This window comes from Dasypus novemcinctus, chromosome 4 (assembly GCF_030445035.2).
Source record: "Dasypus novemcinctus isolate mDasNov1 chromosome 4, mDasNov1.1.hap2, whole genome shotgun sequence".
Lineage (NCBI taxonomy): Eukaryota > Metazoa > Chordata > Mammalia > Cingulata > Dasypodidae > Dasypus > Dasypus novemcinctus.
In genome coordinates this window covers 116,074,523-116,135,470 of record NC_080676.1, presented here as the reverse complement: position 1 = coordinate 116,135,470, position 60,948 = coordinate 116,074,523, and the positions used below count along the sequence as shown (strand labels likewise).

Genomic DNA, 60,948 nt, shown 5'->3' with positions numbered 1-60,948 from the left:
AAATGACTGATTATTTCCTTTTCCCCAGGGAACAGTTACTCTGGTAAAAGGCCATAGATCTCCTTGGGAAAGGTGGGAGGAAGATTAACAGTATAAATTTTGGGCAGTTTAACAGGATCCTACACCAAGGAGACCTCACTTTCTCCTCATTCAAGGGGCTCTGGTTCTGTAAACTGTCCCAAGCCTGGTAACTGATTAAGGGGCCATGATTCTCTGTGCTTGTAATTTGAGTTACAATTTCATTCTCTCGACCTAGAACTCCTCTGTTTATACAGATCCAGAAGAAATTTAGCACACTGCCCATCTATTTCACAACTAGGAACTCCATGATGTATTAGCCAATGCCGTAACTCTACACGACTCAGACTATTTTGAGTGCTTTTTTGAATCTGCCTTTCATTGTGGTAGCCATGCTCACCTTGACTTTAGCAATTAACTGCTGATACTTGACTTTTACTAGACCAACATCCAATCATCTCCATAATGTTTAAGGATTCTAATTACATCACAGCTCTCCCTACAGTAATATCTGGACTACAGAGAAGAGCAACCACAGAGCTCTTCAGGGAAGTTGGAGTTAGTCTTACAAATTTCCTCACAGTCCTGGTTAAAGGTGTGTCCTCTGCACATTCCTGGGGTAGGTGGGCAGCTCTCAAATGGTAAATCCATTCTAGCATTCCAATCTCCCTACACCTTTGAATTCCCTTTTTTGCTGTGTACCAGGGCAAATTGGGCATTTCCATCTCAGATATACTAGGCCATCCTTTTGACCCATGCTTCAATCAGTCACAAAAACAAATGGTTAGAACCCTTTTAACCCTTTGAGAAGCAGCATTGAATCCAGAATTTTTGCTTACTGGGCCCATAGCAATAAATTCAGTCTGATCCAACTTTTTATTGCTTCCACCATTATCCCATACCTTAGTATCCATTCCCACACATATTCCCCTGATTTCTGTCTATATAAGTTAGAAAACTCATGCAGTTCTTTCTGAGTATACCTTACTTCCTCATGGGTCACACTTTGCATTTCACCTTTGAAGGCTTGCTGTGATTTTAGTCCAGTCATAGGTCTGGAAGACAAGAAAGGTAGTGGGGGTAGGTAAGGAGAAGGATTAGAAAAGATTTACAAACTACTGACCTCAGGGTATTTCCGTGCATTTACTTCTGGTCAGACAGGATTAATCTCTTCAGGCAGGGTTTGGAAGGCAGTTTCCTCAGGGCAGACTGGAGGCTCAGCAGTGCATGCTAGAGTTTGGCTGGTATGTGCCTTAGGGCTGGGAGGAGGACAATCCTCTCTGGGGCAAGCCTGAGGCTGGGCAGGGGCAGGCTTCAGTTTGGCTGTACTCACCTCAGGGCTGAAAGTTGTTTCAGACTCCCTGGGGCAGGCTAATGGCTGGATGTTACAAGGTTGCCCAGGCCTGGTCTGGACAGGGCAGGCCGTGGCAGGTTTATCTGGTAAAGTCTCAGCAGAATTCAGGGTTCCAATGTCTCCATCAATATCATCATCATCCCAATTGTCTCCAACCCAATTCTCTGGATTCCACTCTTTTCCAATCAGTGCCTTCACTTTAACTGCAGGAACCCTGCAGGGTTGAGATTTTAGTTTCCTTTGTAATTCTGCTACTTGTACAATGAGGGTCTGAGTTTGGTTCTCAGATATTTTGAGCCTGTGGCTAGAGGCGACAAGACATTCTTTCAGAGCACACAGAAATTTTGCAACATCCATTTGGTGTTTAAGTTTCTAATTTGAAGCCTTTAACTCATCTTTCTTCTATAACAGTATCCAGAGTATCTAGGAGGAGCCAGCCAGCATCATTATACCATTTGACTCCACAAAACTCTGTTAAGGTGTTAAAACACTCTCACCCAGATCTTGCTCCTTATAAGCATGGAAGTAGGGGAATCCAGTGATGCTATTTTGCGTATCTCAAATGCCAACTCACACCATTGACTATTAGCAGCCTCTTCATTATTGAAAAGGGAATTATCAGTACCCTTGAGTCCAATTAGAGTAAAGACAATTGCAAAACTCCCAGAACCACCTCAGACACCCCATGTTTAAGACTGTTTGTCCTCAAGAACCACTCCCAGTATGAAGCTGTATTAGTCAGGATTCCCTAGGGAAATAGAATCAACAAGAGATATCTGTCAATGGTATGCAATTCTAGAAGAGTCTCTCGCAAAGCCATAGGGATGTACAAGTTCCACAGGCGGGCTGCAACCAGGGGCTCCAATGAAAGTTCAGTGAAGGTTTTTGATGAGTTCTCAGACATGTTGGCTGTCTAAAGACGAGCTGGGAATTTTTTCTCAATGCTGGAATCACGTCCCCTCTTAAGGCATTCAGCTGATCGGGCTAAGCATGACTCATTGCTGATGGCAATCTCCCTGACTGATGTAATTATAACTAGCTATCTATGATTTACCACTGCAGTAAAGTAAATGGTGACTAAAGTCCATAAATGCCCTTGTATTACAGTTAGCTCATTGCTTACGTGACCGAGCATCTGGGCACAATTACCTGGCAGAGTTGACACAATAGCCTAACCATCACACACAGGGAGGATAATTACCAGACAAGCCAAGTTTATGTGCTCAGAAGTCCATCACTCCTTTGTGCTGAGACCACACTTCCCATGAACTGCTCAGAGTCGATAACTGAATGTGATAGAATGCTAAGGCAACTCCATTCTTTGAACATGTGGGATTGCACTGATTGGCAATTTGCATCAAGAGCTTCCTATTGGCCTAACTGAGCTTTCTTAGAACTTCACTGTAGCTTAAGATGATTCCACACAACCTTCTTTCTTTGCCTCTCTCTTTTTCAGGGTCATTCTGTTATTTCAATATCAGAACTCACCCATACTCCTTGGGCTTCCTTCCCATTTCTTCTCTTGCATCTAATCTGATTTTGGTGTCAGTTTCTCAAAGGACCTCAACTAACACTGAAATCACTTTGGATAGCCCTTCCTTGTCACACCTGGAATAAGGGTGCGCAACTTCTTGATGTGCCAATCTGTGAATGGAAAAAAAATCACTGGAATAAACTAGGAATATGGTTACCATTATTTCAAGTTATCAGATTCAACATCATGCATAATTTCAGAAAAGTTCCGTGGTGTTCCTGATAATTTGCAAAAGGTGACAATGACGGTGAGGACAGAGAGAAGAGAGGAAGAAAAAGAAAAGGAAAATGAGTGAATGAGATCAATAGATCCAACACAAATTTTAAAAAGAGATAAGTGAAAGCCAAATTAATTCATTGTGTATAATATCTATATGAGATTTTTTTTTAAAATGTGGAGTAACTTTTTAAAGTCAAGTGTCACTCTCAATACATATCTATAGGCATGCATTCCTAGCATGGGGAATATATGTTCCTGATAATTTGCAAAAGGTGACTGTGAAGGTTAAGTTTTTGACTGGCAGTTGCAAATTGGTTTGTCTAGAAAAATACCATCTCTGAATAAATGACATCTAGCAGCTGTACTTACTCACTCGTCTGTTCCATTAGTGTCATCGGTCTCCTAGGGTTTCATCTCCTCTTACTTTAAGTGTTTCTGGATAAAGTTTTAATTCTACTATTATATTTTTATAACCATATAGTCACCTTTATTTCTTTAGTTGCTCTTTCCTACTCTCTTTTCCTCTGAATCCTCTCTGAAAGCTCTGATAATAAAATCAGTAGTAAGAAATACAGTTTTATGTTACTGGATTTGATTAACTAAATATCAAAAGCATACTGAGTAGTATCCTAAAACTGAAAACATCAATTCAACTCCCATGGTCTACTTTTCATTAAGTTTAAAACCAATTTAGGTATGTATAAATCACTTTATTAATAATCCGAAGTAATATCTTCATTTCCAAGTCATTTGTTTATCCTTTTATAATTAACAGCAATTAATTCTGTTATGATTTTAAAAAGAAATAATGACATAATTATTGGAAAAAGAAGTATGTAATGTGGACTAATATAAATAAAAATATCTGTATATTTAAATTATGTAAGACACAGAATGTTAAATCATATATCACAAAGAAATTTGTAGAGACAGCTATATTCCTGAGGCAATTTTCTTCTTCTCTGGGAAACCTCAGTTTTGCTCTTAAGACCTTTCACTGATTGGGTGAGTCCCACCCACATTACTGAAGGTAATCTCTTTTACTCAAGGTCATCTGATTATAGATGTTACTCCATCTACAAAATACCTTCACAGTAACACCTAGATTAGTGTTTGATTGAATAACTGGGTACTATATCCTAGCCAAGTTGACACATAAATTTAACCATCACAGTCTACCCTGTCAAACTATCACCCATATCCATATCTTTGGACCATCCTTAGACCTAATCTCTAAATAAAGACAACAACAAAGTTACACTTCTGCCTGACAGGATACCACTATCCTGCACACAACCAAAAATGCATTATCCCTTATCCCATAAAATACTTGAGTGATGTTCACTCTGCTCCTTGATATAATGTAATTTAAATACTGTAATATAAAGTTAACAATAATTAACATATCTTGTTAAAATGTAAAAAGAAAAGGAAAAGAAGAAAATCGTATATTGTATAGTTATTTATATATATACACATACAAACATATTCATAGAAATTAATCAAGAAATACTCATAACATAAAATACTCCTCATAGCAAGAAATACTCATAACAAATACTCATTTCTGCAACTGATCACATGGTTATATCGTAGCTCACATTTATAACTACCTTCTTTTATTACCCATTCCATAGTCCCTTTGCCCTCAGCAAACACCTCAGTTTGTCATAGTTCTTTGCCAGATAAAATGACTCAAATCTTCCTTCCTGAAGGGTCTAAACATTGCAGCTCTACCTGAATTGGGTTCTTATAGCTTTTCTTTGAATTTGATCACACGGCATGATAGTACCAAGAGTCACCTTGAGGAATTACTTGTATTCCATACACACTTTTCCAACCCAACCAGTACAGTAACTCCCTTCATTGCCTGTCAATTCAGAGACATGAGGAACCCAAAATGGATGGGTGTCATGATAAATTTCAAGTTTCATGAAATCATTGTGTCTCCTGGTGGAAGCATTTCCTCTCTTTGATTCTAAGATAGCTGACTAAGCAGAGCATACGTTCATGGAGACAGGAAGCAAACATTTTGCTAGTAGGTCCCTAGGGATAGTAGTTGTGAGTGGTACCACTCCCATTTCCACCCTTTTATTCCTGGATTCATGAATCCTGGCTAGAAAAAAAGAGCTTCATGTCTTGGTTAGAGCTTTAGAGCACATACAACTTCCTGGAGAACACTGCTCCTGCCATGCATAGTATTGCCATCTGGCTGGTGTTGTAACTGAGTCTTCAAAAGGTCATTCCACCAGTCTATGAAGCCAGTGGTTTCAGGATGATGGGCAACATGAAAAACCAGTGACTTCTATGAATACAGGTCTGTAGCTAAACTTTATTTGCTATGAAGTGATTTCCTTGATTAGAAGCAATGCTGTATGGAATACCATAATGGTGGGTAAGACATTCTGTAAGTACATGGATTGTAGTTTGGACAGAAGCCTTGTGCACAGCAAAGGCAATTCATATCCAGCATGTATTTCATGAGAACAAAGTGCTGCCCCTTCCATGATGGAAGTGGTCCAATGTAATCAACCTGTCACCAGGTAACTGCTGGTCACCCTGGGTGCCATATTAGGGACTCAGGGGGTACTGTAGACTAGCCAAGATGACACATAAGAATGAACACAATAGTATACAGAAAAAAAAAAGAAGAAGAAACTGGCTTGAATTCTGTAAACATTAACACTGTTGCTGTCAATAATTTATGCTTGCAGTCTGGTTACTTTACTTATTTTGGTGTTTGCGGTTGAAAAAGGTTGATATCTCTCAGTGTTACTAAGAAAATTTAGGAAAGAACCTAGCACAGTGTTAGGTACATATTAGGTGCTAAATAATAGTCAGATATGGACTATTTTTGGGCCAATTTAGCCCATGATGTGAGAAAAGCCTTAGCATAATGAAATTTGCATTCATACAAAGAAAACATAGAGATATATTAGCCACTGGGATGCTAGAGTGTGACATTAAATCAGTTAATTAACCACTTTTTGTCTCAGTTTCCTTACTAGTAAAGTGAGGATAAAAATTGTACCCAGGCCAATGGGATGTTTTAAGGTAGAAAAGAGTTCATATACATAAAATAAAAATGTGGAGCAGGGCCTAGCATATAGTAATCATTGTAAAAAGTCTTGTTACATTAATTAATTAAATAGGGTAGAGGTTTCCTTACTCTGGCAAAATGCAACCCTTCAGCATTGTAAGCCTTTATTTTATGTATTTCTAGATTATGTGCTACTCTGCAAACCATCTCAATTACATATATTTATGATCTGGGAGATATTGTTTATTTGGAGTAGATGAAATTTTTAAAGTGCTTTCCTAGAGCTTTGCTACTTAAAGTATAATACCTAGACCAACAGCATGGATGATTGAATCAGAATCTGCATTTCAACAAGTTACCAAGTGTTTTGAATTCACTACTCTAAAATATACCAGTTACCAATATTCTACTTTTGTAAAATAAAACAAAACAAAGGCAAGATCAGAACAAACTTGCAATAGAGTGCTGTTATCTATTTTATGTGTACAAAACCTCTATTTAAACAAAAGATAAAGAGTATGCAAAACAATCTTATAATAAGTAATTTCTTCTAGCTATTGATGATTCTTTTTCAATTTTTCTTTTTCTGTTTTTCTCTGAGAAGTATAGCAAAAACCAATACCTGTTATTATTACTGGGAATGTTTTTGTAGTTTTTTTTTGGGGGGGGGGCTTAAATTGTCTTTTTCTTTTTTTGAGGTACCAGGGCCAAGATTGAACCTGGGACCTTGGTGTGGGAGGTGGACACTCAACTGCTTGAGCCACATCTGCTCCCTGTGTCATTTTGACTTTAATGAAGAAGCATAGGGAAAATACCTGTGGGACAGATAAACTTACTTTTATTTTCCTGAAGTAATTTATAATTGTAGGAAATGTAAGATTCAAGGCCAGTGGGAGAAATAGAGCTGTCCAAATGGTGAATGAGTATTCTTTACGATATAGCTGCTTGAAAGGAAAAAAACAATGGCAATATGTTAATAGATTCGACAGTACACTTGCCAACTTTGACCCACAGGTCACTGGTTCTCTGAGTGATGGAGTCTGCTGGCTTAAAATTTTCAAGGAAGAAGGGTTTTCATGTTATTTTTCCATGGGAATCACATATCCACTGGAATGCTTGGATTCTGAGCCTGTCAAAGTCTAGATATGTAGAATCAATCTAAGACTTGAATATTTCAAACCATGTGGCATAATGTTATGACAAATGCCTCAAAAATGTATGCATGCAATATGTACCTTTATTAGCATTACTATAATGTGGTTTACCTGCATCATGACATTACCTAAGTCCTATGAAATTTTGTGTTGCACCGCTGAGGATTCAGTGAAGATATTTGTAAAAGTTTTGCTGATAACCTTGTATCTGAATATACCTAAGCCAAATTATGTTCTTTATTTCCTCTTTTAACAATTTCATTTCAGGGAATGTTCATATTTCAGAAGAAATCTGCTAGAGTACACTTGATGTATTTAAAAACAGGACAAACATTTAAAAAATCAATTTTTGCTGTTAGAAGCTTATAGCATATGATTTCTAGGGAAGAGGGCTTCAGGTACTAACTTGAACTCCTGCATAATATAATTAGTTTGTGGGCAGAAGGTCAGAGGAACAGAGGGAAAGATCAGCAATAAGCTGATCTCATACTAAATGCTCTATCTTCTTCCCCAAGGATTTAGTCCTTATTTCCTGGCACCCTCTCCTTCTCTGTGACCTTGCTGCAAAGGAGCACACATAGGCAAAGACAAACATACACACACTATCTCTCTTACTTTGAATGAAACACTCAGAAAAATCAGGGGAATAGAACAGAATAACTCAATACTCCCTCTAATTTTCTAGTAATATTACAATAATGCTATATGTCTAATGTTATAGGTATGTCTGCATATTACATTTATGCCTGTTATATATTACATTATAATTTTCTAAAGTAGAAAAAATAAGTAAAGTCACTAGACTCACATAAGCCTGCTTTAGAATCCCAGCTCTCACACGATGTGACTGTGAACATACCACTTACAGTTTTCTGAACGTCAATGTCAATACCTGTAAAAAAGTAGTTATCCTGAATCAACTTAATAATTCTGTTGTAAAGACAGAATTGGATAATGCATGCTTTATGAGACTTGAGAGGGACGCACTTGGTTTGTATGCTTGGCTGATGGTCTTCCCTAAAGCATCTCCTACCCCTACTAGCACAGACCAAGCATTCATTTGTTTCTCATAATTTACATGGTAGCTCAGAATATCTTCATGCTTGTCAGGGAATTAAAATGGCATCTAATCTTAGGATTGACTATCATAGACATACACATGTTTGATGGACTGTAGTGGGACTAAGAAGTTGTAAAGAAAGAAGTTTTAAGCTGCTATGGAAATACCCAAACCTTCACAGTCAAAGGAAATAATTCTGTTTTAATGAGCTAGGCTCAACTAGAAGGTCAGTAGGTCAGAAGGACGTAGAAGTTCCAGTTTCAGATACAAAGTTCTAATCCATCTTGGTATTCCTGTATGCCATTTGGGTGGACAGGGACTATGTGCCATGCAGAAGTTACCCTGCAAAACTCTTTAGCACTCAGGCCCAAGAAATCTTGCATAAAAGATCTCTTTCTTATCTTGTGCTGTGAGGTTTGAGCACATTACTGATCTGGGCTGATGATGGGAATTTCCACTTCATTAGCATTGGCAAATCTGTTGCTTAAATCACAGTCATGATATCCAGGTATGCAGAACCTCTGCATAGCAGAACCTCTGCTCAGTAGAGATGGTAATGGTGTTCACAAGTTAGGACCAGGGCTAAGTTATAAGAATAACAAAGACACCCTTTGGGAAGCACCAAAATAATTTTTGGGAAAACTTAAAGAAGCATTATTCCTGGGACTGGAGTTCTTGCGTGAGAAGAGTGGTTTTCAACTTGTGGCATTAGATTTAATGGTTGCTGTAGCATTAATAATATCGTCACAAGCTTGCAGGAATTGAGGACATTCATATTTCTTGTGTAATGCAACAAATGTAATGCCTGACATATTATTTAGCAAAGTTTTATATCTTCATTTCTTAGTGATACTTTTCCTTTCTAATATAATGAGTAGTAAAAACCTTCTTTGATTAAAATCAATAATATTTAGTATTAGAATTTTACAGTTGCTGTGTTATAAATATTTGACATAATGATGGCCATAATAAGACTGTCATAAAAATGTCCAAATAACAGTTTTATCTCTTTGCTTAGTGGGTGATAAGTGCTTTCTTATATATCATCTCTTTTAATAATTTCAACAGTCTTAAGTTTTACTTTCTATATCTTATAGATGAGGACTCAGAATAATGGATACAGAGATAGAAAAAGAAATTTCTAAAATTAGGTTTAAAAAATAATCTATTTAGTATATTAACCATTACTTACACATCAGAAAAAAAATATATAATTACTCATATTTCAAAATAGGAGAAGGTAAACATCATTAACTTACAATGAAAATATGTAAGCTTATATAATTATTATTTTCATGTGGTCATATTTTGTTTTAAAAGAATTGTCAATGATTTACACAGCTTTATGGGTATTATTTCAAATTAATTGCATAAACATGCAAAATGGATGAAAAATTAACTGAATATTAATGATAGGTGAATATATACTTAACAGCTATTTAGCAGATTTTCATTTGAATCAGAATTAAGGCTTATCATTCTTAAACATCATATAAGTAAGGAAACATAATTGGTAGATATTTCTCAGCTGGGAGATGATATTAAATCTAGTCAAGTCCTAAAGAAATCTTTGTAAGTAGGAATTTACTGTAGAGAGGAATAAAGTAAAATTCTACTTATAACCAGATTTTCATTAATGTATTTGAAAAATGAAACGAAGACCAATAAAAATTTTAGTGGAGCAATTTATATAGGTTGTCAATGTAAAACAACACAAATATACATTTGTAAGGCATGGTGGAAACAAGTGAGAGCTGGTATAACATTTTTCCTGAAAACAAGGCCTTTTGTGGCATATATGCACATGCTTCATGTGAACAAATAGGCACCTATTAATTTTGATGTGTTCATTATATTTTAATTATTTTGAAGTCAAACCTGACAACATTATCTTATTGTAACCTGGGGAAAAAAGATACATGGTTCATAGAGAAATAACTGAAATAATTCATTTAAGTAGAGATTGACTTAGAACATTTGATTTCCTCTTAAATAAATCAATATGCATTAAGCTAACCACATACTTATTTAGTTAAAGTAGAAAATGGTATACATGCTTTTGAAAACATCTGTATTATCAGAGAAGGATAATCCTCATGATGTTAAATAATAAACCAAGTGACAGATTTTAATTCTCCTGTGCCTTGATTTTGATTGTTATCTCACTACTAAATTTTACTTTCTTTTATATACAATTTAAATATTTTGAAAATGCTATTATAGTAAAATCTATTAATAGTCAATAATCCAATTGTGTCTTAAACTAAAGTACAATTTACTATCTAGCTACTTAATGCCTTTTCCTAATGAAAACTCTCCACTCATTATTCACTTACCTCACTCTACTTGTCTAAATTGATGAAAGTCCACAGGGAAGGGACTTCTACAACAATTATGTCTATTTTGCATCTAAACCAGGGATCAGCAAACTTTTTCTCAAAAGGTGGTAAATATTTTAGGTTTTGCAGGTTATGATGCCTCTATCACAGCTATTCAACTAAAGCATCACAGTGAAAAAAATAGCCTTTGACAATACATAAATAAATGAGCAGGGCTATGTTCCAAAAAACTTTATTTACTGCTAGATTTGGCATGTAGATGCTAACTATTACTACTTCTTAAGGAATGACAACAAAAAAATCTTAAAAAAAAATCAACCCTTAAATCCCAAATAGTATTAGGCAAAGTTATAAAATACGGCTTACATCCATAATGTAACAATAAAGTAATTGTCAAAAGTAAGTTTAAAAATTCAAACTAAAGCTCTTTTGTGCTGGTTTATGAGGCTCAAGTAGAGAAGGTAAATTGAACATCAAAGCAATGTCAGTTGAGCACATATTTATTTAATTTTTACATTCATTATGCTTTTGCGTAATTAGGGATTGAAAGGAAATGTGAGTCCAAGGAACTCGAGAGTAGGTGCTGCAACGCCGCTGAGGCTAAGGGCCCAGCTGGCACATGGACAGCCCAGAGACTTACCCAGGTCATCTGAGAGGGAGGAGAGGATGGACAACCATCATACCAATGAACAGAGAGAGTCTACAGCTGCAGGTACATGAGTTCCATTCACCAGTCGTGTGCGATCGAAGTCCTCTTCAGTTCAGAGGTGGAGTGGATATCACCACCCTAGGATCCTCAGTATAGAGGAATAAAATATGGATTAGAGTGGACTTAGAGTAGAATTCTATATAATTCTACTATAGAATTATTATAACTCTAGCACTGGAAGAAATTATATCATTGATGTGGAGACAGTGGCCACTGGAGTTGCTGAAGGCAGGGAGAGGGAAAATGAGGTATGATACAGGGCATTTTCTGGAGTTGGAATTGTCCTGAATTATATTGCAGTGACAGATGCAGGACATTATACATCCTGCCATAAATAACCTACTGAATGGACTGGGAGAGAGTGTAAACTACAACGTAAACTACAATTCATGCTGTATAGCAGTGCTCCAAGATGTATTCATCAATTGCAATGAATGTACCATCCTAATTTAAAAAGTTGTTGATGTTGGAAAAGTGGGAGGTGTGGGGAGTGGGGCATATGGGAACCTCCTATATTTTTTAATGTAATATTTTGTGTGATCTATGTATCTTTTAAAAATAAATTAAAAATAAATTTTGAAAAAAGGAAATGTGAAACATTTCACTTTGTCACAAGCAGATTTCAGTTCAGTTTGAAGGCAGAACTTCAAAACTGACAAAATGTAGTATAATTGCTAAAACTCCATAATCCTTAGTCTCAGGAATCTTTTCTCTTTTTGAGACATATTTTAAGTTCTGTGCTAAAATATTCTATATTATATCTCTCACTAATTGGCATACTTTTAGTCTTCAAACAACCAAAACATTGTAAATGTTTTGATATTTCATTTTACTAGAGCAAAAGAGATAAATTTGAACACTTTCAAACACTGCTGAATAAATAAATTGTAAGATATGCATTTATCACCAATAAATATATTTAATTCACAAGTTTTGAATAGGTTTAGGTATGCAGCAAAGGATTATGATGGCAGATGAAGTAAAAGAAAATCATGAGTGCATTTCATTTATCTAAAGCCTGTCTATCTTATAAACTTGGGTCAAATTTTATCTTTTCAAGCAAGTATCTATTAATCATCCCAATTTCATGGATTGAACAAGAACCAAATTATATTAGGAAATAATCTAACATCTTTCTGTGAAAATAAAATCATTAAAATAAGTTATTGATCAATTATTTATGTATATGATAATTCGATTAAACTGCATAGAAATGTAGAGACATGGGTTCTATTTGTTATTTTCTCTTTAATAAGTGGCTACACTACTTCCTTATTGTGATAGGTTGAATTATGTGCCTTAACAAACACATATCCTTAATCTTAATTCGTGTTCCCGTGGTGTGACCTCATTGTAATTAGTACCTCTTGCTGATGTTATTTTGTATGTTTGACCAACAGAAACAGAGTGAACCTTAACCCAGATTACTGAGGGCTTTAAAATAAGACCCAGTAGTCACAGAAACCAGAGAAAAGACATGGCCAAATGATGGGAAAGCCAAAGAACCCCAAAGATTGCCCATGAGCCAGAACTGGAAGGTTATTAACCCTGGGAGGAAGTCTCCTAAACCTTGCGATAATAAATTCCCATTGTTTAAGCCAACCCATTGTGTGGTATTTGTCACAACAGCTTGACAAATGAAGATATTCTATCCTTCACTTTAAAATCAAATAGAGTTTTATAATCATTTAGGAAAAACAGTCATAAAATATACAAATTGTATTGAAAGTATAAAAAGAAACAGTCTTCTGCTTGTTCTTAGTCTTAGATCTCCTTTAATGTCAGTTGTATTGTCTAGGTCTTAAAGTAGGGTCAAGGTGGGAACCAGAGAAAAGAGAAGAGAAAAACAACTAGTATGACATCTCCATTGCCAGTGTAAGATGTTACCTAAAAGAGAGAAAGAGGTATTTAACATTCAGTATATTTAAGCTTATGAGGAAGGCAGATCAGATCAATATCAACAGCAAATCCTTAGTTAAAAAGGAAATATTCTTATGGGAAGTAAGTACTCTAGGATATCTTCTAAAACAATCTCTGAAAGTAGCAGCCTGGACTGTGCCTTCTGGGTTCTAATCCTAAATGCCATGAACAAAGAGAATGATAGTTACCATTTTAATATGTATGTACGTAAATAAATATAACTTTACAGAAACTGAACTGAGAATAGAGCTGAACTCAATTTTTTACTTCACATGTATTACAAACATTCTTTTTGTTTTAAAAATATATGATAATATAACCATTTCCTAATTGTATGTCTTCAATTGCTGCTGTAACAAATTATCACAGCTTTAGTGACTTAACAATACAAATAAACTAATTTACAGTTCTGTAGATTAGAAGTCCCTCACTGGTTTCTCTTGTCTAAAATTAAGGCATCAGGAGGGCTGTGTTCCATTCTGGACATTCTAGGGGAGAATCTTTTTATTTGCCTTTTACAGTTTCTGGAGGCTTCCCACATTCCTTGGCTCAGGACATACTTCCTCTATCTTCAAAGCCAGCAATACTGCCTCTTTCTGACCATTCTCTGTAGTCATGTATTCCTCTCTCTGTCCAGAGCTAGTAAAACTTCCAACTTTAGGGAGCTACATGATTAGATTGGGCCCCCAGATAATGCAGGATAATCTTCCCATCTCAAGGTCCATAACCTTCATTGTATCTACAAAATCCCTTTGCCACGCAAGCTAACATCTTCACGGGTTCTGGGGATTAGGGTTTAGACATCTTTGGGGAGCCATTATTCTGTCTACTACTACTCTTATATATGAGATATTACATGTTCCTTATTTAAGTCAACCAAACTAGTCACTTAAAATTCTTTGGTGGCCACGGTAAGTGCTTAAAAAACAAAAAACAAAAACAAACCCCAGAATCAAGCATGACCAAAGTGGCTTAGATTAATTTGCAACACCATATATGAATTTTGATGCCTGACCAATAATATCCTTATAACAAATATCTGGAAGTATGATTTCTAATCACTAGTATAAATTTTAAAGTTCTTTTTATATTACTACATAGACCTGAAAATTAACTCTAACAGTTTTTTATGAGCCTTTTTTCTATCTTCTGTCAGACTAAGTGCTAAAATTAAATTAATATCTCTTTTAAAAATAGATAAGGAATTTATATGATCCTCTATATTTGTAAGTATTAAAAAGTGTTAAAAGATATTTGATCATTTGTCACTGTCTACAATTTAAACCAGTGGTTCTCAACTGGGGATAATTTTGCACCCAGGAGAAATTTGGTAATGTCTGAGTACATATTTTATTTTCACAGCTGGGGGAATGTTACTGCTATCTAATGAGTAGAGGCTTAAGATGCCACTAAACATCCTAAAATCCACTGGACTGTTGCCACAACAAAGAATTAGTCTGCCCAAAATTTTAAATAGCACTGCTGTTTAGAAACCCTGACTTAAACACTATCTCTGCATAATGTTGCATTTATAACCATGTTTTCAAATTGATTTTATAAGAATTATCTTCTGTCTCAAAATTCTGTGTCTGAGTATTTGAAGAAGTTTCATCATTAACCCTGTACATAATAGACAGACAAAAAGTAATAATATTCTATATCTGTGGAAACTAATCATTAAAAATTATGGTACTTTTCAAAGCTCTTCAGCAAATTGAGAACAAAACTAAGACATTGGTGTTTGTCATGTTTATTCCTGTATTAGTAAAATGCTGGTGTTTTCAGAAGGATGGGTCCTCTTAAAAAGTCTCTGTTCTTGCTGCCAACTTGCAACTTTACAATATACAAAGGTCATCAAGGAGACAAGAATTAATGTTGGAAAGAAATACTAGAGAGTGCATAGTAGAAGAGAAAAATTTGGACTATTGTATTCAAAGTTTGAGTAAGATATAGATGATATTCTCAACATGGGGTATTTGAATAAAGTTTATCAAAGGACTAGGAATAAAGCTGAGAGCAACGTGCAGCCACAGCTTGTAGCTGAGCGTGAGGGTCTCGTCCTCGCTCAGGCCCAAGAGTCGGGGGGGCTTGCTCCTGCCAAACCACCGGCGGGGGGTGCCCCAAGAGGGAGCACCAGTTCTCCAGGCGTGGGGGACGCGCGGTTGGGGAAAAACCACGGAGACCGCTTGAGCGCAAGAACAGGTCTGCTTTATTGCGGAAGTACACTTGGTTATATAGGGTTGGGTAGAGGGAGGGGTTGGAGCTAGGGCGGGCTAGCTAAGGGCTGGTAGTGGATAGGTGGGAGTGGGCGGGACTGGTGGGAAGGACAGCAACGGCTGGAGGGGGAAGATAACAACGGCTGGGAGGAGGGGTGGAGGGAGGCAGTAACAACAGCTCTCCATTATACCAAGAAGGGTTAGTAAAGTATTCTAGGGCTAGAAACTGCTCAATACCTTTACCACACTGAGGTCTAAAGGGATAAGGCAAGAGAATACATACCAAAACCTGAAGAAAGACAGGCTCTTGCAATCCATAGCGAGAATGCAAGAAAACTTGTTCTGATCTCATTGCCATCTTTTCCTTCAGTTTTTTGCTCATACTCCTTATTGTCTGAACCCAACCAAAGCAAGAGTTCAATGAAGCCAAGTGATTCAGGCCACCTAATTAAGCTCTGATGCACAAGCATGGTAGGGGCAGGAGGAACATAAGTCTAAAGGGTAAAACAGAACATGTCCTGAGTAACAACTATGGAACAATGCAGAAAGTGAGACTGAGGAAGACAGATAAACAATCAGAATATCTAATATTTAATAATGAAGGGAGAGCATTATGTAAAACAAACATCCCACTTCTCCCTATATTCTTAATAAAGTTTACCATTCCTCCCCACACACACATTTGTGTGTGCATGCATATACATTTGAGACATCCTTATGTTCCAGAATAGGGAAAATGAGAATCCACAAACTGAATGAAATCAGTGGAAGTAAAAGTGGCAGTAAGATATAAAAATTTTTCTATATGCCAAAAATTAACAAAAACAAAATTTTAAGAATACTACTTATAATTTTGCCAAAAACCATTAAATACCTAGAAATGGAATCAAGTAAAAGATGTGAAAATCCTCTACACTATTGCTGACAGAAATTAAAGAAGACCTAAATAAAAGGAGTAATATACCATGTTCATGGATTTAAAGAATCAATATTTTTAATAAATATATTTCGAAATTTGATCTATAGGATTTAATGCAATACTAATAAAATTTTCAGAAGGTTGTTTGAAGAAATATTCAATCTATTTCTAAAATCATATGGAAATTCATAGGGTCAAAGAGCAAAAGCAATTTTGAAAAAGAGTAAGCCTGGAATAATTAAAGTACCTGATTCCAATACTTACTATGAAACTATATAAATCAATTGGGGGTGTTTGCATAAGAAGAGATAAATGGATAAATGGAACAAAATAGAAATTTCAGGAATAGACCTTCACATATATTAGTAATTAATTTTTGACCACAGTAAATTCAATGGGGACAGAAGTTTCTAATGATTGGAGCTGGAACACCTGGTTATTTGCAAAGGAAAATATAGGCATTTTAATTCTCTAACTAATTTAATAAGTGATAAAGTAAATTTTATGGATTATAAACCTAAAGATACAAGCTATAACCATAAAATTGTTAGAATTTAGAAATTTTAGTAGGCAATAATGTCTTAGGTCATAAAAGCAATTATCATTAAAGAAAAAATTGAAACATTGGATCTTATCAAAATGACAATGTCTACTCATCAAAAGAAACCACTTAGGCAGTGGACTTGGCCCAGTGGTTAGGGCATCCGTCTACCACATGGGAGGTCTGTGGTTCAAACCCCGGGCCTCCTTGACCCGTGTGGAGCTGGCCCATGTGCAGTGCTGATGCACGCAAGGAGTGCTGTGCCATGCAGGGGTGTACCCCCACAAGGAGTGCAGCCCGTAAGGAGAGCTGCCCAGCACAAAACAAAGTGCAGCCTGCCCAGGAATGGTGCCGTACACACGGAGAACTGACACAACAAGAAGATGCAACAAAAAGAAACACAGATTCCCGTGCTGCTGACAACAACAGAAGCAGACAAAGAAGATGCAGCAAATAGACACAGAGAACAGGCAACTGGGGTGGGTGAGGGGAAGGAGATAAATAAATAAATAAATAAATCTTAAAAAAAAAGATACCACTTAAAATTAGTAGACCAGTAACAGATTGGGAGAAAGTATTTTTACATATATTTAATATATATTATCTAAAACATATAATAATACATATATTATATGTATTATATATATTTATATCACATATAAAGGACAGAGGACTTGTTTCCTATACACCAAAAGAGGAAAAAAAGAGACAATATAAATGGGCAAAAGACTTAACATGTACTTTTAAAGAAATATATATATATATATACACAATGGTTAATAGGCACAACACAGTTGTCAGTGAAATGCACATTGAAATTACAATGTACTACCATTTAATACCTACAATAATGGCTCAAACCAAAAAAGATTGAAAATACCAAATGTTTCTTGAGAATGTGGATCAAATGGAAACTTAAACATTGCTGGTAAGAGGATAAAATTGTAAGATTACTTTGGAGAACTCTTTGGCCTTTTTAAAAAACAAAATTAAACATTAATTCATACTATTACCCAGAAATTCCAGTCCTAGGGAAATGAAAATATATGCCCTCAAAAAGATTTGTTCAAGAATATTTTTAGCAATCTTATTCTCCTGCCCATGACAGGAGAATGGACACACAAATTGTGCTTGTGATGGTTAGGCTAATGTGTCAACTCGGCCAGGTAATTGTGCTCAGTTTTTTGGTCAAGCAAGCACTGTGCTAACTGTAATACAGGAGCATTTATGGACTTTAGTCAACATTGACTTTACTGCAGTGGTAAATCATAGATAGCTGGTTATAATTACATCAATCAGGGAGATTGGCATCAGCATTGAGTGATGCTTTAGCCAATCAGTTGAATGCCTTAAAAGGGGAAGTGATTCTAGCATTGAGTGAGAATTTCCCAGCTCATTTTTGGACAGTTGACATCTTCCAGAACTCATCAAGAACCTTCACTGGACTTACATTGGAGCCCCTGATTGTAGCCTGCCTGCAGAACCTGGACTTGTGCAACCCCATGGTCACAAGAGAGACTCTAATAAAATCACATACTATTGACAGATATCTCTTGTTGATTATGTTTCCCTAGAGAACCCTGACTAATACAGTGGTATATAGATAAAGTAGAATATTAGTAGTAAAAATGAAAGAACTGCTGATGTTCACAATGACATGGATTAACTTCAAAAGTAAAACACAATGTCAGTGAAAGAAGCCCCAAACAAATGAATATATTCTGTATGATTCCATGGATATAAAATCAAAGAGCACACACATTTAATCTATGGTAATAGAAATAATAAAATTTTGTACCTTGGTTAGGTAAGGGGTCTTAGTAGAAAAAGATAGAAATTCCTGGACTAATGGGTAATATTGATGTAGGTGCATCTATTGTCAAAGTTCACCAAACATTACACTTATAAATAATACATTATACAATGTGTAACTTATACCTCAAATGCATAGTTAATTGTGCAAAAAATGGGCAAAGGATCTGAACAAACATTTATTTATCCAAGGAAAATATACAAATGGCCAAGAATATGAAGAGATGCTCAATGACATTAGTTATTAGCGAAATATAAATTGATACCACAAGAGACTACTTTACCACCACAGGGATGGCTAAAATAAAGACAGAAAATATCAAGTGTTAGTGAGAATGTGAATAAATTGGAATCCTTATATAGTGTTGGTGAGAATATAAAATGATACAGTTGCATTGGAAAACAGTCTGGCATTGTGTCAAAATGCTAAATATAGTGTTTTTTTTTAGGATATTAACAATTCTACTCCTCAATACATACCGAATAGAAATGAAAGCCTATGTCCACAAAAAAAACTTTTACAGGGTGGTGGACTTGGACCAGTGGTCAGGGCGTCCGTCTACCACATGGGAGGTCCATGGTTCAAACCCCGGGCCTCCTTGACCCGTGTGGAGCTGGCCCATGTGCAGTGCTGATGCGCGCAAGGAGTGCCCTGCCACACAGGGGTGTCCCCCACATAGGGGAGCCCCATGCGCAAGGAGTGCGCCCCGTAAGGAGAGCTGCCCAGTGTGAAAGAAAGTGCAGCCTGCCCAGGAATGGTGCGGCACACGTGGAGAACTGACACAAAATGATTCAACAACAACAAAAAAGAAACACAGATTCCCGTGCCACTGACAACAACAGAAGCAGACAAAGAAGACGTAGCAAATAGACACAGAGAACAGACAACCGGGGTGAGGGGGACAGGGGAGAGAAATAAATAAATAAATAAACCTTTAAAAAAAAATCTTTTACAAAAATGTTCATTGTACCTTTATTCATAACAGCCAAAAATGGAAACAATCCAACTGTCCATCAATTGTGAGTGGGTGAATAAAATATGGTATATCTATACAATGGAATGTTATTCAGCAATAAAAAGAATGAAAGTACTGATACATACTGCAACAATGATGAACCTTGAAAACTTTCTGCTAAGCAAAGAAAGGCACATATTCTATGATTTCATTTACATGAATTGTCCAGAAAAGACAAGTCAATAGAGACCAAGAGTAAATGAGTGATTTCCAGGGGCTGGGGTGGGAAAGATGGGAGTGATTGTTAATGGGTACTGTATTTCTTTTTTGGGTAATGAAAATGTTCTAAAATAGGTTGTAGTGATATTCTAAAATTAGATTAATTTTAAACTAAACTTAAAATTTGATTTAGTACAATTCTGAATGTACTAAAACCCAATAAATTATACACTTTAAATTGGTGAAAATTGTATATATATGAGGATTATATCTCAATAAAGTTGCTTTAAAAAAAAAAAGCAAATGAAAATATCTCCTGATTGGTCCATTGGCACCATAATAAAAATCCCAAACCCCTGAGCTTGGCCTTCTGGTCTCTTAGTCAGAGCCCCACTGAGACAGGCAGCCTTCAACACTCCTAGCACATACTCAGGGACAGAAGACTGGTCTGTTGAAAATTCTTTCAATCATTAGACAATTTGGTGAAGTGTTTGGGGCTCATAGATGACTGGTGAAAGGTAATTTCCTGTGAAGAATATTCTTGATGGTGAAGTATAAATAACTGAAAATGCACACTACATGTGTCTTCTTTTAGGATGGGAATGATGCATAAAGCCCTTACTAGGATCCCTGTGTTTGTCGGCCTCAGCCTTGCATCAGGATGACAAAGGCTGATGTTATCTGCGTGGCAAGCTCCATGTTTTATGCCTCTCACCAGACCAGATCATGTCTTGGCATGTCATTACCAATGAGCTGTGAAGCTGAAGAAATTTTTTTCCAAGCTATCGATTCTGCAGAACAAATTTTGATAAACTCTGCTAGAGGAAAGTCTGAACTATTTTTCTGTTCTCCCTGTAGAAAATATTTTTTACAAAAATCCTTTTCCTTTGATGAGGCAATCAAAAACAATGCAGTCCAAATCTGTAGAAAAAGTATTGTAGAGCTGTATCAGGAAGTTATTTATATTAAGACTATTATGCTATTTTTGGATTTCATGTAGTTTGGAGTATGTATTAGTGTTTTAAATTCAGTAATTTGTAGTGATTTTTTTTCATCCCAATTAACATATTCTCTTGTGAACCTAATTAACTGAATAAACATTTTATTTCAAATCTTATCTTTCTTGATTTTGTTGGTTACATATGGCTCCTTGCCTACTTTTTCCTGATACTTCAATTTTAACAAGGCATTTTAAAGTCTTCCTCTTTTTTTCCTCAGTTGTGATAGTGACAGCTTTGACTAAAAATTAATTCAAGCCAAATGCCCCCATCATCTGTTTGTTGTTGGTTTTTTTTACATATATAGTATTCACGTGAGTTTACCAAATGGATCCATGGTTTGTTACCGCTTCCTATAATTGTCACATTTAACATCTGCCAGTTTTAACATCCTTCGTGTACTTTCTGTGAACTTTATGCAGAAATGCACACCTTTTGGCCACTTAATCAGACAAAAAGCAGCCTTGTACTATCACCACAGAATTAGAATTTGAGTTGTAAAATTTTGCACATTGTTGCTTTTTTCTATTGGTAAATTATGAACAATACCATAACTCAGAATGACTTGCATTTAATCTACTGACCTTACTGTCAGTTCATCCACCTCAGGCAATACAGCTGAGTAGCGTCAGCAAAGTAAATCTTCCTAGAGATCATAGACATCAAAAGGGTCAGACTTAAGCAAAATAAAAACGAAACACATGCCTTGAATTTGATTTTGGAAAACTATTTGAGATGCACCCGTGGTTCTTCTGTATCCAGTTATAGTTTGTGTGTTAAAAAAAGAATCAAGATAGGGAAAGTCAAATTTCTATGTTTATATTTTCCCCTTCCCTAATCTGTCACAGGCCAGTGATCAGGTTAATAACCTGAAGAAAAAGCTATCTTGTCAAGGTAAACTGAACTTTCATCACAACTAGATCCCACCATCAATGAGTTGTCAAAAAAACAGAAAGAAAAGAAAAAAAATTTCTAATGATCTTTCATTTTATCTTTTGGAGCACCTGCTGCCCCAAACAACGCCAAACTGACTGACAGCAGGTAGTTCCTAAGAAAAACCAGCTACTTTTCTCCCCCAGGCTCCCTGCGCCGTTACTGAGCCCTTGGCGTGGAATTGCTCAGTGGAAAAAGTCAATAAGTGCCTGCTGTCAACACAATGTGCCTATGTGCATTTTTAAAGGCTCTGCCTTCTTGAAGTTTAGTTGTCAGGAACCTCACTTTTAAATAGATTTCAGTGTCAATATGTGCTGCTTCCCACTAACGTTAAGAAATGGCCACAAAGAGCAGGATCAGATGCTCTGTCAGGATGTTGGCAAATGCTGATACTTATTGGCTGCCCACCCATCAGGAAACAACTTTAGAAACTGAGAAGCCTCGAAGGAAAAGGATACCATTTCAGCTTCCTTCTTGAAGTTTTCTCATTATCACTGGGCAAAAAAAGATATAAATATCCTTTCAAGGAATGCTCAAAATGTATTCATTGTCCTAGAAGTGCGGGTCTATACTATTGCACAAATCTGATAGCAAACTAAGAATGCACATAAGAAAATCAACATTTTTTAACTCACATGAATTATTACAGAGACAGAAACAGCAGCCTGTCAATTTCCGTAGATATACGGTTTTGCCTCTTTTAAGTGGTCACCATTCAGTCTACAAATATCACCCCTAGAATTCATGTATGCAGAGGACGTTTTGGAGGGAAGAAACAATTTCACAGATTTATTTCTTATTTTACACAAATCAATCAATTTAAATTTATCTCATGTTTTTGAAAGGTTGATCAAATCAATTAAATAGCATTTAAGGTAATTTTAGCATCAACTATTCTGAGCCTCAATATTATGAACATTTCCTGAAGATGTTAAATTAGGCTCACTTATTCTTTTTTCCCCTATTACAAATATTTTAAGTACCTTAGACATGCAATGCATTGTTCATTGAGAAAGAAATGAAATTAATTTCCTTGTTGAACAAAGATATAAACTCTAGTTTAAATAAATTTAAACGTCTAGTTGGGGAGAGGAGTACACAAAAACTGTAACAGGAATATAAACAAACTGCTGTAGCAATGGAGAGGAAACGATTAATGATTATGGGAAGAATAAAAAGAGCTTTGTAAAGGAAATGTCTTTCAATCTAAATTTTGAAAAATGAGCGCTATGCCTATATCTGTAACAGGGTGGAGGGTTGTAGGAAAAGTATTCCATATGAGTCATTGGTATGAACACTAAGATTATACATGTGTAGTAAACTAGGGAATTTTGGAGTAATTCAAAGTCACATGTCTGTATGGGAAGGGGGCAAATTGGGCTATGCAGTAGAATTAGTAAATAAAATAGAACTAATAAGCTATCCTCTGAAAAACCTTTGTTAGGCATAGTATTAATATACAAATTTAGGACTTTTTAATCATATTAATTCATTATCCATGCATTCTTTTAATAAATATCTGTTGAGGCCAGGTTGTATTTTAAGCACAGGGGACACAGCAGTAAAAAACTAAAGTTTCTTTTTTTCATGACATTAAGATTTTAGTGGGGAGCAGATGCAGTTCAAGTGGTGAGAGCCTGCTTCTCATGTGCAAGGTTCCGGGTTCAATCTTTGGTACCTCCTAAAAAAAAAGTTAGTGAATGGAGACAGAAAATGAAATGAATGAGTAAACTAATAGGTACATAAATGTCCAGTAGAAATAACTGCAAAGAAGAAAATAAAGCAGGATAATAGGATAGAAAGAACTGAGGGAATGGATAGGGAGTGGTACTGTTTTATACTGTGCTCATAGAGAATCTCTCTGAGTGCTGACATTTGGCAAAGACTTAAAAATGACAAGGTCAAGATCCATGCAGCTATAAGGAGAAGAATGTTCCAGTGAGTGTAGATGCCCTGAGGCAGGAGAGACAAATCACCCTCACCATGGTTTCTTATCAAATGACCAGTTACCATTACATAATATTTGAAGTCTGTGGAGTAGTGTTTATTTCCTTTAAGTAAGTTTCCATGAGAATTGTCATGATGTTTTGGGCACAATTGAGATGTCATAGTTCTAGTAAAAAAGAGATTTATTTTTCCATAAAATAATAGTTTTTGCTCTGACAGCTCGGAAAATGGGGTGGGACTTTGTTTTAAAGCACAGGAACACATTTTTTAAATTCTTTGCTGCAGCTGATCATAAATTATTTAAGGCTATACTATCACAGTCATATAATTTCATACACTCAGCAGTTCGATTCTATTTTGGTTAATTCTACAGATGGTGTTGTTACTCTAATAGCTTGTATGAAAAGAAACAAAGTAGTAGAAATTATCTCAAGGAGGAAAAAATAATGAATAGATCCCAATACATAGCAAAAAGCTGTATCTTTGTTTAGTTTTTACTTCCTGTTAAAGACAGAAAAATTTTTACAATCATGCCATCATTTTAAATGTTTGGCTAGGTATGCCAAATCTAAAGTAGGAGTATTGTGGGATAATGGTGCCCTGGAAGTTTCCATGCTTGCCTGCATACAAAAAATCAGAAAACAAGTGATGACTGTTCAAGTAAGATTTCCAACAGAGCTAACTCAGAGCGTTTTAGCAAAGAGACATTTCAATTCACCCACAAATTAAGGCAAATCATTAGTCTTTTTTCTTTATCAAAATAAGCTGGAGGTATTTTTCCATATTCTTTATGGAATGTTACAGATTAGAAGCAGAAGTTTAAAATAATATCGTTTGCTATGCCTTTGAAGGTCTTGTTTTCCCAAAACTTACTGGCTTATATTTATGGGTATATTGAAGAAGGTATTTTCAAATTGGGTATATCCTAGTACCTTTTAAGAAACTCACTATCAGTTGACAAATTGTGAAAATTTCCTAGTAGGAAACTGATACAAGTAGAATATCATCAACTAGCAGAGCGGAATAGCATTAACAAATACAGGGTTTTTATAACATTTGAAATGCTCCAGTCAAGGAACGTATATGCAATTTAACTTTCCCTATGTTAGCCAAAATGAGTTCGAGCATATATCATTAAATAAAAATGCACTCCAATCCTCTGCATTATATTGTAAATGGTATATTGATAATAACCATGTTTCTGCCAGTGAATGGAAATTCATTTGTTGCTCTGATCTGAGTCAGAGAGTGACTTTTTCACCCAAAGAAGCAGAATAGCTCTGCAATGTGAAAGAAAATACAACATAGGAGGGAGAGAAAGCACAGGGATCCAACTTGGAGTACTTAGATTAGAGAGAGGGGAGCCACCTGGGGTTAATGACAGCCAGCATTTTGCAATTTACCAGCAGAAGCAAATCTCAAAAGGAAATATTATTAAAGATTTGATACATGAAATGAATTTTGAGCAATTAAATTAGTCAAATATGAGATGATTCTACAAGAACTAAGAAGGTCCCAAATTAAGAAAAATGATCTTTTTTTTTTCAGAAGTAAAGGGAAACAACAATGTGGAATGGAGAATCTGTCCAAACTGAAGAAAGAAGAAACCAGACTGGACTGTAAAAACCAAATGAGTCCCTAGAACCTTGAGAGAAACCAGAAATTGACACCAGACAGTTATTCCATACACATTATAGTTTTTTAAACCATTTCTTTTCCCATTTATGTTAGAGATACATATTTCTTATTCAGAAAAATTTGTCACATCCTGAGTAAAAATCCTACTTCAGATATTATCATTTATAAGTATTTGGGATATGTGGACCCAACAATTCTTTCTCTGGCTCCCAAAGGGGTAAATTTAAGTACAGATCATCAGTTAGATATTTATATCTTAAAAGGCTTAACCATGGTTTCTTTTCAAATCAGACTATCAACAACTTGTCCTACTAGTCATAAGTATTAGGAAACTACTTAAGCATTAGGGACAAAAATGTAAATTTTTATCCTTGCTTCTTTCCACATCACTAATTTAGAATATTCTCATTTATTCAATCTTCATTTATGAATTCCTTCCATAATTATATGAGTCACTTAATTAAATTCTTAATGATATATGAAAATATATAGCATAGCACCTACCTTATAATTTATGGGTGTAGTAGATATAGAAGAACATTTTTCTGTAGAGAAATCTTTATTAATCTGTATTTCTAAATAAAGAAATTATAAAAGAGAGCAATGGATGATATAGGTATTATGGTATAGTCAAATGGGAGGAAGTATAGAACACCTTAAAACCAGTTACACATGGTTTTAAATCCCTAATTTACCATGTGCCAACTATATGGACAGTCATGAACACTTAGTCTGATTATTTATAACTATAACTAATAATTATTGTAGTTTATTAAAAATGGAGAAAATAATACTCCTATAAAATCTTCTTGAAACGGTTAATGAATTTAGGTAAGTAAAGTGCTTAACATAGCTCCTGGTAAATATTATGAAAGCAAAGATGAATATTTTTGTGTGTGTGGAAAAAAATCAGGGGAGAAAAGCAAATTTAAGTTTCATTGCAATTATACCTTTGAATTATTTCTTAATTTATTTTGAAATAAATTTCATACTATACTGGCCTCAATATGAGATTGTTCAAATTATAATGATATTGATAATAATTATGTTTTAGCTTATTAAGACTGCTGATGCAAAGTGTCAGAAAAGGGTTGGCTTTTATAAAAGGAATTTATTTGGGGGTAAAAGCTTACAGTTCCAAAGCTTTAAAATGTCAAAATCAAGGCATCATAAGAGATGCTTTCTTACCAAAGGTCTGCTTATGGTCAGAATCCGGGTTTCTGCTACATGGCAGCAAAATGGTGGCTCTCCGTCTGGGTCTCTGTCTTTTTCTCCGAGATACTTTCTCTTGGAGTTCAGCTGTGAGCCATCAAGCACATGGCAGAGGTCATCTCTTCAGCTTTGAGCAGCTCCATAGACCTAGCCTCTCAGGGACCTCTTTCCATGCTTCTATGATCTGCTGATTTAGAGCATACACAGCCTATGACTTCTGGGACTTTTCTTAGCCTCTTGGGTCTTCTTTGCCTTTCTGCAACTGCAAGCGAACCTCTCTCTAACATGGCAGAGTCAAAATGGCAGCTGTCTTTCTCTGTGTGTTTCTGCTGCCAGTTCTCTGCTGCCCCCAAAAGAGGGCAGAAACCCACCCTGGATCATGCCTCACTGATACAGTTCAATCAAAGGCCTAATCAAGTAATCTAATCAAAAGATCCCTTAATGCTATCAAAGGGCCAGCACCTACAGGAATGGATTAGTTAAAGAACATGATCTTTCCTGGAATCACAAAAAAACTTTAAAATATCACAATTATTATAAGAAAAATAACAGTTACAGAACATTGACTCTTTTGGCTCCTTCACCAAGAGTATTGTATCAAGTAATTCCCATCACTAGACTGAATAGGAGGTATTGTCCTCACTATTTTATGAATGAAGCAAAGGAGGTTCAGATGGATCCATGAGGTTTCCCCAAATTTCAAATCTAAGAAATAACAGTTAGGAAACTTGAAAATAAAAGGAGTGTTATACATAGGATATGCATTTGATCATTTTAAAGAAAAATTTTATATAAACATGGCATGATTAATATAGTTCATAAAATGAATCTTTTTTCATGAGTAATTGGTTATAATGAAAATAAAAATATGCCGCACTAGAAAAAAATAAATTATGAACATAAACACACATATATGAATGCCTTCTCTGAAATTAATATCTTATGGGAAATTATTAAGTCACTGTAAATTAATCATTTCAAATAATGAAGTTGTCTTTTTCTTTATATTTTTGGAGTATAATTTTTTTGGTAGAACAAGATACCATGGGGAAATGATTTTACATTGTTTAACTCATTTACCATGGCAGATAATGAAGTTTACCTTTTAAAAAGTAATTGAGGAATAAGAACACAAAATGAACACTCAATAGTGAGAGTTCTGCATCAAAATTTAGAATATAATTCAAATTCACTATAAAAGATATGCTTCATTTAATAAAAGATCAGTATCAATATAAAAAGAAAAAGAAAAATGAGATATAGCTTTTCCTAGAATAATAACTTAAATTTCAGTTTCACATTTTTTCTTAGTTGTTTGTATTTGGTGCTATAAATATGATAACTGAATAATATACTTCTCTTGCAATATCATATTCTCTTAAGAATGTAATATTAAAACTAAATAATAATTCATAAAATTAATACACTCACATTTTCTACTGTCACAACAATAGAAACATGCTAAAAAGATTCAGATGATAAGGAAAACTGAAGGATATTAAAGGGTTTTAAAACAAGAAATTAAGAAGGACCAGCACAAGTTAAAAAAGAGGAAACCATTTTCCAGTAGTAGAATTTTTAAAAGATGAGACAATTGTACTGGCTATTTTTGACAAAATTTCAGAAAAAATATAGAGTTTGGAGTGCTTTCTGATAGGAACAGTATTGTTTTAGAAAATCCATGCTTCTAAACTAGAAAAACTGCACTATAGATCTTGATTTAAATATATTTACATGGAACTAGTCATAACAAAGCTATGAAAGTAATTTTATTTCATTCTTACATCAGAAATCACAGAAAGTTCAAACAAATCCAAATTGGAGTCATTGTCCCAAAGAAGTATAGCTAGAGATGACTCTAGCAACTATCAAACTTGCTTTTTAAATTAAGAGATAGTTTAAAGTAGATATATGGATATAGTTAGTATAATAAAATTTGGATTTGAATTGCTTTTAAAAAATAACTGAGATAATTTTGAAAGGTAGCAAGCTTGCATTTATTATTATTTTTATCTAACAGATATTACACTGTACATCTTATGTGCTAGACACTGTTTTAAATCATTTATATAAATTCCATTATTCCTTATAGTAACTCTATGGGGGTAGGTAGTGTATTAAGAACTTGTTAAAGAGGAGGAGTCTAAAGCACAGAGAAATCCCACAGTTAGTGAGTAGAGAGTTTTGACAGAGATGTCACACTCAGTGCATTCCATAGGTAATTTGCCTAACAAAGCTAAGACTGTATCATTATTATCATCATTAGGATCATGATAAGTAATACATGACATTTGTTGAGTGATTTATCATCATTAAATGCTTTTTCATCTAGCAATATGTTAGATTTTTACAGAAACTTTTCAAGCAGACATGGTAAGTATTAATATTAACACTTTACAGATGACAAAACAATGACTGAAGTTAGGTAAATAATATGTCACAGTAATGAAACAGCAGAGTCAGAGCAGCAAAAGGGTTCTCCTGATTCCACATCTAAGATTATTTACAGAATTCAAATGCTTGTGTTACAACAATAAAATTATTTAAAAGTTCTCATGAAACCTTTCTCTCTCTCTCTCTTTCTCTCTCTCTCTCTCTCACCACATACATATTAAGGCACTATAAATGAAAATAGGTTAAAATAATTGATTAGAATGCAATGTTTACTGAGTACACATTTAAATAATAAGGCAATGTGCTCCTTGGACATTATAGCTATGACTAAAATTTAGCATCTTATTTGTGTTTTAAAACATAAGTCAGAGAAAGTGCTGTTCTCAAAATAATGGTCTATGAAAACAAATAGGGGTTCTATTTCATTTATAATCCATTGACTTAATGTGAGCTCAGTTAGCTGCAGGATCTTGATTATAGTATCTTGATTATAGTTGTTCAAAGTGATGGCATTATTAAACTTGTTTAATAAATAATAGGCATTAATTGATTTTATTGGCCCTTATATATTATCTTGCCAGCATAGAGTCATTTGGTTTACATGGTAGAGAGAGATAATTGTATACCATGTATTTGTTCTCCCCTTCCACTGAATGAAGTTGTCACTTGCAAGTAGCTGCCAAGTCAGGGAGCATATTTCTAGTCCCCAGTAATTGAATTGCTGTGACACTAAAAATGCTTAACCCTTAAGACCCTTCATGCTCAAAGTCCTTTTTCAAAGCCTTTGCCTTAATTTTGTAACAATGATTTCCATTTTTAGCCTTACAAAGGACTTCTGATACTGTATAAACTTGAGAACCTACATTATTTGGAGTTGGAAACCCCTCTTATACCCAGATATAGCTACAGAACTAGTTCCCATAAGAAGATGGTGAATGAAAGTGATGTTTGCAATAGTGGGCTGAGACTTTAAAGAAGTTGTTTGTCTCCATGTTTGTCTTTTCCCCCATCTGCTGGACAGATGCTGATGCCTGAGGCATCCTTCAACCAGAAAGACTCTATAGAGCAGACATTCACCCCTCCTCCCCCTCTAGGAAGACTGTCCAGGTAAAATATATTTTCACTGTGTCTTGAAATTTGGGATTGACTTTGTTATAAGAGTTAGTGTAACCCTGACTAATAGAGGGAATCATCATTTCAGTTGGGGCCAAAATTATCTTCTGAAAGAAAATTGGGTGGATTGGATTCTATCTTACACTATATTTAATCAGGATGCCTCAACTATCCAGAAATTTTTTTAAGGAAATGGTTTGTTTCTTAATTACAAGGTGATAGGTTTCGTTATGTGGCTGAAAACCACAAAAGATAGTTTCCCCTTTCTCTTTTCATAATATGGACAGCAAGGAAGAATCCCTATAATGAAGATTGGATACTTTTTAATATAAAGAAAATGATACATATATGAATCTCAAAGACAGGATAAAATGTAACACCAATAAAAAATAATTTTTAATAAGCTGCATGTCATGTGGCAAGAACAAAATTCTCAGGAATTAATAGACCTAGGTTCACACATTGGTTTTGCCTGAATCTCACTGTCATTTGACTTTTACCTTACCTGTTGAATAATGCCTTCATAGTGTTTGTCTGTGTTGCTGTTGCTGAGAAATGTGTTGACACAGTGCCTGAAACACAATAGCATTCAATAAAAGTCAGGCAATTTTTCCTCCAAGTTCATGCTGAGAGTTTAAAAACCACCTTTCTATTCAGTTATTATATCACGATGTTAACAGAAAAAAATTTTAAAAACCAAACCATCAAATGTCTGAGAAGAGTTTGCAACTGTGTGTGTGTGCTTTGTGATCCAGACAGCACATAAAAAGACAACCTGACATATACTATACATACTTGAAGGAAATATTCCTAGCCCTCATAAAATGGCCATAGCTATAATAAAAGAATAAACAACTTGTGTAATATCACAGAGGAGGGATCAATTAATCCTACTTTGTGACGCTCAAGGAAGGAACTCCTCAATAAAAAATCAGGGCAAGAACATGCTATTCATATGGAATATACCTTTGAGATATAGATGCCATTGAAATGTGAATGTGTCCAATGGGCAGGGGGAAGATTGAAAAGATCCATGGGACTAGAGCAGAAAGTAATTAGGTTTAATCAGTGTGAAAAGCTCTTTGATACTAATGCGACCACTAGAGGGAAATCAGGTGGGCTGTCAAAGGAGTCCAGTGAGAGATGGCTAGATCCTGAACAGAACCAATGGCTCTTGATTCAGAGACAATTAAGGTCCAGCAGAGCTTACTGTCTTCTCCACCTGGACATACCTTCCTCCTTTTCCCCCTGACCATGCCCATTTTCTACCTCCATTTTCTTCTGTAGGGTTACCTCCTTCAGGAAGCCTTCTTTGACCCTAAAGGCTGAGTTAGATGACCCTTATCTGGCCACCTATTGCCCATAGGATGCCTTATTATAGTGCTTCTATATGGTAAATGTTACATTAATTAAGTCCACTTTCTCACATGAGAACCTCACTCATATTTACTTTTGTATTATCAGCATCCAATATAGTGTCTGACACAGTCAAGATAAAGGCTGATTCAGATAAGAATCTTAGATATAGGTGAAACTGGAAGAAAAAAAAAAGAAAAAGAAAAAGAATTTGGACTGAGAGCAATAGGAAGAGGAAACATGAAGGTTGGAAAGCACAGGGTGATTGCTGTAAAATTTTCAATTTAGTTTTATCATAGTAGAGGTGGTATTTGTCTTAACAGCTAAGACACTAAAACAGGGTGACTAACTGGGAAGGCAACTTGGAGAAACAGATTAAGGCCCTATTGTTTAGAATCTTTAATTCTAAACTTAAGAATTTAGATATTTATTCTAATAGGAATAGGCAGCTAAAGAAAGTTTTCTTAGAATGTAAATGACATAATTAGAGCTGTGCTTCTAAAAAATGATTCTGGCAATGGTAGATAGGATGGATTATTAGCAAGCGGTGAATCTAGTTGGAAGATGCTTGCATTGGGCAGGATGGGATATTTGTACTATTAAGCCAAGGCATTAAGAGAGTTTGTACTCATTTTTTGGAAGGGCAGGAAAGTGTCTTATCCTTACTGTGAGGTACAGCAAATGAATGTTCAGTACGAATAAATGGTATGGATATTAGGATAGATGACAAAGAATAAAAGTTACATCTTAGAGATGTAATCAATCAGTTGACTCAGTCTTGTTTCCATTCAGTGAAAGGCAGGGTCTGCTTTTACTGAATATAGAATATATTACCAAGAGTTGGCATTCATGGCTTCATGCTGATACAGTGGAGAGCATGCCCTCTGGATGCAGATAAAGTTAAGAAGCTGGACTATGATAAGTTCAAAAAAAGTTTTGAAATATCCTACTCTTTGATTCTCTGCTCCCCATGTAGTCTCTGTTCACATTGGATAAGCACTGGAAGGAGTGAAGAAATCTCTGCCTCAAGGTCAGTAAAACAAAAACGTATTTTTAAATGCTCACTGAGGCAACATCAGAAAGCCTACGAGGGGTAATGGCAAAATAGGGTGGCAATTATTCTGATCTGACATTTTTTGGATTTAATTAAGCAATAAAGCAAAAGTCAATAGTGTGTTACTTCAAGATAACACACATTTTGGAAAGTGCTGTGGGGCATAAGGGGGGAATTAGAGACTCCAATGATCTGGGAAATGTCTTATCTCTTAGTAGCACAACTCTTGGCATGTATTACTACCTTGCACCTAGTGTTAGATGAGTAGTTGTATATGGATTGATTGTACCATAAAAAACATATGTTTAAAACATGTTTGCCCTTGGGGGCTGGCAGTAGCTACTGATTTAGAAACACCAGTCTTGCCATTATCAACTAACAGGTGACTGGGCCGTGGCTTCAGCACTGAGTGCTTTAATGGGACAAGTGTGCTGAGGAAGCTGGAGATCATTCCCTTACAACAATCCCGTTCATTTCAGTTGGACTATTTCCATGATTTCTTCCATTTGGCCGTTCTGTATTTATATAAATGAATGTAGTAAAGTAGTTCAAAACTGATTTTAATATGAAGATTTTTCTTATTTCTATATCATTTTTTATCTCTTTTTCATAACTAGGCTGTCAGTCACTGGGTTTGTATTTGATTAACAGAAAGTGATTTCTAGTTCAGCCAACATCTAACACCTCAACACTTCGTGCTAGAAGATGTTTTTTTGTAGTGAAAGAGACCATGTTGGACAAAGAATCCTTTAAAACTGGCTCTTTCTTTCTCCTAGTAAGTACAACAGTGGGACTCACCAGGAGAGAAGAAAGACCCATCTTTAATCAATGCTGCTGAGGGAAATCAAAGGGAGTGAATTAAAACTGAGAGTAGCTCTTATGCTCATTGGAGAGCCTTTTTTCTGCTCCATTTGATATAACAAATAAGATCATCAAAGTAAGTCAAGCACAGGTTCGGAACCACTGCTCCTTGACCTCAGCTTCCTCTTAGCTTGCAAAGTCTCCCTTGGACTTTCTTGTGATGTCAAATCACAAAGCTAAAGAAGTGCTCACATGCCAAGAGCAGAGAGGAAATTTTATTTTTGGTTCCTTTTCTTGACTCTAGTAAAAAAATATGAAGTTCTTTTATGGCTCTCTCTGAGAGTTGGTTAAATCTGCTGTGTCTCAAAGCTTGAAAGAGGTAATAACAAAAATTTTGTCCTCACTGCTTCTAAGCACAAGGTATTTTTGAGAATATCTGCAGGGCACAAGTGGCACTGGGCTGGCCAATGTTCACCACTGGAAGCTGTAGAAATTTCACCTTATACTGTAGACATCTATCTCCAGAGGTATTACATACATTGTCATACAATAGACATTTATTTTCATATCAAATTATGTAACTTTTAATTTTGGGTTCTCCTGCTATCTAAGAGGATTTTTTAAAAACTTTATTCCTTAAAATTAATGCTCTTTACTGAAAGTACCAATATAGCTTTTTTTTTTTTAAAGACTTATTTTTCTCTCCCCTTCCCCTCCTCCTTCCCAACCCCCCCAACCTCCCCCCCATTGTCTGCTCTCTGTGTCCATATGCTGCGTGTTCTTCTTTGTCTGCTTTTGTTGTCAGCGGCATGGGAATCTATGTTTCTTTTTGTTGCATCATCTTGTTGTGTCAGCTCTCCGTGTGTGCGGTGCCATTCCTGGGCAGTCTGCACTTTCTTTTGCGCTGGGCGGCTCTCCTTACAGGGCGCCCTCCTTGCGTGTGGGGCTCCCCTACGCGGGGACACCCCTGAGTGGCAGGGCACTCCTTGTGCGCATCAGCACTGCGCATGGGCCAGCTCCACACGGGTCAGGGAGGCCCGGGGTTTGAACCACAGACCTCCCATGTGATAGACGGACGCCCTATCCACTGGGCCAAGTCCGCTTTCCTGCCTGTTTTAATTTAAAAATCAAACAGGAATGGTGACAATATAATATATTATGATATATAATATAATATGATATGTATTATTTGATATGATATACTATGGTGTGATATGCTATTATAAAATTAATATATAAAAATCCAGCTAGAAAGGCTAGAGAGGGTCCCATTATGAAATGAGTCGATGTCCAGACTAATTAATTTATATTATGCTGTTTGTAAATAGTGACTAATAGAAGCTTTTTGAGAAGATAGTGTCTTGATCAAAGCATTGTTTTAGTAAATAAATCTAGTGGATTATGTTGGAGCAGAAAGAAAATGCAGAGATGACTGACAAGTTCTTACAGGTATTGCTCGAGTATCATCTTTGAATAATTGCCAGATAAGATAATGGAAGGAGTAAAATTAGCATGTGCAACACTAACGATCTTTTCCCAATTACTAGCAACCACATTATTGAGGACTCTTTCTGGAAAGCTATAGTCACTTCTTCAGGGAGGAAAAGCAACCAGAAAAAGGGGGAAGTGCTAAATGCCGAGACAAACCGTGGATGTACTTGTCACAAGAGAAATGAGGGAGTGAAAACGGCAAATAAAAAAAAATTAGTGAGGATGGTGAATGAGAAAAGGCTCCTGAATTTGTCAAAACATGGATACATTATACTGCTTCCTTCTTTGGAATTTCTCTCTTTCATCACCTGTATTTCTTAAAATCCCCTCTCTGCTTCCTTCAATAAATTTCCTTAATGAAGACTTTCCCTTGATATTTTATTTTGGGATTTCTTTTGTGCTCAGAAAATCCTGTTAGTGAAGTTGTGCTACAGCGTAGTCAAACCAAATGTAAATTATGCTACTTTATCCAGTACCCTTAAAGAGCTGCCACTGAATTCCAATTTCCAGATCCCTTATTCTTCAAACTAGTGAATTTTCTTCTTTTTATTTCTTTCTTTCTGCATTAAACAAGGTAGTAGAGGGGACCACTTTCTTATATCTTGTAGAGGCATCATGGTCTTTTGTTGTTGTTAATCACGTAAACATGGAGTGACATTAACTTTTGTCTTAACACTGTTTCTATTCAATGACTTCTGTGCTTTTTAATGATTGCCGTCTATGTAACAAAGGAAGTAAAACCTTTCCTCTATCTTGCTGCATCTCCACAAAAATGGGCCCACTGATGTCAATTTATATAATGACACTGGCCATGGGTCATTGGTATTTTTTTTAATGTACAGTTTTTCCATTCCAAAGAGAAGCAATAAAATTCTTCTTTTAATCATTATATTCTACTCTATGCAGTGAATCTTTATTGAGCTGTTCTGCTAATGAAATTGTACAGTTCAGGCAAAACGGATTTTCGAAGTAGCATTTCAAGAAGCTGAACTCACCATTTTTAACAGATCATGGTATTGGGGCTGAACCTCACATGTTTAAGCATAAAGAATACTCTGCTCTACAAATGTTCTTTATTTTAAATTTTGCCCGTGACACTTTGTGAAACATAAGGTCTTTTAAAATTAGGGATAAGGTATTTTTTTCCCCATCATTCCCATTTCATCATAAGCAATTTTCAGTCATAATGTAGCTTTGCTTAAAGCTGCAAACCCTGCAAATTATGGGTTTGTTTCCAGCCTGGTGAGAGGGAAATTAGATATAGAACTTCTGTCTCCTGTTAATGTTAATGGGAGTTGCATGCCTAATTCCATTAGAAGGCTGGAACAAATGTACACTTATGAGTCAGCGTTACTGGGTTTTCTGGGCTCTTACACTTTAAAAGTGTCATTTGTCTGAATAATAGCCAATCCCTCTGGTTATTGCAAACCAAGCCTCAGCTACTGTAGTTGCAAAGTGGTTTTTCAGCTTTCACAAACAGTTCAAACAATCTTCACATCTGAACTCTCCCATATTTTATCCCCTTTTGTCTTTTGGAGATAAAATTCAAACTCCCAGACTGCTCAATTTTTATATTTTTACCTTAAAAATTTCTACATTTTGAAAGCAATACTCATGAGGCAATGAGATAAGTTCTTATAAAAGTCATTAAAAAGCATTAGTAAGCCTTATTTCAATCCTATGAAATTTATTAGCGTTCCCTATGCATTTTCTCTGTGTTCATACTATTATTCTTTGCAGGCAAATATATCTTAAAACAATTATGTGTTCTGTGTTCTCCTTCATGAAATATATGCTCCTAATAATATCATAATTATACTCACTCCTGGGTTAATCAATTATTTGGCATTAAGGCTTTACTTCATAAAGTGAGAGCAGCTATATTTTGGCAGAAAGGAGATAATGTTGTCAATGAGATTTTCAAAATCAACAAGAATTTCAAAAATATCTAACATGTTTTATCTTTTAATCAAAAATCCTATTTTTTAAAATCTGACTGAATGGAAATTATTGCACAATATTTAGAAAAGAAAGGCCAATTATATGAAACATTGAGTATTATGCTACCACTGTGAGTCAGCTGTTATCTGTTACACAAAATATGGCCCACCTGGGAGCTTGTTAGATATTCAGAATCTCAGCCCTGCCCCAGAACTTCTGAATCTGCATTGCACCAAGATCCACAGCTTATTTTTATGCACATAGAGTTTAAGAAGCCCTGCTCTATAACATTTAAATACACTCTAAGAACTCAAAATTAAGCCACTTTTGAACTATAATAAAGAATCTCTATAATGATTTGGCTATTATTATATTCTACTATATCATGTCTAGAAACTTGTTACAATTCCTTAAACTATAGAAATCTACTTTTCCTGATAAATAAATACATTTTTTCCTGATAACATAGAAAAGCACAATTGTCCTGCTAGATAATAATTTATTATACTGGCTTTCAAATTAAAAAGCAGACACATAACTGTGGAGTTTATCAAATGTAGAGTCAGGAGTCACTATCCCCAGATATTTCTGATATATTGGTTTAGGTTGGCATCATCCAGGAATCTGTATTGTTTTTAATTATCATAGATGATGCAAGATTTCCTTGGACAGCACTTGGAGAAAAATGATCTAACGCATAGCTTATATGCCAAGTTTGTTCCTTTTCTTTCTGAGCTGTGTACAAAGTTACAATTATTTTGATTTTGTAGATCAGCCAAATTATGTGAGGAAATAGTTAGAAATAGTACCATTGTATATTGAATTTTTTTCTTACCTATTGATAAAAATATCTCTTTATTCATATGACTAGTACTAATTTTGTAATTGTATTTTAGAAAATTATAACACAAATTTTCCTCATTAATAATTAGTTTTAAATGTTGATATTAACATTGTAACTTTAGTTAGGGTGACATAATTTGAATATTTAAGAAAATCATTAGGCGGGGTTTAAAAAGCGTACCATCAAAGTAAGAATTAAAGTTAATGTTATTTTTGAATATTTGAACTCTTGAATAAATAATAGCTCAACAACTAGAATGTTATGTTGCCACCTGTCTCTGTTCAATCACCTTACAATTGAATATTTTATTGGAGCCATGGAAATGAGTAAGTTGCTTTGAGCTGGTCTACAGATTGACAAGGACATGCTTAGGACCAAACTTTGCAGGGAGAAAATATATGAAAATCAGGAGATGAAGAAGCTACAAATGCACTTAGAAAGAAGTGACCAGAGAAATATAAAGGAAACAGAGCACAGTTGAAATTAAATTAGATTTCAGCTACAAAAATAAAAAGTCGCTCTTTCTTAAAAACCATCTTTATAATTAACCCTTGAGCTAAAGAGAAAATAACATCAAAAATAATTAATACTTAATACAAAATGTCAATGAATCTATCAGTGATCACAGCCTGTAGGATGCATCTGAAACAGCTCTCCAAAGAAAACACATAATATAGAAACAGAACTTGAACAAATCACACTGGAAAATGAGGGTGTGAACTGACCAGAGAAAGATCACAGAATAGCCCGGCAGTATTTGGAGACTATGAATTTATAGGGGTCCTGATTTGCAGTTATGAAGTTTTTCTCCTTTTTCACTCAGCAATTGAAGTAAGGTTGAACTAATTAAGAGTTGAGATTGTCCAGATATGTTTGGTAGAAAGACAATGAGGCAGGGAAGTTGTGTAAGTAGACAAAAGAAGGGTTTAAGTTATGACTAAGAGACTTCAAAATGAGTCAGAGGTCATCAGAGGGGTGGTGCGTCTCAGCAGGATCCCAGAGACAGCCAAAGTAGATACAACCCCAGGTACTGGTGCTCCTGAAGGCTATAGAAACACACAGGTTCTATGGTCACAGCAGATGGCTCTGGAATTCAGTGCCTTACCCGTTGGTCCTACTTTGGAATTTATGCTCCTGAGTGTGATGGAGTTGGACTCAGCTGTGACCTCTCTACACATGCCTCTTTCGTCACTTTTACTGAACCTGTGGTTTGCACTCGGGTTGGTGTATAGCCAGGAGACTTCAATCTCTGGACTGTCCATTGCCAGCTGGGCCGGAAGCGTCAGCAGAGTTGCAACACCTACTCTTCAGTTTGTTGAACTTATCCAGGTCAGCTAACAGGGAGGTTAAGATGGTCAACTACCACACCAGGGAACCGAGAGAGTCTACAACTGCAAGGAGGAGAATCCCACCCATCAGCCATGTGAGATCTAAGCCCCCTCTGGATTTAGAGGTGAGCTGGACATCACCATCCCAGGGGGCTCAGGATGAAGGAATAAAATATGAATTAGAGTGAACTTACTGGTATTCTACTATAAAACTATTGTTACCCTAGCAATGGAAGAAATTATATCATTGATGTGGAGGCAGTGGCCATGCTGAAGGCAGGGAAAGGGAAGAAGAAGTATGATATGGGGGCATTTTCAGGACTTGGAGTTGTCCTGAATGATATTGCAGGGACAGATGCAAGACATTATATATCCTGCCTTAACCCATTGAATGGACTGGGGGAGAGTGTAAACTACAATGTAAACTATAATCCATGTGGTGGAGCAGTGTTCCAAAATGTATTCACCAAATGCAATGAATGTGCCACACTGATGAAAGAAGTTGTTGGTGTGGGGGAGTGGGGAGTGGGATATATGGGAACCTCTTTTGTTTTTTAATTTAACATTTTGTGTAATCTATGCATCTTTTTAAAAAGGCAATAAAAATTTTGCTAAAATAAAAAAAATAAAAAATAAAAAATAAAAATAAATTAAAAAAAGCATTGTTGAAATGTGGGCTATGGGATCCAACTGGATGAAGAAATAAGTGGATCATGATAGGGGGAATTGGTGAAAGCCAAAAGATTTAAGCAAGTCAAAAAGCTAGAAGCTGGAGTGTGAAACCAATCAACCACATGAACTTTAAATGATCCACAATAATTGTAGAATTTGGGGTAAGGAAGTGTAGGAGTGAAATACAATAGAAACTGACACCTGAAGGGGTCTGAGTGGTTATCATCGGATGTCTGCAGAGGAATTTGGATCTGTCCATCATAGTGCAAATCGAGGGGTGTATTGTTGCCACTGTCATCCTGAGGGCCAAGGCACCTGGAGAAATGAGCAGTTTGCCCTTGTTAAGATGAAGTTATGTCCTCAGTGCAGAGCTAGGTATCATGTAAGGCCAGGGAAAGAGAATGAGAGGAGGGTGACAATGTAGGTACAGGCATGCCTCAGAGCTATTGTGAGTTCGGTTACAGGCAACCACAATTAAGCAAATATCACAATAAAGTGAGTCACACAAATTTTTTGGTTTCCCAATGCATATAATACTTTAGTTTACACCAGTTTTTAGTTTATTAAGTGTGGAATAGCCATTCTATAAAGCAATGAACAAATCTTAGTTAAAAATATTTTATTGCTAAAAAATGCTAACCATCATCTGAGCCTTCAACAAATCATAGTATTTGCTGGTGGAGAGTCTTACCTCAGTAGTTATGGTGGCTGACTGATAAAATAAGACAACAATGGAGTTTGCCACACTGATTGTCTCTTCCTTCACAAAAGATATCTCTGTAAATATGACACTGTTTGATAGCATATTATCCACAGATGAATTTCTTTCAAAATTAGAATCAATTCTTTCAAATTCTGCCAATGCTTTATCAATTAAGATGATGTCATATTCTAAATCCTTTGTTGTCCTTTCAACAATGTTCACAGCATCTTTACCAGGAGTAGTTTCCATTTCAAGTAACCACTTTCTTTGCCTACCCATAAGAAGCAATTTTTCCTTCATTCAGATTTTATCATGAGATTGCAGCAATGCTATAACATCTCTGGGATCCCCTTTTAATTCTAGTTCTCTTACTATTTCCACTATATCTGCAGTTACTACCTTCACTGAAATCTTGAACAAATCAAAGTCATCAATGAGTGTTGGAGTCAATTTCTTCCAACCTCCTGTTAGTGAGACATTTTGACCTTCTCCCATGAATTACAAATGTTCTTAGTGGCATCTAGAATGATGAATTCTTTCCAGAAAGCTTTTAATTTACTTTGCCGAGAGCCATCACAGGAATCACTGTCAATGGCAGCTATAGCCTTATGAAATTTATTTCTTAATTAATAAAACTTAAAAATTAAAATTATTCCTTCATCTATGGGCTGCAGAATGCATGTTGTGTTAGCAGGCATGAAAATATTAATCTCATTGTACATCTCCATCAAAGCTCTTGGATGACTAGGTGCATTGTCAATGAGCAGTAATATCTTGAAAGGAATCTTTTTTTCTGAGCAATAGGTCTCAGCAGTAGGCTTAAAATAATCAGTAACCCATGTCGTGAACAGATGTGTTGCTTTCTAAGCCTTGCTGTTCCATTTATAGAGCATGGACAGAGTAGATTTAGAATAATCTTAAGGATTCTAGGAATCTCAGAATGGTAAATAACCTTTAGCTTCAACTTGAAGTCACCAGCTGCATTAGCCCCTAACAAAGAAGTCAGTCTTTTTTTTTTAATTTTTATTTTTATTGAAGTATATCATTCATACATGAACACACATAAATAATAGGTATATAGTAAAGATTGCAAACTTACAAAAAAAACTATACATAATATTACACAGGGGTCTCATACATCACCCCTCTACCAACTCTTTGCATTACTGTGAAACATTTGTTACAGATATGCAAGAGCATCATCAAAATATTACTATCAACTATATTCCTTATCTTACATTTGGTGTATTTTTCCTCCAGCCCATACTATTTTTTTTTAAATATATTTTTGTAACAGATAATGTGAACTTGCAAAACAATCATACAGATGTGTAGATTGCCCATACAACTCCACACCCTGTGGAATATTTGTTACAGACTATGAGATAATATCATCAGACTATTACCACCAATCATGGTCCATGGCATACATTTTGCAGCCACCCCTCGGGCTGAAGTGTGGTTTGCTGGCCTGGAGGGGGGCGGCGGCCACGGTAGGCCTATTCCAAACCCCTGCCCCCATAATAGGGTGGTTGGTCGGGCCCACCGCCACCCCTGAAGGAAGCTCGGCATGGGCGCAGAGTGCCCTCGGGTCTCCCCTTCTCGGCAGCCATGCTTCCGTGGCCGCCCCTCCTCCCAGATGGCGCCACATGATGCCTTCTTCTTCTTTCTCCCTGCACAGGCGCAGGGCGGAAAATTCCAGTCTGCCCTTTTCCCTCCCCCCGACAGCAGCAACAACCAGGCATGGGCGGGAAACTCAAGTCTGCCCTCTACCCCAGCAACAGCAGCCACCAATCACTAAACCCTGCAACTTCCCCCAGCAACAGCAACAGCCAATCCCTAATCACCACCCCTCCCCCGTCCAGTACTGCCCACTGACCTTTCTCCGGCAACCAATCAGAACAGGGTGTGGCTTCGACCAATCAGCCTTCCCCAGTCCCTATAAAACTGTTGCCTCTCCCTCAATAAAGTTGGACTTGCGTGTTTACCTTGTCTCCGCGGTGGTTCTTCTGCCTTGCGCCCTCCAGTCCTGAGAGCCCCCGACAAGGGCCTGGCCTCCCTTGTCCCCAGTTCGTCGCCTGCTTCTCCGGGTGACCCCCTCATCGCCGGCTTCGCCGGGCGACCCCGTCAGCTGAACCGCGCAACCCCTGTGAGACGGACCCCTCGTCTGCTGCTGGACCGACCCCTCGTCCCAAGTGGGACCGACCCCTCATCCCAAGCGGGACCGACCCCTCGTCCCAAGCTGGACCGACCCCTCGTCCGCAGCCAGACCCCACCTCTACCGACCAAGCAAGCCGTCGCACATTTAGCATACTTTTTCCATACACCTCCAATATCAACACAGTACAGCTTGGCATTGATGAAAGAATATTATAGTATTGCTGTTAACCACAGTCTATAGGTCACACCAATTGTAGTTTTCCCATGTTTCTCCACATACCCATCACCCTGCAATAGTGATGTACATCTGCTCTAGCTCACAGAAGGACTCTTACATTTGTACCCTTAACCACAATTCTCAACTGCCTCTGGGTGTTAATCAGTCCCAAGGACAGCCTGTCTTTTGAAGCTTTGAAGCCAGACATTGACTTCTCCTCCCTAGATATGAAACTCCTAAATGGCATATTCTTCTAACAGATGTCAGTTTTATCAACGTCGAAAATCTGTTGTTTAGCATAGCCACCTTCATCAATTATCATAGCTACTTTTTTGGATAACTCACTGAAACTTCTACATCAGCTCTTGCTGCTTCACCTTGCATGTTTTATATGGAGTCTGTTTCTTTAAGCCTCATGAACCAACCTCTGCTAGTTTCAAACTTTACTTTTACAGCTTCACCAGGTCTCTCAACGTTCAGAGAATTGAAAAGAGTTAGGAACTTGCTCTGGATTAGACTTTGGCTTAAGCGAATGTAGTGGTTGTTTTTAAAAACTTTTTCTATATCAGCAATAAGTCTGTTTCACTTATCACTCATTTGCTATTTGGAGTAGCACTTTTAATTTCCTTCAAGGTCTTTTCCTATGCATTCACAACTTGGCTACCTGTTTGGTGCAAGAAGCCTACCTTTGGGCCAATCTTGGGTTTTGACATGCCTTCCTCACCAAGCTTAAATATTTCTAGCTTTTTATTTAAAATGAACATGTGCAATTCTTCCTTTCACTTGAACACTTTGAGACCACTGTATGGTTATTAACTGGCCTAACTCAATTATTGTTATGTCTCAGGGAATAGAGAGGCCTGAAGGGAGGGTGAGAGATGGGAGAAAGGCTAATCAGTGGAGCAGTCAGAATACACACAACACTTATCATTTAAGTTTGCTGCCATATATGGGCATAGTTTGTGATGCCCCCAAAATTACAATAGCAACATCTAAAATCACCAGCCCTGATCACCATAAAAGATATAATAATAATGAAAAAGTTTGACATATTTTGACAATTCCCAAAATGGAACACAGAGACATGAAGTGTACACAGGCTCTTGGAGTAGTGGCACCAGTAGACTTGCTCAATGCAGGGTTGCAGCAATGCTATCGCAGCTCCAGGATGATACTGAAAAACATAGTATCCGTGAAGCACAATTAAGTGAAATGCAATAAAATGAGTTATTGTAGTAGTTTGTTAGCCAGGCATTAGAAAGACTTATAGGAGACAGAGGACATCAGGTAGCTTGGAAGTCAGTTGGAAAGGAAAAACAGAGGGTACGAACACAGTTGAGGGTAGATTATTGGAGACGTTTACTCATGAGCAGCGAACAAGGTTGGCAGGTTAAGTTTCCACAACGTTGCCAAAGAACTAGTCTAGTGGAATTCAGGGACTTTGGTGGGAGGGGGGTTTTGAGGCATAAGCCTGTGACCTAGTTGCTTTCATTTCTGAGTATCATCCTGGTCCCTGGATGTGGAGACTATTGTGAATTGATTCCTCGCCTCCAGGCCAAAGTTTGAGGATGCCAGAAAGGACATTACCGGGAAGTGTTTGGAGCTGCTGAGACCATGAAAGGCCTTGTAGACCATATAAATTATCTTCTCACTCATTTATCTATGCATATAGTCATGCGGTCCGTAAGCACTTATTGGGCAAATAGCATATGCCGAAAATATCTCTAATCATGAAAGATAATTGTAAGACTTTGTTACTTTAAAATATTTTCTTCTTGCAGTATAAAACATTGACCAATTAGGAATTTCATTTACATGTTAATTGCTTGTGATATATAACTAATATGTATAATTATATATATAATTAATAAACAGTACACTTAAGCATACAATTTGTAAATTATTCAAAATATCAACTAAAAGTTATAAAATTGATAGTGGCTATATTATTATTACTGATTTTATGGCAATATTAAACAAAACATTTAGAAAGAATAATCAATTAGAAATATTATAGATTCTACTATTTGCATTTTAATCTTATTTCTTCTTGGCATTATTATTAAAGCTTAAAAAATCAAGACCATATAATTTATTATTTTTTGAAATCAACATTCAAAGCTCAATAGAAACTTTACATCATAAAAATAACTGTACAGATATGGATCACTTAGACTTTGTACTTGTGCGCAGATAAATATTAAATTGATTAAGAAACCAAAAGAACAAACAGGAAGCTTATTGAACCAATTTCTCTTGTATGCACTGCATGAAGAATTAACAGGAAGTGAGGAAATCAGGACTCAGGAATCAGTTCTGCTACCAATAAGCAATTAAATATTGGACCGTTATCTTGAAATCTTTACATTGAAATTTTTTAGTTTTGTGACAATCAGTAGGATATTTATTGACCACCATCTATGGCTATCAGAGTGGTCATTGCTAGTAAAAGGAAGAGATAGAAAGTTGGACTCCATTTTATTTGAAGAGAGAAGAATAACTCTAGGAAATACTGGCAGATATTATATACAATGAAATATAATTAGAAGTGCAAACTATAGATGCTGGCATAGCTCAGAAAATAAGGAGATGGATGAAATTAACATAAGTGTTTTGTTGATATCAACACCTAAAGTGAAAAATAATGAGCTGAGTTTTAACATAATTTCTGATATGTGTGTTAATTCTCTTCCCTGTTATGAAAGAACTAATTTTTCTGTAGGTAAGGAAAGTGTTAGCCTTCTAGAGTTAAAGAATTGATGTCAGTGTGGTGGTTTGAAGCTGTATACGTCCTAGAAAAACATTCTTAAATCTAATCCAATCTATTTTGATGAGGCTACTTCAGTTAATGTATGACCCACTTCAATCAGGATGGAATTTAATCCAATACTGGAGTCCTTTATAAACAGAATGAAATCAGATATGACCATAAGATAGCCATGGAAGCAAGAAGCTATTATCAATGAAACAGAAGAGGAGGCAGAGACCAGCAGATGCCACCATGAGCCTTGCCATGTTATGGAGGATACAAGGAATGCCAATAGCTGGTCTTTGGAAAGAAAACATTGCCCTGATGATGCCTTGATTTGGACATTTTCCAGGCCTCAATGTCATGAATGAATAAATTCCCATTTTTTAACTAGACCCATTTCATGGTATTTCCTTTGAGCAGCCTAGAAAACTAAAACAGTATGATAAACGAATGAGAGAAGTAAGCCAGTAGGAGGGCTAGAGACAGGGATAAGGACATCTGCTCTGGGTCTGACCTCCAATTTGTGGAGGATTTTCTGGCTAGGAAATGGACAGTGCTCAGGATCAGAGGAGAAAAAGAGAACAATTGAGACTGCTTGAACAAATTATAGCAGGTGTGCTAGGAAGAGGCTGTATATGTATATGTATATGTATATGTATATGTAAAACTTAGAATTTTCATATAAAAATCTTATATATATATAAAACATAAATATAGGGATATATAGAATGTATAAATTTAAACATATAAAACCTAATAGTCCCTTAAAGGTCCAGATATCCAGGAGGCAGTAAAATGTACAACTGTTAAAGAAGATGGGGGTAGAACATTTAGTGCCAGCCTAACTTCATCTCATGCCACTTTTCCTATTGCTTAATACTCTTTAATGACAGTGATTTCTCTTTCAATTTATGAATTTAGTTCCTTCTTGCCCCAGGACCTTTGCACATGATATTCCTGTATCTTGAATAGTCTTGCTTTTCATTGTCTTGGACAACTTGTAGTCATTATTTTAATCTCAATTTAAATACCTCTTCCAAAAGTTCCCCTACTACTTATTCTCATAGTACATTGTGTTTTTACTTTACAGAAAATTAAGTATTGCCCTTAATCATGCATTCATTAGCCTTCTCATCCTCTTGCCTCTTATGGATGATTGAATGAAACAACACAAAAATCCCAGTGGTTTTAAATGTATAATTATGAAAACTAACCACTCTGAAAACCTCATATAAATAGAGTGTCAATTAAGCATACAAAGATTTCTGTTGAGTAATAAGATGTTAAGAAATGAAAATTGTTTCAGATTAAATAATGTTCCCTCTGTCAGATTAAGCTAGTTTTCTCTCTGATAACGGAAGGTATATAAGAATTGTCATGTTTACTGTATATAATCAAATAACCTCTCAAAGAAATGGAGGTTTGTAAGTCTATATGTTATGATTGAAGAAATACGTGGCAGTATAGCTTTACGCCAATTGAGCTATTCTCAAACAGTGTAGTAACCATGGTTCTTTCCAAGGGGAAGAGGTGGAACACCTATTTTATAGACTGTAAATGAGCTACAAACTATATCTAGTCTACAACAGAGAAAACAAGATTATGGTTTAATATGAAACTAAATATGCCACTTTAAGAACTTTTCCTTTATAGATAATCAAAAGAAGCAGGTCCCATAAGAGATGTAAATATGAGAAGAAAGCCACATAAAGAAAAATACCAGACATGTTCTTACATGAGTCAGAATTATTTTTTAATTGCCTTTTATAATCACTTTTATTTTATTTTTTCCTTTACAAGAGGTCTTTATTTTTAAAACTTGCTTTTTTAAAACAGTAAATTGTCTTTTTCTAAAAGATACATAGATCACAAAAAATGTTACATTAAAAATATAAGAGGTTCCCACATACCCCACACCCCACACGTCCACCCCTCCCACATCAACAACCTCTTTCATCACTGTGGCACATTAATTCCATTTGGTGAATACGTTTTGGAGCACAGCTGCACCACATGGATTACAGTTTACATTGTAGTTTACACTCTCCCCCAGTCCATTCAGTGGATTATGGCAGGATATATAATGTCCTGCATCTGTCCCTACAATATCATTAGGACAACTCTAAGTCCTGAAAATGCCCCCACACCTCATCTCTTTTTCCCTCTCCCTGCCCTCAGCAAATACCACAGCCACTTTCTCCAGATCAGTGCTACAGTTTCTTCCATTACTAGTCACAATAGTTCTATAGTAGAATACCAGTAAGTTCACTCTAATCTATATTTTATTCCTCCATCCTGTGGATCCTGGGTTGGTGATGTTCACTCCCCCTCTATATCAAGACGGGGTTTAGATCCCACGTGGTTGAGGGATGCAATTCTCCTGCTTGGAACTGTAGGTACTCTTGGTTCCCTGGTGTGGTGGTTGACCATCTTCATCTCCCTGTTAATTGACTGTGCATGTCCAACAAACCAGAGAGTAGGAGCTGCAACTCTGCTGAGGCTCAGGGTCCAGCTGGTATATGGACAGTCTAGAGCTTGAAGTCTCCTGGCTATACACCTGGCTATACTCCTGGCTATATACCAACCCCAGTGCCAACCACAGCTTCAGTAAAAGTGACAGAAGAGGCACATATAGCACGTTCACATCTGAGTCCAACTCCATCACACTCAGGGTCACAAATTCCAAAGTAGGGCCCACTGACAAGGCACTGAACTCCAGAGCCAACTGCCATGATCCTAGAATCTGTGTGTCTCTGTAGCCCTAAGGAGCACTGGTACCTGGGTTGTAGTTACTTTGGCTGTCTCTGGGGTCCTGCTGAGGCTTGCATAGGAGCAACCCCTCTGATGACCTCCTCATTCTTTTTTGAAAACCCTTAGCTATATAAACTCTTTTGTCTTTACCATTTCCCCCTTCTTATTCAAGGTGTTTTTCTAGTTGCATCACTAGTTAGTGATTGGTAGTAATCCCAGGGAGGCTAATGCCTGGAGTCATGCACCATGCCTGGGGGAAGGTAATGCATTTACATGCTGAGTTTGGCTTAGAGAGTGGCCACATTTGAGCAACATTGAGGCTCTCAGGAGGTAACTCTTAGGCACCCTGCAGCTCTAGACCTAGTTCAAATCTCAGGCAAACAGGCTTATAAGCATAGTCATTAGTATCAAGGGCTCATGATTGGAGCATTCTTCTTCACTGGTCTTTGCCCTTGCACATTGGGGAATGTGACAGAACTTCCCTGGCTGGGAACTTAGCACTCCGTCAGTTGTCATTTGTAACTATGAAAATACACAACATATATCCGAACATTTTTATGTACCCTATATACATGCCCTGGAGAACTCCCTCCCAACCATGCAACCCTCATCAATAACACCCCACACCAGTGTTCCTCCCCTTCTGTAGTTGAACCCTTCTGTGGTCTAAAACTTCTTCAAAAATGAAGCCTAATACATTGCCAAATTCAATTAATAGGAAAATCAAATAGTAGTGATAGGCTAAAAGATTAGATATAGAATACATACTAATTTAGAAAAACTATAATAAAGTAAAAAATAAATTGGAGTATTAAAAATGAAAAATATCATAAAACTTTGTTTTTGATGTATTGCCTTTCATCACTGGAATAAGTGTTGCCCTGTATGTACAGTGGTAAGGCAATTTCTCTCATTTCTTTCTCAGTGTCTACACTTTCTTTTTTTTTTTCTAATTTTTAATTTTGTCTTAAAAAATTTTTAGATCACAGTAAAATCACATATATAATATAGGGGATGTCCATATATTTAACATCAAACCCTTTTCCCTCTTGCCCAGTAATGATCTTTTTACATGTTCATGTTATATTTGCTGCAGCTGATGTACAGAGTACAGATACCGAAACATAGCTATCAAGCATGGTTCCATTTTGGTTTACATTATGATTTATATTTTAGACTGTATAATTTTCTAAATTTTTAGTTGCCTTATGTTTTACATATGGTTTACATTTTAGCCTATGGACTTTTAAACAATTTTGGTGTAGTTTAACATGCCCTATATCCATCATTGCACGATCTTGTGAAACACTTCCATTGCCCCCCAGTTACCCTGCTTCCATCTATTCTGTTCCTCTCTCCCTCTCCCCTCAGGGCTCACAGTGACAATCAATCTTCACTGCTTGAAGGACCAGATTCACAGATATTTGCAACAGTGCTGAGGGCTTAACATACTAGACTGTCCTCCCCAATTGGGAGCCACCAATTCTCTCAAGAGACATAGTTCCTTCTATTTCAGAACATCAGGCCTCCCCAGGATGTGCGTCCACCTTCCCACTCATTGTATGGGTCTCCACCCAATGATATAACATATTATGACAAGATGAGCACTCACACACTCCCTAGAAGCCTGCCCCTGTGCCAGACGCCCGCCCCTCCCCAACCTTAAGCACCTTAAACAGGTAATCCTTCCTGTTTATTTTCTAAAGTTTTTTCAACATTATAGTTTCAACCACATACCCGGCAATCTCCCATGTTCAACTGTTCTGCCCAGCCCTCCCCCAAATTCCTTGGACCATCACCCATCCTCCCAACCTTAGCCCCCCTCAAGCCTGCAAAGCCCCACCCAACAATATCCCTATGCCCCCATCTTATCCCTTCCCTTTACAAATACTTACCTCCACTTTAACAGATGAAGTCTATGGTATTTTTATTCCAACGGAAAGGAATTAGAAATAAAGTCAGCTGGGAAATGAACTGTTTGGCTTACTAAAGAGGTAAACATTACAGGAAGTTTGTATATTAGAGAAATAGTTTCAGTACAGCTAAGGTTGAATTTTTTTCCAAATCAGCAATATAAACAAAGCATAAAATCTGTAATTTCAGAACAAAAATAAGAAATAAAAAGGAATCAAGAAATTTAAAGTTGGATGGGACTTTGGTTATTAGACCCATTGATTCCCAACTTTGGACAAAGGGCTACAGACACCAAGGGGAAGGAAAAAGTTGTTTTCTTTTAGGATATTTCTTCTAAGTAAGTCTTAAAGAGGTCAGCTATTAAAACCAAGCTTATCTTAGATTTAGTGGAAAAGAATGTACATGAACCAAGAAGACTGCCTTGCTAAATGCTTCAAAAGGTTTTTAAGTGACTCTTAAAGGCTTTTTACAATAATAATAATTATTTTCATAAATATATATTAACAGGTTCACATATATTTATCTAAAAAGGTAGAAAAGTTAAGAAAATACAGAAACAAAAATTACCTATTATAAAATAATGTAATTCCATGCAAAGATAACTACAGCTAAGTCAGGATTTGCCATGGTAGTCTCTAAATAATGAAAGTTCAGACTAGAGGGAGTAGGGCAAAAAGACCACAGTCTTTGGAATGACACAGCAAGTATGGGGACAATAATTATGTGATTCAGCACAGCAGTAATAGCCCTCAAATTCTTCCCTAATTCCTACTACAAAAATAAACTGGCACTTGCAGGTCTAGCAGAAACAAACACCCTAAGATCCACCAGAAGATTCCAGATGACTGATTAGGCTATGAAACACGGAAGTAGAACAATGGGAGGGTTTTGGTAATTCAACCAGTGCTGTGTCCTTAGTAGCTGGTCACAGCATTTAATCCCTCAAGTACAATGGGGACTGCAAATCTGACACTGCTTCCTGCACCTATCACTTATCAGGATCTCTGTCCATCCTACGCTGACACCTGGAGGGAACAACACCCGCTGCCCATTGCAACCATTTTACCACATCTAAAGTAAAATGCTCAAGCAGTACTTCTCCAATTTAAATATGCATATGAATTATCAGGCGCTGATTATAAAATGCAGATTTCAATTTATTACATCTAAGGTGGGTCTGAGATTCTACATTTATAACTCTTAGGTGGTGATGAAGCTTATGGCTGTGGGCCATATTTACTTTGAGGAACAAAGTGTAGAATGCCTGTCTTAGCCACCTTCTCTACTGGGGAAAATATATTATCCTCAAAGAAGCTCACAGAAACTACAGATTGTTGTATGCAATCATATATAAAAACAAGCAGATAACAAGAATGGCAGCAGCAGAGTAAATTGCAAAAGAAAGACTAAACTGAGCAATTAGAGCAAATGCCCTCTCTGAAACCCATAGCAATTTGAAACGGAAATGTTTAATGGAGAAAGTCATGAAGGAAAAAAAAAGAGAGGAAATGTTAGAAAATAATTATAATGTCTAGCCTTGGTGTGATCCAAGAGAATATTGGATAATTAAAAAGATACATAAGAAGGCTGCCATGAAAAAGAAACAATCATTAAAACAAAACAGAAACCTTGGAAATAAGAAAAAAAAAGTCACTTCAAAAATATTCGTTAGATGAAATGAATAGTGGAAAGAGTAATGCTAATAACTAAGCTAAATTAGGAGACCAACTTCAGGAATTTTTCCACAACCAAAAATAAAATGTAAGAAAAGATATACTAAAGAGGAAGAGAAAAGGTATGGAGAACCCTGGTGGATTTAATTATGTACCCAGTTTATTCAGGTACTTAGTCTTAATCTGCATTCCTATGGAGATGAACCCATTGTAAACAGGCACTCTTGAAAATGTTATTTTAGTTAAGGTGTAACCCAACTGAATGAGGATAGAGTTTAATCCAGATTACTGAAGTCATTTATATTCAGAAGAAATTCAGACATAGAGAAAGCCACAGGGAGAAGTCAGAGAAGGGGAGGGACATTGCCATGTGATGTGAGGCAGAGATAGAAGTCCAGGGACCTCAAGAATTTTGACAAGTCAACACTGGAATTCTTGGGAGGAAGCAAGGCTTCCAGCCCCTGAAACCATGAGACAATAAATACCCACTGTTTAAGTTAACCTACTGTATGGTGTTTGTCATAGCAGACTGGAGAACTAAGACAAGAACCTACATAGGAGACAGTTTCAAAATTGTAAGAATTCCCAGTAGCAGTAAAGAATTAAAAAAATAAAGAATAGAAAAATATTTCCTTCAGCTAAACAGAGAATTGATTAGAAAGGCTCATCAAATGAACAGGCAGATATACTAGGAGGAAAGTATAAGGTGCATAACTGAACACTGAAGATAAAGAGTAACTGCAATACTATTCTCAACAGAAAAGAAAGTTGCAGCAACAAAGCAGTGATTTTCCTACAAAGGAAAAAGAAATTGATGTTGGTGTTCTTACCTCGAATACTAAAATAAAATAAATAGAATATGATATCTACACTTTTTAATAGTTATCTATTGTCATGCAACAAATTACACTAAAAGTCAGTGACCTTAAACAATGAGAAACAGTCATTCTCTTCACAGTGTCTGTGGGTCAGAAATTCGGGAGCAACTTGACTGGACAGTTCCCACTCAAGGTCTCTCATGAGGTTGAGTGATGATGTCAGTCAGCAGAAGGCTTAGCCAGGCGAGGAGGATGAGCCTTCTGGGTGGCTCACTCACTCTGATGGCAAGTTGATGCTGGTTATTTGTAGGAGGTATCCGATCCTATGCTGAAGGAAGCTTGAATAGCCTCATGACAGTTGGTTTTGTTCAGAATGAGCAGTCTGAGAGAGCCTGGCAGAAGTGTCAATGCCTTTGGGGATCTGGCATCAGAAGTCACCTACAGCTCAATTCCTCACATTCTATTTCTTATAAGTGACCACTCAGTCCAACTCACATTCAAGGACAGGGGAAATCTGAAGGAAGTGGGTAAAGCATACTTAAATACTATAATTTTCTTCTTGTGACCTCTATCTATGATATATATCACAGATTATATATAATACTGCATTCCTTTACTGAAAAAAAACATTCCAAAGAGGAATTTTAGGACAAATGACACATTAGTTGGAATGAAAATCTCAAATAATTGGAAGATGTGGTATATAAGAAATAAAAATGAATATTGAAACCAATAAAATATATGCTTATTTAAATAATCATTGATTATAAGTTTAGGACATTTAATGCAATTGTTTATAAAGATTCTTGCAAAAAAAGTAGCAACTACAAAAATGAAATAAAATAAAATCTGGAACAAAATCTCAGTTTTAACAAAATCTAGAAAGTGAAACAGGTTTTGCTTTGGAAGTAAAAAAATGCACTAAAGATTAAAGATTTAATCTTGTCAGGTTTGGAAAAGGTCATAGATTTTTAAAAATTAGTAACCTAGGAATAGTGATATAATATATCTCATTTAAGAGTAAGGTTAATTTTAAAGGAATGTAGAAATACTATACAGTTCTTTTTAATATGTAGGAGAAAATGATTTAGTGAAAGACAGGGGAAAGGGGAAGAGATAAGAAATATAATCAATTAGAAATAAAATAGCAGGAATAAGATCAAAGTAAATGAGCATAAAAGTGTGAGTTGTTTAAAAGTATAAATTAAGATATAGACTTTCAGATTGTACACATTCCAGGCCCCTTTTTTTGTAAAAGGCACTAAAATAAAATGATCATGATAGAAAATTTTAGGATAAAGGGACAGGCAACAAAATACAGGGAAAATTAAAACAAAATTAAAGGAGATGTTGGCATTATTAACATGTCAAAGAAAGATTTACATCAAAAGCATTAAATGAAAAAATCATTTCATATTGGCAAAATTATCTAAGAAGTTAGAAGTAAAGTTAAATGTCTGATTGAACACAATTACACATTTGTTCAAATGCTGATGGAACAATTACAAAGAAACTCCTGCATTATATCACAACTCGAATTAACTTTTTAAAAATAGAAATTGTAATAGCCACATTCTTTGTTCACTTTAAGTGTAAACATTAGCACATCAAAATATGAAGCCACATGGAAACTTAATCAAAAATTTTCTCCTAAATATTTCTAATAGAATTTATTTTAAGAAATTTTCATTGATTCAATCCTAACTATTAAAAATCCATTGGCTATAGGTAAAATTGGATCCAGAAAAAAATATGAACAAAAGACTGAATTTTTTGACTAATGCATAAAATGATTGTAATCAATCAATTTACATTTTTTTCCACTCAAAAAGTCTTAAATAAAAAAAGAAAATAGGGGGAAGAGATTTACAAAATAGAAGCAGTAAATATAAAATTTAAAAGACAAAAGAAATAAACCAGTATATTAGTCTTGATTGTTTTTAAATTAAGATAAAATATATAGACTTTAGAAATTCGAAGCAAGAAAAATGGAGAGAACTCCAAGTGCACTATAGTGTGGTTGAGAAAATGAATAAAACCATAGACATAAAGGATATTAAACACATCTGGTCTGCTGGGTTTTTGTTTTTTTTTTCCCAATCTCAGTTCTTTCCTCCAGTTTTTCCTCTGAAATATCCATAGCCCATAATTTGTGGTTCAGGTGAGACTGTTTCTACCACCAGCTCCAAGTTTTGACATATGACTTAATGTAATAAACCATTTCAATATACCAGTACCTCCATCCCAACCCCCATAATTGCTTCAGAAATTAGGCATAGGAACCAATTTAGGGAAATGGGAGTTTGGACGGGATTTTTATTGGCACCTTTGAGAAATGGTGCTCTTTTCTGCTAAACTTGAACCAAATGGACATAATTATAGAATTTCTGAGAATCACAACAAGAGAATGTATCTTACTGGAAGCAAAGCCAATATAGATAATAATATGGTTGAGCCCCTGGCTTTTATCTTTTCTACATCTAACACAATCCATGGATTTTATACAAGCAAATGAATTCTTTTGATTTTTTTTCCTAAGGCAGTTGAAACTGGCTTTTTAGTTACTTTTAACCAAAATAACTCCGATGATCTTTTAACCTGTATTTATATAAAAAAAGAAACAAGCAAAAAAACATAGATTGAAGAAAATCTAAAGAGTTAAAATGATAATGACACTTCCCAACCCCATCCAGATGAGTTCTTTCTACTCTTTAAAGAATGGCTCTTTCTAGTGAATTAACTTGGATTAGAGCTGTGCCTTCCAGTACAGTAGTCACTATCTACATGTGTCATTGAGGACTTGAAATGTGACTAGTTTGAATTGAGATGGACTATAAGTATATAATAGACATTAGATTTCAAAGACATAGCACAGTAAAGGGAATGTAGCATGTCTTCATAATAAATTTTATAATTTGAAATGATAATATTTTGGTATGTTGCATTAAATAAAATATATTTATTAAATTAATTTTGTGTTTTTCTTTTTTACTTTTTAAAATATGACTACTGGGAAAATTTTTAAATCACATATGTGGCTTACATTTGTGGCTTGCTTTATATTTATACTAGACAGTGTTTGTCTACAGTATATGAAAAAGAAAATTGTAAAACTTTAGTAAAATATAAGAGAATTTTTCTTTAATGTTTTACGATTTTGCAAGTGTTTCATCACCTTAATATTGAAACTCTGATAAGAATTTAAAATAAACATATGTCCTGCTTTTATGAATACAGTCCACTAAAGAGTATATATTCGTCCTAGCAGAAGTTGGAAAATTTGACGTTAGATGTCAGAGTGAGACAATTAGGACATGGAGACCAGCAATTACAGGCAACGATTTATTGGGAGGCTTTTCCAACAGAGGGGGTCTGAAGAATAAACTTCAGCCCACCCTGACAGAGGCAGTTATGAATTTATGGAGACCATCTCTAGGCGGGAACATACTTAGTGGGAGTGAGTTCCGGCTTAGATAAGACCGAAGGCTTTTAGAGAAGGCTAGGGGGTGCTGGGCTAGGGGCAGTGAAATCTAGGGGTGCGGGAGGGGTTGTCTATTCTTGTGAGGAAATGAACTGTATCTGGACATGTAGGCTCTGGATGGAGGACTGCTCGATGTCATGGGACATGGTTCCTTCTGAGTAAACGGCCGGTCGCATTTCCATGATGGGGCAGGTTAATAATAAACTTGCAACTTCTGCAAGTCGTGGCTGTTATTTGGGTGGGGAGCTAGGGATGGGGCCTTGTCCTGTGATTGACAAATACCTATTTGTCATTATGGAAACAAATGTACTGACTCAACATGGGTAAGTCTTGCCCATGGCACACCTTGAGTCAAGGCTCAAATGATATCCCAGGTCCATATCTTGACTCTCAGCCTCCTCTGTTCTCAGGCTTTGATTGGCTTCAGGCTCAGAGCATGAAAACACCAAGCCCAGTAGAAATGTGAGTTCTCATCTGATAGATCCCACTCAGGTCCTGGGAATAATTACCTGACATTGGCTTAGACTGGATCACTTACAACTATTGTGGAGAAAGTAGAAGGCTGATTTTATGTTCAAATATAAAATGTAACTCTGACCTTCTGGCAAAAACTTCTAGTTATCACCTAATATCAACTTTCAGTTTCTTTCTTAAAAATGGAACTGTGAATTTGACTGGTCACATGACCTCCTGAAATAGAAATTACATTTCCCAGAGTCCTTAACACCTACGTAAATACAGGTGACTTCATTGTGGCCAATGTGGTGGTGTGACTTCTTGTAGGTATCCTTAAAATCAAAGAACATCTTTCTCCATCCTTGTCTCTTTCCCATTAGTTGAAATACTTATGTGATGGCTGAGTTCAAGCAGCCTCTTTTGACCATGAAGTGGAACTGTGTATGGAAGATTACAGAAAAATAGATCAAAAAATCTGTTGATTATGAATGTTCATGTTAGATTTAGACTGTTTGGACTATATGGGGATATAAATTTCCATCTCAGTTAAGTCACTGAATTAACCTGAATACGTGAGTATGTGGAAAGGTAGTCATGGTCAAAATGTTTTACAAGACAGTGTTAGCAGCCATATGAAAGATCCCTGTTAGGGAACAAGAGGCTTAAGAAGAAAGAGAACGATGTCGAAAGAGAGAATAGGGTCAGGAGGAGGCTATAGCAGCCCATGAATAACTGAGGTTTAGAAATAGAGAGTATATTAGAAAGAGATTAGGAGCTATTTAACAGCTAAATTTAATAACCGTCCAGGTCTGTATTCATAGGGTTAAAAAAACCCATGAACATGGTTTACTGAGATGGAACAGATCACTGCAATGAGGAATATAAGATGAAAAGGAGTAAAATGGGAAGGAGAAGTTTTCTCTTTATCAAGTTGGTAATGAGATAGCCACACATAACCTTCACTAAATCAATAGGGGAAGTTCAGAGGTCGATAAATATTCTTGGGTGAATATGTCAATGGACAGAAGGAGAGTTTCATGAAATTTAAATATTCTTAAAACTGCAGTAAATAAACCAGGTCAAATGCCATGGTTTTTGTGAACTTTGAAGATGGTAGAAAAGATGCATTACAATTAAACGATTTCAAATCACTGAATAATTACACAAATTATTTTAAGTGACAGCAAAAAATATTAGTACTGAATATGGGTGTTGCTTATAAACTTTTCTTTTTCCCCTGGAAATGTTTCCTAGTTTTAACTTGTATTGTATTAGGGAAAAATATAGTTCTCTTGTACTACTGCAAAAGATTTCAAACTACATTTGTGAGAAGGGGAGAATTAATATGACAAGGATGATATTTAACTGGATTGAACCACATTGATAATAGCATGCACACCAACCCATGAAGAAGATGTAGGTGTGCATTTTGTCAGAGTGCAAGGCAAAAGAAAGAACAGTCTCTGCCAAGTGGCTTATAGTTATTAAACCAGAAAACATGGCCCAGTACTGTCAAGGAAGGAAAAGCTAATGCTCATGTACAAACATAATTTTGTTACACATTTGAATTCTGTAGGGTTCTCTGGTATGCTGAGGTATTAGAAATACATGCACTTTTTTCCAGGTGGTATAGTTTCCAGGTGGTATAGTTTCCAGGTGTTTTTCTTGCATGCCTGTGCACATACATAAGGGGTCAATGAACCCAGACATATATTGGAATGGATATAATTTTTGAATTATTGCTTTGATTATTTCTTCAAATGTTTTGTGTTAGGAGGAATGTTAAATATGATTTTTTTAAAACTTCTGCATTTTTATACCAATTGGATATTTTATGACAAATTTCATAAGTTTATATTAAATTTAATTATATATATAATATTATAGATATATAATTTTAACTGTTTAGTAGATGGAAAGCTTTGGAACCTCTTTAAGAAAGTCAAGGAAATAAAAGGTAAGGATCATGGCTCCTTTTAAAAAGCCATTCAAATTTATAAAGATCCAAGTTCTCATTGCAGCTATGTCACCCAGACTTCCAGAAATTAAGCTCAGTCCTTTTATTATCTGCTTTGAAGGAGCAGGAACCAAAGAAGTCTACATAGTAGGGTATATGAATATTGAACCTAGCTAGATTGGAGAAAAGAATAAAATAATGTGTTTATTGAAGAATTCTATTTTATTAAAAACAAAGTAGCACTTCTATTTTCCTAGACTGAGTGTAAAGCACTTTTATAAACATCATTTCATTTGCATTCTCATGAAAATTAGCGATAATTATCTCCAAATTTGTGTCCTTGTAACTAGAATATATGCCTAGCTATGGTATGCATAGTGATTTGGCCTCATCCCTGATTTCCTTTTATTTATCAATTTATATAGTCTCCATTCTTTTCTCTTTCTAAATTGCGTTATCTTCTATAATTATGTATTTTTAGTTTCCTTAATACCTTCCCAAACAAGGTGAGCTCCAACTAAATAAATAAAAAGAGAAAATAAAAACCATCATGTCATTTTACAATAAAAGCAAACAAACTGAGGTTAAAGATAAGTATACTTGCTTAGTATCATACAGTCAGTGTTTTCACCATAGTTTCTCTAAAATTCTTTCTTTCTGTGGTTTTCTTTGGTCCTCTTATGCACAGAGTAATGCATTCTTTAAAGCTAGGTCAGAGAGTGAACATTTCTGCAAGAGCATTTCTAATAATGTAACAGGGCTTTAAGAGGCCAGGATGTCGTAGGCCCTTACTGCTACAGAGCTCTCTGAGGTCCGGGTGGGGCAGGACAAGCCAATCCAAGCATAAGGGTAACCATCACCACAATAAAAAAAATCTGTCTCTGGTTCCCTCTTGGTTGACTTCTCCTGCTTAGTGATACAAATTCTCCACATTCTCCCTTGATGACTCATGCTCTTTTTCTCCTCTATTTTCTTCCTAATTCCTGCTCCAAAAAGGTGCTGCCATCACTAATACATCTTTTGGTAAGGCTTAAGAAAAACTGGAATGAAGTTTCCTTAAAATTTCGTTTATTTAAGTAATCTTAGGTAGCATTAAACTTCCATTGTTAGGCAAAAAGAACAAGTGAGCAGTACCTTAAACTAGGGGTCTCCTGAGTCAGGTCTGACCTGGCGTTCATTGAAGTTTCCGAAATTGCCAGCAGGAGGCACTGGTCTGTTCGCAGTGCATCCGAAAGAAGAGCAGTGAATTTCAAAGGACTGCATAGGCATGGAAGGCAGGAGTCAGAGACCAGGTGTCAATCTTCCCCAACCTAAGGATCGCTGAAGTAGCATCAGCACTGTTTTTTTATTTTTATTTATTTTTTAATAAGAATAATTCTTCTGGCCAGCATTAAGACAGTCCATATGATTTCTTCACGCAAATGTCTGATTATCATTTATAACAACAATTTTATATTTTTTATATAAAAAAACAACATTCTATTTGTGGTCAACATATTTACAATTTGGCTATTTTCCCAATTTGTTTACAGTGCTTTGTGGGTTTTTTTTTTTTTTGATTAAAGATCATTAGTGTTGTTTCAATATACAAACCATACTAATTAAAATCCCCAAAGACTTGATTTCCAGAAAAAAACAAGGGACATTGTTATTCATTTATAGAGGTCACCATTCCTTAAAATGCCCATTTATTATAGTAGTCCAAAGAAAGAAAAATAATAGTCATAGTAGAAATAGCAGTAGTAAGTTTCTAACATTCTTGAATTCCATCTGTCAGGAATTATTTTAAATGTCTTGTTTCATTTAATGATTTAGAATTGCTATTGTCCCCATTGTACAGAGAATGTAGCTGATATAAACACAGGAATAGGGGAAAATTATTTTAGAAACATTTTCTTGAAAGAAATGTGAAGCTCCAGCTTATATTTTTATATCTAACTCTATATATGGGTGTAGATAGACAGATACAGAGAGTCAGATATAGATATTGTTTAATTAAGGATTTGTACATATCTTTAGAATTCAGTCCATCATCCATTAGAAGAGCATCTTTGAGGGAAAAAATACTTTCTTGGTCTGTTTCTGTAGTTTAATTTAGTTAAAAATGTAGCTCTTTTTGAAACGTTCTAAAGAAACTGGCAAATCAAATGTTGTGAATCTTTAAACAATTGCACTGTGTTCAAATATTCATGGAATGGCAGAGGGAAGTTGGGAAAAAGCAAGAAACAAGAATTTAAAGCAATGGTGGGCGATTTTAGCCTCTGAGGAATTTGAAGTTTCTAAAAGGAGCAGCTTGGTCCCCTGCCATTTACAAATGCCCAGACGAGCACAAAG

The 60,948-nt window shown here is 35.9% G+C and overlaps 1 pseudogene; it reads right to left on the bottom strand.

Annotated features, from left to right (window-relative positions):
* Positions 1–1,171: 1,171 nt before the first annotated feature.
* LOC139438845 (tigger transposable element-derived protein 1-like) lies at positions 1,172–48,296 on the bottom strand (annotated as a pseudogene).
* Positions 48,297–60,948: the final 12,652 nt, after the last annotated feature.